We start from the raw sequence: 63,121 nt of genomic DNA, 5'->3' as shown, positions 1-63,121 counted from the left end.
ATCAGCAAAGTGGAGGTGTTGTTTCCTACTTTCATCACCTGGGGGCGGCCCGTCAGGAAGTCCAGGCCGTGGTGGTATAGCCTTGATGGTGAATATACACGGGTGTGACTATAACCAAAGATAATTCTCTTGGGAGGTAATATGGTCAGCATTTGATTGTGAGGTATTCTAGTTCTGGTGAACAAAAGGACTTGAGTTTCTGTATATGTTATCACAATCACACCATAAAACATACACCCACGCCTTTCTTCTTCCCGGAGAGTTCTTTATTCCTGTCTGCGACATGTACTGAGAACCCCAATGGCTGTATTGACGGGGACAGTATATCCCGAGAGAGCCATGGTTCAAGTTCACATCAAGGATTTTCCTGTATTTGGCTCTGTCTTTTTGCAAACTCCAGGCGTGCTGTCATGTTCCTTTTTTCTCAGGCATAGCTTCCGTCTTGCCACTCCCATAAAGCCCAGATTGGTGAAGTGCTGTAGAAGCTGTTGTCCTTCTGGCAGGTTCTCCTATCTCATCCAAGGCAGTCTGTAGTTCTGCCAGAGTGGTCATTGGGTTCATAGTTACCTCCCTGAACAAAATCCTTCTTGTCCAATTGCTCAGTTTTGTCAGATGGCCAGCTCTAGGCAAAGTATTCCACCTCTAGGCAGAGCATACCACCCTGCATCCTGCTGCTGGCTTGCATCTGAAGCTAAGTAGGGTCAGTCCCTGGATGGGAGACCAGTTGCTGCTGGAAGTGGTGTTGGAGGACCAGTAGGAGGCACTACTACCTCTGGTCTGAGGAGATCCCAGGGCAGTGAAGGGAACATTTCCCTGCATAGAGTGCCTTCTTTCAGATGGGATGTTAAACAAGTGTCCTGACTCTGGTCATGAAAGGTCCCATGGCACTTATTGTAAGAGTAGGGGTGTTAACCCAGGTGTCATGGCTAAATTCCCAACATGGCCACCTAATCATCACCCTCATGTGTAATTTGCATATCACTCCTCACCTCTCCACCTGATAGCAGTTGTGTGGTGAGTGTTCTGGCACAAAAATTATTGCCGTGCTACACGTTTGTGGTGGTTGACAAGAGTTTCTCCTACTATGTAAAGTGCTTCGAGTACCTCAGTTGGTAGAAAAACACTGAAATTAATTATTAGTCCCCTTTTTTCAATTTCCTAATGATGGAGACCACTGTGTTCTTGGAAACTTTCAACACTCTAGAAATGGTTTTATACCCTTCTCCAGATATATGACCACAAGTCAAGTTCCTCTGACTTCTTGGTATAGTTTCTGCTCTGACATGCACTGTCAACTGTGGGACCTTATATAAATATATTAACAGGTGTGTTTCTTTCTAAATCATGTCCAAACAATTGAATTGGCTACAAGTTGACTCCAATCAAGTTATAGCGACATCAATGAAGATCAAAGGAAATTGGATGCACCTGAGCTCAAAGGGGTGTGAATACTTACAATATGTCAATGAGATATTTCTGCATTTCATGTAATAGATGTGCAAAATAATTCTCAACATGCCAAAGGGTATGAATAGGACAACCCAAGGTATAACACCATGTCATCTTGTAACTGTACATCAAACATAGTAGTGATCATAAATGTTGAAAGTGTATATTACATTCGTTTTATGATATGGAAATGTGAAGTGCACATTTGGACACGGGTGTTTGGCTTGCTTGTATGACAAAAGCGGTATTTATTTACTGTAATCCCCAGCGTGTCATCTTTCAAAATTGAGTTCTCGTAATTTACAGCATTTTCCTCACTCAGACAGTTGAAGTTGGAAATTTACATACACCTTAGCCAAATACATTTAAACTCAGTTTTTCACAATTCCTGACATTTAATCCTAATAAAAATTCCCTGTTTTAGGTCAGTTAGGATCACCACTTTATTTTAAGAATGTGAAATGTCAGAATAATAGTAGAGAGATTAATTTCTTTCATTGCATTACCAGTGGGTCAGAAGTTTACATCCACTCAACTAGTATTTGGTAGCATTGCCTTTAAATTGCTTAACTTGGGTCAAATGTTTTGGGTAGCCTTCCACAAGCTTCCCACAATAAGATGGGTGAATTTTGGCCCATTCCTCCTGACAGAGCTGGTGTAACTGAGTCAGGTTTGTAGGCCTCCTTGTACGCACACACTTTTCCAGTTCTGCCCACAAATGTTCTATAGGATTACGGTCAGGGCTTTGTGATGGCCACTCCAATACCTTGACTTTGTTGTCCTTAAGCCATTTTGCCACAACTTTGGAAATATACTTGGGGTCCTTGTCCATTTGGAAGACCCATTTGTGACCAAGCTTTAACTTCCTGACTGATGTCTTGAGATGTTGCTTCAATATATCCACATCATTTTCCTTGCTTATGATGCCATCTATTTTGTGAAGTGCACCAATCCCTCCTGCCGCAAAGCACCCCCACAACATGATGCTGCCATCTCCGTTCTTCACGGTTGGGATGGTGTTCCTCGGCTTGCAAGCCTCCCCTTTTTCCTCCAAACATAACGATGGTCATTATGGCCAAACAGTTCTATTTTTGTTTCATCAGACCAGAGGACATTTCTCCAAAAAGTACAATCTTTGTCCCATTGTACAGCCTGGAATCTGAGGAATATGGTTGCGGTCCAAACACTTAAAAGACACACCCTATCCCCTCAGCCCTCAAATGAAGTGGACACTTCTGATGACGTATCATGATGTCTTACGAGTATACACTTGCAGGGCAGGGTTCAAGGGAGGAAGGAATTATTTTTTAAATGGACCACCCTTGGCCGGAAATTCGTCACTCGTTCATCTCGCAATGATTTTGTTTTCAGCCACCGGTAGCTTGTAGGTGCTTTATATGTGCTACAGTCATTTATGAGTGCATGTCTACTTATATTAAATATATTATTATTAATATATGCCTACTATATGATAGTTAGCTAATTAATTTGTTAGCTAGCCTGCCTAGCTGGAACTTCTGAAGAAGAAAATGCTTTATTTTGACCATTTCCGAAACAAAAACATATTTACTTTTTACGAGACATGTTTGTGCCATCATGTGCATTAGTAACACAATTTATAACTTATTTGCTTTCATTTTTACTTACACTTGTGTGTTGACTTCTCCCTTGATGTTGTTTTTATGTTTTCGCTGAATTTTCTTAGCAGATTTACAATCATCGCGAATTGAATTATGGGGAGTTTCAGGCCCCGCAGTGAACATAATTGTACACTGGCAAAGCTGACTAAAAACTAAGCCTGAGGGGCTTACATTGCAAACTTCCCATGCTTGGCTAATAATTTGGACCACCCTCCAGATGGCGATGGGGATTCCCCCAAGGGCATAAGGCGAGGGTAAGTGGACGAGGGTATGTCTTTTAAGTGTTTGGACCGCAGTGTGCATGCATATATTAGGGGTGATATATATTTTTCTATATATTTTTTTCATATAGATATTTTTATATATTTTCTTTTCATATACATTTTTATATTTTTATTTTTTCAATGTAAAAAAACATAAACCAATGGCGTATAAATTAACGTGGGAAAAATATCCACATAGTAATAAAGTTATCAAAAAAGAAAGTTGTCTCGTAGCTGTATGCAGCTCTGTTCATTAGTTATTTCACTACAGCGAGAACAGAACTGAGAGACTGTCGTAGCAGCAATTAGCGTATGAAGGAATTAGCAGTTAGCTAAATGCAAAGGAGCAACATAGCAAGCATTGGCGAGCCAGAACTAGAAGACGCCCCAGTATCATTCAGGTCTGCCACCTGGGAAAATGTTGGTTTCCCTGTAAACTATAACTATTGCCAACGAGTGGTGGATGAAACTTCCACAACATGTAGGTTCTGTTCATTGCTGATAGCCTATTAGAGTGGTGGATATAACTTCTACAACATGTAGGCTCTGTTCATTGCTGCTTGCCTATTAGAGTGGTGGATAAAATTTCTACAACATGTAGGCTCTGTTCATTGCTGCTTGCCTATTAGAGTGGTGGATAAAATTTCTACAACATGTAGGCTCTGTTCATTGCCAATAGCCTATTAGAGTGGTGGATATAACTTCTACAACATGTAGGCTCTGTTCATTGCCAATAGCCTATTAGAGTGGTGGATATAACTTCTACAACATGTAGGCTCTGTTCATTGCCAATAGCCTATTCGAGTGGCAATAAGAGTAACATGATTACTCATTTGCACCGACATCACCCCAAAGTGCCCATCGGTGGAACTGGGTGAAAAAATGAAATGCAACAATATGCAGCTGACTCCGGTAAGGCTAAAGAAATCAATGCAGCTATAGCAAAATTCATAGCAGAAGTTATGAGGCCCTTCTCTTTGGTAGAGAATGAGATTTTCAGAAACATGTTTCAAGTGGTCGAACCGCGCTTCATCATTGTTCCCGTAAACAAGACTTCTTACACAAGAGCACCGCTTTGGACTTTTGCTGCAAATTTACATTTACATTGAAGTCATTTGCAGACGCTCTTATCCAGAGCGACTTACAAATTGGTGCATTCACCTTATGACATCCAGTGGAACAGCCACTTTACAATAGTGCATCTAAATCTTTTAAGGGGGGTGAGAAGGATTACTTTATCCTATCCTAGGTATTCCTTAAAGAGGTGGGGTTTCACGGAAGGTGGTGATTGACTGTCCTGGCTTAGTGTGTTCCACAGCCAGAGCACGAACAGTTTTGCTTTGGACTTTTGCTGCAAATGATTGCTGCTGCTCATCTGCAGGGTGTTGTCCAGGATCATACATGGAAAAGGTTCTTAGGCTCTGGGAGGAGGACAAATGATTGCTGCTGCTCATCTGAGAGTCTACAATGAACTCACAGCAGATATTGTAACCAATATAAAACAGGTATTGTATTTATTTTGTTAATGTGACATTTATTATTTTATTAATTAGTGATTTAACAATTATAAAGTAATAATTGTAATTGTCATAAGTGTCTGATCTATATTTCTAACAACAAATCATATCTTTAAAGCCACTTCAGAGATAGTAATTGAATTCTGCAGGATCAAGCCACAGATGCCACAGGAACCAACCACTCTCCAGAGACAGCAGACAACAGGGGTTCTCCTCCACAAAAGAAGTCTGCCATGTCTGAGCATTTTGGGGAGTTGTTCACGACCCAGGAGCAGGGCACCAAGTCAAAGGTCAAGGTCATAGAGGAGGAGATGACCTCATATAGGGAAGTGGACTGTATTCCCCTGGATGCCGATCCACTTACATGGTGGAAGACCAAAGAGTTAATATACCCTCATGTTGCCATGTTAGCAAGGCGCTACCTGGCTGTGACCTCTGTCCCTAGCGAGAGGGTTTTCTCCACAGCGGCTGACATTGTCGCAGCAAGCCGATCTGTGCTCACTGCAGATAATGTGGATAAACTAATCTTCTTAAAGAAAAACTTTTTTTTCAAGAAACCAGTGTCAAGCGGTCCCATTTTGTTAATATGCTGCTGGACTATGCACCCTTGTTGAAGTTCTGTTTTAAAATACTATTTTATGTCATGTTAAGACAGGCACCGCTGTTTTAAAATACTATTTTATGTCATGTTAAGACAGGCACTGCTGCTTTTTGTTGTCCCTTTGTTTCCATCTGCTCCTGGGAATTCCAGCTACCATGTTTACTATTATAATATATGGAAAATCTTAATACAAATTACATATTTCTCAGGCATTTATTTTGTTGATGTATCGAAACCGAACCATGACACCACTGTACCGAACCGTGAGTTTTGAGAACTGTTTCATGCCTAATAAATAAATATACACACACGCCCACACAGCACTAGTAGGTCAAACTAACAAGTCACTCAAAAAAAATAATCATGACTCACGAGTCAGTAAAGAGTCGTTCAAAAATAACGAATTGTGTGCAAACTGCACATCACTACCTGGAACGCGACCACACTTCGAATACATGAGAAATAAAACTGCAGCAAAGTACTTAGTTTTTAAACCAAAACATGGAGTAGAAGCTAGCTATGTGGCACTGTCAGTCTTGTGCCTGATTTAGCTAGTTCCCTCCATCCAACAATGATTTGATAAGATTAGCTAGTTAGGTATAACATTAGTTTGTTTTGCTGGTAGCCTAATTGGCCCACCTCATTTGGGGTAGCTATCGTTAGCTGTGCCATCGATCTATCAATCAAATGTATTTCTAAAGCCCTCAAACAGCAAGCAATGCAGATGTTGAAGCGTCCCTCTGATCAGATCGATTTATCTAACGTTAGATTGCCAGTCTCGGTACCCAGCACACGTTAAAGCAAATACTACGTGGTCAAAGTTATTGTAATGTTACTGAGGGTAAAATAAGTGTAAAAAAGTAACATTTATCTGCGGCAGTTGTGTTTAACCTTTTTATTTAACTAGGCAAGTCAGTTAAAGAACAAATTCTTATTTACAATGACGGCCAAACCCGGACGACGCTGGGCCAATTGTGCACCGCCCTATGGGACTCCCAATTACTGCCGGTTGTGATACAGCCTGGATAGGCATGCACCCGGTCTAGGCTAATTCAGATTAGCAGATTGATAGACCTAAATTAGCGCTATTTGACAAAAACTGAACTCACCTGACACCACCAGGCAAATAAACCAGCACAACAAACGGGAATATTGTCCGCATTTTGACTTTGAGACAACAAACTTATCTAGCTATAAGAAATTACAACTACGCACAGAAAGCTTTCCCTTAAATGTTGACTCATGTTATGATAAATCACCTTCCTTCCTTCTAGTGATGGGTCGTTCGCGAACGAGTCGGCTATGAGTGCCGGCTCACACATCAGAAGAGCTGAATATTAAATCATAAGCCTAAATGCTCAAGCGCACACATTCGTTCTGACTGTCTGCTCAGACTAACAGCCTCACCTGTTGTTCCTGTCAATCAGACATGCAGTGTCAACCAATGAACCAAAGATGTGAGGGAGCGCCGAGCCAACTCACTCACAGTCACATACTTAGCAGCCGAGGAAGGACAGCTGTGAAAACAGCTGGAAAATGAGTCGGAAGCACAGTAGAATTTGGATGCATTTTAATAATGTAGACCATGTTAGAGCATAGTGTAGAATTTGCCAAAACAAAATCTCATATAAAGTCAGTTCTATACACAACCTACACCGGCTTATGCGAACTGTGCACCCAACTGTGAAACTAGCTGTAGAGAAGCTTCGAGAAACTAGCGGGCCTGCTAGTGATAGTGGTGGAGCCAGCACCTCCACACGTGGAGATGTGTCCACTCAGTCAAGTAGGCCTACTCCGCGACCCACAGCAACGCTGTCTTCTATGGACCAGTTTATGCCAATGTCTGTGTGTCATAAAATTAACATTTTCAAATGGACCTTGCCCACACAATCAACCTAATTGTAAGAGATGCTCTGAAGGTGATGAAGCCCACTGTGGACAAAGTGAAAACAACTGTGGAATACTTCCACAGGAGCACAGTAGGTCTACACAATGTCAGATGGGGATGCCTGAGCCGAGGCCTAAACAACACTGCACTACAAGGTGGAATTCAACATGTTATATGTTCAAGCTGTTTCTTGAGTCAAAGGATGCCGTCATCTCTAACCTGGCCATTGTCAATGCAACTGTTGATGCTCTGACTCAAGTGGAATGGGAGGTGGTGGAGGAGGTATGCAGAGTTCTGGAACCATTTGAGCAGGTCACTGTGGAGATCAGTGGAGAGATGTACAGTAAGCAGTTATTACTACATCATTATTCAACCCAGTATTATATACAGTGGGGCAAAAAAGTATTTAGTCAGCAACCAATTGTGCAAGTTCTCCCACTTAAAAAGATGAGAGGCCTGTAATTTTCATCATAGGTACACTTCAACTATGACAGACAAAATGAGAAAAAAAATCCAGAAAATCACATTGTAGGATTGTTAATGAATTTAATGAACAGCTTGCATGTCTGAATGCAAATCTCTCATAAAAAGCTAAATATGGTCAGCATTGCTGTGTGCTGCTGGTTATAACATGGCAATAAAGAAGAGAGAGAAAAGAGTTTAATGTTTTAAGTGGGATGCTGCAATTTTGCACATTGTTATTTATTTTTATTTATGATGCAATATTCTATTATTATGTTGCTCAGATTGTATTATTTTTGAAATGTTACATTTACAGATGAAGTCGGAAGTTTACATAAACTTAGGTTGGAGTCATTTAAACTTGTTTTTCAACCACTCCACACATTTCTTGTTATTAACAAACTATAGTTTTGACAAGTTGGTTAGGACATCTACTTTATGCATGACACGAGTACATTTCCCAACAATTGTTTACAGACAGATTATTTCACTTATAATTCACTGTATCAGAATTCCAGTGGATCAGAAGTTTACATACACTAAATTGACTGCCTTTAAACAGCTTGGAAAATCCCAGAAAATGATGTCATGTCTTTAGAAGCTTCTGATAGGCTAATTGACATAATTTGAGTCAATTGGAGGTGTACCTGTAGATGTATTTCAAGGCTTACCTTCAAACACAGTGCTTCTTTGCTAGACATCATGGGAAATTCAAAAGAAATCAGCCAAGACCTCAGAAAAATAATTGTAGACCTCCACAATGCTGGTTCATCCTTGGGAGCAATTTCCAAACGCCTAAAGGTACCACGTTCATCTGTACAAACAATAGTACGCAAGTATTAACACCATGGGACCACGCAGCCGTCATTCCGCGCAGGAAAGAGACGCGTTCTGTCTCCTAGAGGTGAATGTACTTTGGTGCGAAAAGTGCAAATCAATCCCAGAACATCAGCAAAGGACCTTGTGAAGATGCTGGAGGAAACGGGTACAAAAGTATTAATATCCACCCCCGTGAAGCACGGGTTAGGGTTAGGGTTAGATGGCATCATCATGTTGTGGGGGTGCTTTGCTGCAGGAGGGACTGGTGCACTTCACAAAATAGATGGCATCATGAGGAATGAAAATTCTGTGAGTATATTGAAGCAACATCACAAGACATCAGTCAGGAAGTTAAACCTTGGCCACAAATGGGTCTTCAAATGGACAATGACCCCAAGTATACTTCCAAAGTTTTGGCAAAATGGCTTAAGGACAACAAAGTCAAGGTATTGGAGGGGCTCTCATAAAGCCCTGATAGAAAACAAAGTCCCATAGAAAATTTGTGGGCAGAACTGAAAAAGCAAGGAGCAAGGAGGCCAACAAACCTGACTCAGTTACACCTGTTCTGTCAGGAGGAATTGGCCAAAATTCACCCAACTTATTGTGGGGAGCTTGTGGAAGGCTACCCGAAACGTTTGCACTTTGTTTATATACATTCAAAAAGTTATACTTTAAATGCACGTGTAATAGCATCTTTCTTTTTACATTTATTTCAATTTGTGGGATGCTGCAGCTTTGATATGGTGCAAAATCGTTTTGAATGGTTAGATTTATATGCACTTTGTTACAAATGTATACTTTAAATGCAAATGTTTAATAGCATTCTTTTTCATAACAAACCAAAGCATTTTTAAATACATTGTGGTAAAGGTAGAGTATGATTTCATTTAATAATTTCATTAGAATTGTTTTAACACCAATCATAGTCAAACTATCGCATACTGTTTGACTTGAAAAAATACAAAACATATATTTTTTTAAAGAGCCGTTTGGGAGCCAAAAGAGCCGGCTCTTTTTTGGTGAGCTAAGCTGAACGAGCCAGCTCACTGAAAAGAGCTGGAATGCCCATCACTACTTCCTTCACTGTTCATAGATGCCAAAACCAGGGGTTTATTCATTAGTAGGATTCCGTTGAAAAACTTTTAGTAACGGAAACGTTTACTCTAGGAACCAAACGTAAACGAAACGGGGAAGGACCTACCATTTATTTGTCCACGAGAAACTCTCAGTTGCAAAACGTTTTGCAACAGGCCAGGCTAAGCAGGGTTGGTCCTGGATGGGAGACCAAATGCTGCTGGAAGTGGTGTTGGAGGGCCAGTAGGAGGCACCCATTCCTCTGGTCTAAAAACAAAATCCCAATTCCCCAGGGCAGTAATTGGGCAAATTGCCCTGTGTAGGGTGCTGTCTTTCAGATGGGATGTTAAATGGATGTCCTGACTCTCTGTGGTCACTTAAGATCCCATGACACTTATTGTAGGGGTGTTAACCCTGGTGTTCTGGCTGAATTCCTAACCTGGCCCTCATACGGTCACCTAATAATCCCCAGTTTACAATTGGCTCATTCATCCCCTGTAACTATTCCCCAGGTCGTTTCTGTAAATGAGAATATTATCTCAGTCATATAATCACTCAATCTTTTCTTGGCCAATTACAATATATGAAGGAATCCAGCAGAGGTCAGTACAGGCCTTCTGATGGTGTGATGAACCTTGATATTGATCATCCAGCTTGGCCTCAGAGCCATACGAAACATACTATACATATTTCTGAGCACCTACAATGATGTAGTATGATGTACTAAAGGTCTAGTTATACTGAACAAAAATATAAACGCATGTAAAGTGTTGGTCCGATGTTTCATGAGCTGAAATAAACAATCCGAAGAAATGTTCCATATGCACAAAAAGCTTATGTCTCTCAAATGTTGCAAACAAATTAGTTTACATACCTGTTAGGCAGCATTTCTCCTTTGCCAAGGTAATCCCATCCACCTGACAGGTGTGGTGCATCAAGAAGCTGATTAAACAGCTGATTAATCAGCATAATCAGCTCCCGGGTGGCACAGCGGTCTAAGGCACTGCATCTTAGTGCTAGAGGCATCACAACAGACAGCCTGGTTCGATTCCAGGCTGTATCACAACCGGCTGTGATTGTGAGTGCCACAATTGGCCCAGAGTCATCTGGGCTTTGCCGGTGTAGGCTGTCATTGTAAATAAGAATTTGTTCTTAACTGACTTGCCTAGTTAAATAAAGGTTAAATGTAAATTAAAAGTTCCACCTTGTGCTGGGGACAATAAAAGGCTACACTAAAATGTGCAGTTTTGTCACGAAACACTATGCCACAGATTCCTCAAGTTTTGAGGGAGCGTGTAATTGGCATGCTGACTGCAGGAATGTCCACCAGAGCTGTTGCCAGGTCATTGAATGTTAATTTCTCTACCAACATTGTTTCAGTGAATTTGGCAGTATGTCCAACCGGCCTCACAACCGCAGACCACGTGTAACCATGCCAGCCCAGGACCTCCAGATCCGGCTTCTTCACCTGTGGGAAAGTCTGGGACCAGCCATCCGGACAGCTGACGAAACTGAGGAGTAATTCTGTCTGTAATAAAGCCTTTTGTGGGGGAAAAACTAATTCTGAATGGCCTGGCTCCCCCGTGGGTGAGGCTGGCTCTCAAGTGGGTGGGCCTATGCCCTCCCAGGCTGGGCCCATGCCCTTTCATGTGAAATCCATAAATTGGGGCCTAATGAATTTATCTCAATTGACTGATTTCCTCATATGAACTGTAACTGTAAAATAGTGGAAATTGTTGCATGTTGTTTTTATATTTTTGTTCAGTATACATTTGACAGAAACAAGTATTCCATTCATAATGTAGCCTAATGTAACGTTATATATCATAGGCTACTAAATGCCGGGAATAGACTTGCATACCAAATCCGATTAATTATATGTATGTTTTATAAATGGTTTATATTTCCAGACCCCTACATTTTGGGGGGGGGCATTTAATATTTAAAAATAGGAACATTAATACAATTGGAGTAACAGAATGCTTCATTTGAGTCATTCTCCACAGCTGTGAAAAACACACTGTATCACTGTTGCACTTTTAATTCAACATCAACTGGATTAATATTACCTTTGTGATACATTTCCCATCAGAATAGGCCTGTTAGTTGCAAGAACCTGTCACAGTCTGTATACAAGAAAGGCCAGTTTGGAGCTAATGTCTAAAGAAAGCTGTTTGCAGACCAAACTTTTGTTGGTTCAAATCCCATAAGGAACATTTTGTTATCCTTCAAGGTGGTTTGGTTTAAGAAATCCATTGTTTTTAATAAGTAAAGGACTTTTTTCTTATATTGAATGAGGTATCCATGCCTGGCTACAGTGTTGTGAACGATCTTACTGTGAACACATTCCTATGCAAATGCTGAGGGATTCACTGGAGTCTGACTACTTCCATGGAGCTGTTTGCAATGTGTTTTGTCAATTTGTGTGATAGAAAGCTCTAGATCCTCGCAGGTACAACCAAATAAATGTATTTCAGTAAGTGCAAAATCAAATAAATTGCAATTTGTTGGAGTACATAACCTGATATTTTGGGAGACATGATAATCATCCAAATGTTAATGAGAGGTATTTGACATCTCAGCTGGAAATGGGAGACCTGTGGATTCTTGTAATGAATGTGTCTTAATTACGGTGTTTGACATTTAGAAATTCAGATGATCACTCTCATTCTTCAGTTCTATTTGCATTGCCTTCTTTAAGGTCAAATGGGTATGAATAATACATTAAGCAGGGGGTTCTTCAGCTTACAGCCAGCTCAGTGCCAGCTGAGTCTTGTCAAACTCATTGAACGTTGGGGATACAGTCAATTAATATCACGTTGGGAAAGCAGGGTAAAAGCACATACACTGGAACCTTCCAGACACTTCCAACATCCTGTATCTATCGATAGGAGCACCAAGATAATGACAAAGGAAAAAGGAGCCGTGATTGGATAAGGTTCAAGTTTTAATGAGTGCATAGAGACAGTGCAAAAATAAAATACAATGGTCAACTCAGTTAGTCCATGTAGCCATTTTGTTAGCTATTTAGCAGTCTTATTGCTTGGGGATAGAAGTTGTTCAGGAGACTGTTGGTGCCATACTTGATGCACCGGTACCTCTTGCCGTGTGGAAGCAGAGAGAACAGTATATTGCTTGGGTGGCTGGAGTCCAACGATTTCCGGGCCTTCTTTTCACACCGCTTTATATAGAGTCCTGGGTGGCAGGGAGCCCGGCCCCAGTGATCTACTGGGCTGTCCGCATCACCCTCTGTAGTGCCATACGATTGAGGGCGGTGCTGTTGCCTTACCAAGCAGTGACATAGCCAGTCAAGTTGCTCTCAATGGTGCAGCTGTAGAACTTTTCGAGGATTTGAAGGCCAGTGCCAAACCTTTTCAACCTCCTAAGGGCGAAGAGATGCTGTCGCGTCTTCTTCACGACTGTGAGCATGTGTGTGGACTATTTTAAGTCCTTAGTGATTTGGAAACTGAGGAATTTAAAGCTGTGGACCCTCTCGCTCCACTGCAGCCCTGTCGATGTGGATGGGGGATAAATACAGAACGTTTACAATACAGGCTGTTCTAAAGTCAGTTTTACTGTATATGTAAACCCTTTGTATAATGTATTACTTTAGTTGACGATATGGTAGCCTCTGTTTGTTCTGGCTGTAGACAATAACACAATTTAAATGTGAGACTACACTAATTGTGTGTTTTGCAGCTCTGTCTCAGACTCCCAGGCTGTCCATGTAGAATGACACTGATGACTTACTCTGTTATTATGGCTCATACTTGCTAGCTAGACCTGACTCCTTGTAGCCTATAGGCCACTCCTAGGATTTGATGTCCTTTTGACAGCATGCTACCAGCATACAGCATACAGGATGTTACATTGTCTCCTGCATGCCAAACCAAATAGATTTTTCTCTATAATCCCATAGTATGATATATCTCTAAGAATGAACCACTGATATTCTAACCTGAGAGGAATCATATTAACTCCTCTGTCTAATTGGGGACGTATTTGTGTCTCTACGGTGGAGATGTGTCTATGCAATGTCTCCACATCATGCATTTGAAATATCAAAGGGTTAACCTGGAATTCATTTGTGATCAAAGGAGGGCCCAAAAAATAACCTTGGCAAGAGACTGCAAGAATTTAATGAGCAAAATTAACATGTATTAAAGCTGACATTGTGCTTACATGGCAGATGTCTAGTAGAGCAACCAAATACTACACTTATTATTGCATAAACAATTCAGACTCCACAATGTTGTGCAAATAAAACTTAAAATACAAATATCAAGAAAATAAAATGTTGTATCCTATATGTGCAGTATGAGGAAACAAATAGGAGGGGATTTGTTCAAATATGAATTGTACACATTGCAGCTACATATGAAACATCAAAACAACTAACACTATTGCCTCATCACAAAATGTGAAGCTGTATTCCTGTGATAATTTTGAAACAATTATGCAATGGTGGATATCGACTGAAATTCATTGACCAGTGTGCTACATTTTAAGTTATTCACCTGGAGTCTCTCAGTTTCATAATGTGTTACTGTCTAAGGAGAATGCAACATTACAATAGATCTGTAGCCTTGAGGAGGCAGTTTCACTGGCTGTGCTTTACAACTCATTACCTGTAATTTCAGTGACGGATAGGGGAAGCAGCTTGAGGGCAGGCAGACATGGCACCAGAGACCACGGCCTCTGCCTGGGATGAGGTAAGAAAGAGAGGCAAACAAGCAGAGACTTATTATAGCTAATGATTGGTTAAAACATTGCTGGGAGACTGACAGCTCAGTATCTCACCGCAGGGTAAAAAAGGCACAGTCTGTCGCTTGTGGTTCAGACCATAAAGAACCCAGTCTGAGAGAGAGACACCCTTGTCTGAGGGCATTGTACAGTGTGTTGAGGAAATGGTTCAAGTTATGGCTTATGGAAAATACTAATGAATGACAGCTATTGGTATTGGCTGCATACATAAAACATTTGAATAAAACTCATTTTGACTCTGCTCCATCCTAATTAGGCTAATGTGTATGTTCACAGCCTCTCTATAAGAGCTGATAAGGATACTGAGCATGGTAAGCAGATGAGAGAGTATGCATGTGGTTAACCATTGTTACTGTCAGACTCAGAAGGGTCTACACTGGGCCCTGGGGAACACACAGAGCTGTGGGTTTGGAAGGCAGGTCAGTCTCCTACCATCTGGATGTTGCAGGAATACAATGCATCAACTAATTGCTTACGTCCATTTGTTTTTTTGAATTACCGAACTGGCAATTATATAGATGGGCATTTCAATGACAATCTACAGTCACAGCAGCTCTGCTTTCGCCCTTCTTTATAAGAAGTGTGGGTAAGGTCTAAAACATAGTCACACGGTGAAGGAACTTCATGTGCCAGTCCTCCAGCTAGAGGCTAATTGGTCCATCCCTGGCACTGCTCCCCATGTCCAAAGCCACCAAAAACTGTAACCTACCGTGTGTATCTTTTACTAATTGAATTGCCTAATGAGGTCCCAGGGGCTACGTCCCAATACCTCAGAGTTAATTAAAGCCTCAGCACTGTGCCAAATGGTGAATAAAGATGCAGTAAAACAGGGAGAGCGCGAAACGGGTTTGGTGTGCTGGGGACCAGTCTGACCTGCTTTTTTGTCGTTGTTATGGGACTCTACATTCCAGGAAGGAACAGATGCCTATTTATTTTTGTTGGCTTCAAATTTTGTTACCTTGGCACGTCTTTTTATTTTCCGGTGTGGTTAGCCTAAATTCACCCAATTAAAGATTAACTAGTGATTCTTCTCCCACTATCGTCATGATCTTCATTATAAACAACTAAATTGACAAAAATATAGAGATGTAAAGATGAATGACCATTTCCAATATTTATCTTGAAGAATGTCAGAACTTAACAGCTGATGGATTTCTAAAACTCCCAGCAAATAGTCTTCTTCCAAGTTAGTATCTGTACCTGTATTTACAGGTTTCAACCTGTAGGAAATATGTTCATTCCTTATATTGCATATATGTCGTCAAAATTATGTTATTGATTCATATATATTCAAATGAATGTGCGTGATCAGGCAGTGATGGAAGAAAAGAGAACCAGGCATTTCTAAAAAACAATCTCAAAGGTTTATTTAACATGTCAAAAGAAAGTCACACTCTTGGGAATTTAAAAGGGGCATTTGCAAGGACTGAAATTATTGTCCAGAACTATAAATCAAACTCAATACTAACATTAATAATGTTTTGGCTAAAAGGAGAGGGTGTTTTTTGTTCCTTTTCTTAATTTTCTTTTATACAAGTAGTTTATTGGATAAATGAGGTCAAAAAAAGAAACCTGTTCTGCAGTAAACTTTACAAAAAATACATTTTGTTTCATTGGAGAGGAGTAGAAAAGGATGGGATCAAATATTGACCAATAATATTTATTCCTTTTCATCATTTAAAAAAAAGTTCTAATATCTATTTTTTGAAAAGTAAAAGCAATATACAGCACAATAAAAGAGAAAAAAAGAATTGCTTTTGTAGATTTAGTCAGACGATTTGGTTACCAAAGAGAGGGGCTGTGACTGGAAGAGGGCATGATGGGAATGTAGGGCTGCTTGATGGAAAGGAGAGGGCGGTGAGAGCATTGAGTGGTGCAGGGAGCTGAAGGGGATTGGCCGAGGGAGAATGGGTGTGGAGTGGCTGCCTGAAGTACCAATAGGGATGGAGATGCTTGGGTGGGAAGAGGAGGAGGAAGAGGATGAAGATGACGAAGATGAAGCAGATCCAGAGGGTTTGCCAGTTAGAAAATGGTGGTGCAGGCGTCCTTCTGGTTTGGTGGTGAGGGACAAGGGCTGGGCCTGCTCCGAGTGTGTGGCGGCGGGAGCGGCCGGGGAGGCCAGAGCTGCAGAGGGTGTGGCTGGAGAATCCAGCATGCTGCCGTGAGACGAGGCAGGGCTGTCACACATTTTCTCTGAGGGCAGGTATTGTACACACTGCTTCTTGTTACTGATTGAGAAGTCTGGAGAAACAAAAGGAGGGGGCTTTGTCAATATAGCTGTTAAATAAGCCTATAATCTGTTACAAGTCCTTCAACAGTGCCAGTTCCCTTGCATACATGATAGTTGGCCAAAAATACAAAACATTCACAGACAATGTACAGAACATGGAAAACCAAAAGGTCTGGGACAATTTTTTAAAACTTCGAATTAATGTAAAAAAAAAAAGAAAAGAAGAGAAAACAAAGAACACTACCACAATGGGTGAAATGCACAACTAAATGGCATAGGTTTTTAGGAACTAAAAAGTTTGGGTGAAAAAAAAAGTGTATGTCTACGTCGATAACACATTAAATGCCTGCATGTAAATGAGGTTTGACTGCTGTGCTGCAACAGACCAGACCAAACCACTGCGGGTGGAGTGGAGAGCAGTGTCCTGCAGTTCAGCCTTACTGGTTCATAACAGCAGACATACCTGCCTCAACGTCACAATTAGCACTGCACTTCATATGCTGCTTGTGAAAGTATAGAGGGAAGAGAGGAGTTAGTTAGGAGTTAGTGGCAAGCCAAGTGTAGCTAGCAGCACTGTTTCACACAGGCCTATAGATGGAGTTCTTTCTGCCCTAAATAGAGAGGATAGGTCCAAGAGAAGAACAGAGAGAGAAAAGGACCCCTTACCCTCCGGTGTTGAGTCTGGCTTATTATCTCTCTTCCTCTTTTTCCGCTTTCCCTGCACAGATAAACAAAACAATGTAGTCAGAAAAACAGGTTACTATCAAAATGAAAGCAACATGCTTCAACACTACATCAAACAACTTCAGTGTATGAGAACAAAAGTCTTGTAGATCATTAGAATCACAGTATATATGGAATTATTTTTTAACCAACTGGAAATGAGGCGCTTACTTCCGTAACCCACATTTCCCTCCCTTGTTGAAAGATCCATGGGAAAATGTCCTACTCACATAGTTATCTCGTGCTGACCAGCCTGGGTAGAGTTGGGAGTGGAGTTGCCTCTCTTTCCTTGCCAGCTCATAGTATTTGGCTTGCTCTTCTCTCGATAGTGAGTGCCACTGAACACAAACATGACAAAAGTCAGAACTGGCCAAAGCATGTACAGAATTTACACACAAACACACCTGCAAACTGTGGTGTGTCTTTGTGTGGTCAGGCAGTGTGTTGTGCTGTGCTCACCCTTCGGCCCAGTATCTGGTTGATGGCAGCACTCTCCTTCAGGGTGCACTCAGCCACCACCTTGGCCCTCATCTCCTTCATGTACAGCATGAAGGCATTCAGAGGCTTCTTGATGTGGGGCTTTTTGTCCTCCTCCTTCTTCACCGGGCCGGGAGACTTTCTGCTGAGACACAAAATACACATTGCAAATGTCACTTAAAATAGTCCTCCTTGTGTATGAGGTCCGATTCCATTCCAGAAGACCTGGCTGACCTCTTACAAAGAAACAGGATGCTCTAGAATCCTGGCCCTCCAAATGGAATTATGAATAGAGACGGGATACTCAGTCAACAACCAATTTTAATAACAGTAAATAAAGTGTTTACATGTTTGGATAAAGGTAAATGTGAAGCATCTCAGTTATTGGTCCTTACGAATGCATAGAGGGGCTCATGTGGTCATGAGTGTTTGGTTCCTGCTTGATGGCTGGTGATACGATAGCAGGATGAGGAATGCCAGTCTGGTGCATGCCGTGGGGGTGGTGGGGCATCATGTGGGGGGAGAAACGGCTAGACACCAAGCTGGAAACAACAAAGACAACACAACCCTAACGGTTAACAAACTTTCAACAAACTTCTTACACACTCTTTCGGTCTGACCTGTCAAGTCGACTGTTTGTCTGGAGTCTAGACTAAAGTAATGTCCACAATGAGCTACATATTTCTTTTTTTTGTTCAAATAAAGACTTTTTCAAAAGTCCCTTTATCCAACCATGCCTGGAGAAAAGTGAAGTGTATGGTAACCATGGTGACAGAGGGGACCTGACACCGGAAACCACTGCTTCCCGTGTTCAAAACCATGCAGGGTCTTTCTTCCACAGCTATCAGAACAGAACAACTTCAGATAGCTGTTGGAAAATGAGAGTGGTGCTAACACAATGGTACATTGTACATGGACAAAGGGGGAAATTAAGTTCCATGCTCCTCTGCCACACATTCTTGTTAAATACACGAAAGGAAAATCCTTTAATGCTTCATAAAAATCTCAATTTAACAGACAGATATGGTTTTTGAAAGTCCAAAATACACTATAAGCTTGTACTTCATGCGAGTGTGTCCAGACGCTTTTCTTGCTATAAAAAAGGTTACTTAACAGTAGCACGTCAAATTCAGGACACCCCATTCGTAATTGGGTGTACACTTTAATCTCTCCAATATCTTTCTACTTAAACTATCATGTCATACATAAAAGAGGGGTCTCTTCCACCATTACGATCCCAGCAGCCACTAAAAAACTAGCTGAGGAGAAGGAAAATTTAAAAAAAGAGTAGAACATCAAATACAGTGGCTTGCAAAAGTATTCACCCCCCTTGTCATTTTTCATATTTTGTTGCCTTACAACCTGGAATTAAAATTGATTTTTTGGGGGGGTTGTATCATTTGATTTACACAACATGCCTACCACTTTGAAGATGCTAAATATTCATTATTGTAAAACAAACAAGTAATAAGACAAAAAAAATGAAAAACACTTGAGCGTGCATAACTATTCACCCCCCCAAAGTCAATACTTTGTAGACACCTTTTGCAGCAATTACAGCTGCAAGTCTCTTGGGGTGTGTCTCTATAAGCTTGGCACATCTAGCCACTGGGATTTTTGCCCATTCTTCAAGGCAAAAAACTGCTCCAGCTCCTTCGAGTTGAATGGGTTCCGCTGGTGTCGGGCAATCTTTAAGTCATACCACAGATACTCAATTGGATTGAGGTCTGGGCTTTGACTAGGCCATTCCAAGACATTTAAATGTTTCCCCTTAAACCACTCAAGTGTTGCTTTAGAAATATGCGTGAGGTCATTGTCCTGCTGGAAGGTGAACCTCCATCTCAGTCTCAAATCTCTGGAAGACTGAAACAAGTTTCCCCTCAAGAATTTCCCTGTATTTAGCGCCATCCATCATTCCTTCAATTCTGACCAGTTTCCCAGTCCCTGTTGATGAAAAACATCCCCACAGCATGATGCTGCCACCACCATGCTTCACTGTAGGGCTGGTGCTCGTGTTCTCGGGGTGATGAGAGGTGTTTGGTTTGCACCAGACATAGCATTTTCCTTGGTGGCCAAAAAGCTCAATTTAAGTCTCATCTGACCAGAGTACCTGTTTCCTTTTTTTTCTGGCCACTCTTCCGTAAAGCCCAGCTCTGTGGAGTATACGACCTAAAGTGGTCCTATGGACAGATACTCCAATCTCCGCTGTGGAGCGTTGCAGCTCCTTCAGGGTTCTCTTTGGTCTCTTTGTTGCCTCTCTGATTAATGCCCTCCTTGCCTGGTCTGTGAGTTTTGGTGGGCGGCCCTCTCTTGGCAGGTTTGTTGTGGTGACATATTCTTTCCATTTTTTTATTATGGATTTAATGGTGCTCCGTGGGATGTTCAAAGTTTCAGATATTTTTCATAACCCAACCCTGATCTGTACCTCTCCACAACTTTGTCCCTGACCTGTTTGGAGAGCTCCTTGGTCTTCATGGTGCTGCTTGCTTGGCGGTGCCCCTTGCTTAGTGGTGTTGCAGACTCAGATGTATATATCATGTGACACTTAAATAAAGTCCACCTGTGTGCAATCTAACAAATTATGTGACTTCTGAAGGTAATTGGTTGCACCAGATGTTATTTAGGGGCTTCATAGCAAAGGGGGTTAATACATACGCACGCAACACTTTTTTATTTTTATACATTTTTGAAACATGTTATTTTTTTCATTTCACTTCACCAATATGGACTATTTTGTGTATGTCCATTACATGAAATCCAAATAAAAATCCATTTCAATTACAGGTTGTAATGCAACAAAATTGGAAAGATGCCAAGGGGGATGAATACTTTTACAAGGCACTGTACATAAAGTATTATCATATATTCATGACAAAACTGTCAAATATTACATGAACAAGCCTTGTTCAGGTGGGACAGACGGCAAAACAAACTTTGTAACACTGTGGCAGGAGCTGAGAATACTATTGATCATACAGAGACCCTGATGAATATTTCATCCCATACTAACACCGGAAGGCTCGCTACAAATCTTTCAAATTTTGACAGTCGGGCAGAAAGTTCAATCAGATGAGAGTTGTCGGTTCAGATGAGCTTTGATTTGTCGTAATCGATTCTCAGCCCTTTCATCTTTGTGTGTGTATGTGTGTGTGTGTGTATGTGTGCGTGTGTGTAGCAGATCAACTGAGAACATTGGCCTGGCCAGGGTAGTATAGTTCACAGAAAAGACTGTGCTGTCTACAGCGTAGGGTTCTGAATGCCAATAATCTGTTCACGCTCTCTTTGGAAGGAAGGCTGAGCTCGTTTTTAGAAGACTTAGCACCCCTATTCCTTTGTAGTCCCTACCCACTGGCTGTCCACGGTTGGATACCCCTGTCCTAAGACTGTTATAAACTCAGCAATGAGAACATCATAAACATGACTACAGAATGCATTACAACCACAAGATATTGCTCTCTTTTTGGGGATGGCTAGGGGTTGGTGAGACTGGGTGACAAAGAGCAAAGCGATCCACTCACCTGGACATAGATGCATTCATTGCGAGGGTGGGATAGGGGTGCCGGAACCCCCCTGGGGGGATAGAGTACATGTGCTGGCCCTGCCTGAGAATCAGAGGAGTAGAGGAAGGCACCAGTCAGAAGAGGATCAGACAGCTGACAGATAACGCACCAGCACTAATCCAGCACTCAACTGCAATCCCCTGCTTGTGGAAAAGCACCGTTCAAATTGGTTACAAGACCCATAGCAAAACCCATAGAATGTGAAGAATCTATCCTAAATATCTCAAATATGTCAGTGTTTTATTATCAAAATTGCATCAGAATGTGCCTATACCGCAAAGTTTGACAAACACTGTACATATTATACCGTATTCAAAGTTTCTCCTATACTATACCAGGTTAGGACTGTACTTTGAGATAAATGCACTTCAACAAAACTATTCTCCATGTCTATGAGTTAGGAGGATGTGGGTTACTCCACAGATACATGACATATTGCCATGGGGCAGAGAGGAAAATGTGCAGTTTTATAGCAAACCTCATGTTATTCTACACATTTTGCTATGAGGCTGAGAGTATTTTGCATTTCCTACTATTCTACACATTTTGCTATGAGGCTGAGATTAGTATACATATTTTTTCTGTCATTTTAAACATTTAATTTGCCATGGCTTATGACATGTTCATATGCTATCTGGGGAGAAGGGTGTTTTGTGGTTGTGGCCCCCAGAGCCCATAGCAACCCCCGCCCCTCCCCCTTGTGGGGGCTGCAAGGGTGTATGTTATGCCAGTGCATAAATATGTATATAATACTGTTCTATTTAATGCTGTGTGTTACTCACTGTGGCACCAGCCATCCCAGAGGGTGAGGGATCTGTCCCACAGCACCTGGAGACAGGGGGTAGTACGGAGAGAGCTCTGATGGATGGGGAGTCCGAGGAATGCCTGAAGGGAACACAGGGGGGACAATTGAAGCAATAGATAATTTAAAGTCACAGTCAAGGTCATTTTCTCTAAGAAATTAATAGATATATAGACTGCAGTTTAAGTTTAATGCAAGCCATGTAATGCTTGCATTGAGGGTGTGTGTGTGTGTGTGTGTGTGTGTGTACCGGTCTTTGGGTCAAGAATCTCCGGGGAGAGGTGTGAGGGAGGGGTTCCGGGGGAGAAATGTTCATTGCTGTAGGTGATGAGGGGGGTCAGCGGGTGGACGTGGTGAGCATGCTGCACCACTGGGACCTTGTTGGACTGTAGGAGAGACGAGAGGAGAGGAACACACAGAGGGGCTTTAGACACCAGAGAGAGAGGACTAGATAGACCAGGGGTTTAATAGTATCCCTGGGTCTCCAAAGACTCAAACAGAAACAGGCTCATTCATAAGTCTGACATTTGTTGTGCCTGATGCTGGCCATGTATGACCAACATGCATAGCCCTCTGCATCCTAATGCAAACGGTTCCAAATCCACCATGGACTCTGTTGGCATAAAGGTCATGACACATGTTGTTGGTAGTCACTGTATCATGTGGGTAAAGGTGAGTCCCTATGCCTGAGAATGCTGCCCGTCTGCCTGCCTCCCTCCCTGGTAAACAATGCAGGCTGTGGCTGTGTGTGTGACAGGCCCTATGATGCAATCTGGATCCCCACCAAGACACAGTGAAAGCCTGCAGATGCATACCAACACCATTATGGCCATTACGTGGAGGAGAGAACTGTTTGTTCAGCCCAACAGGCAAAACAACAGGGCCCAAGATGTGAAAGTTCCACCAACACAAGCCCCCAGTACTGTAGGTAGCTCAGTGCCCATACACATGGCTAATCCCAAGCCGCTAACTTGCCCGCACACTATTCAGTTCTTCATTGATCCATGTAGGATGACATTAACCCTGAACAGTGTTTTTAGTTCCTCATTGATATGGTTTGAGTACACTGGTACTAGATCTATCGATCTAGTCTAAGGGAATCAAATCCTATACACTCAAAGCACTCACAATACAGCATCAATCACAATGGGAGGTGGGGTATACATACACTTCAAGGAGTTAAATAACTGATTTTGTTGGAGCAGACTCATTGTTATTTCAGCTATTTTAATAGGGCTGTGTGGTGGCAGAGAAACGCCATATCCCCTGACTCTAGTGCAGCTAGCTAGCGGACCTGGCCAGGACAGCCAGGAGGACGATGATAATAATAATAACCAGCGTCTCTACTTTCATTAGGCAGCGTTCGGCCTCACAGTTATTTCCTCTGGCTGCCCTGCTCAATGAAACGCTTGTTGGCCCAACTCGTCACATGTGATGGCCAGGGGTGGGGGGGAGAAAGGAGTCTTGTTCCTCCAACCTAACCTTTCTTCAGTATCCCTCCCAACCCCCTTCTCAACCTCTCGTCTAACCAACGAGGTCCAGGATGGAACAAGGTTTGCATTGAAACGACTGTACGCTCTCTTACTTCTTGATGCTTAGAATTGTTCCAAATCTCAGGCATGCATTTTCTGCCCTTTTTTTAAAAAAGCAGTTCCAACCTCTCCCCCTTTTTAAGTCTTAGCAAACGTGTTTTTCCTGCTTCCAAAGCCTGCTTTGATTTCAATAATGTCAGTTGTGATGAGGAAATTGCAGATGCAAAGCCTTGTAAAAGGTAAAGTACATATTAGATGTAAATAAAAAAATAAGCCAATGATACATGGATAAAGCTTTCATATTATAGGATTGCGTACGTACAATGATAATAAATACATACATACATACATACATACATACATACATACATACATACATACATACATACATACATACATACATACATACATACATACATACATACATACATACATACATACATACATACATACATACATACATACATACATACATACATACATACATACATACATACATACATACATACATACATACATACATACATACATACATACATACATACATACATACATACATACATACATACATACATACATACATACATACATACATACATACATACATACATACATACATACATACATACATACATACATACATACATACATACATACATACATACATACATACATACATACATACATACATACATACATACATACATACATACATACATACATACATACATACATACATACATACATACAAATACATACATACATACATACATACATACATACATACATACATAAAGATATAAAATACATACATACACTTTTTACATACATACATACATACATACATACATACATACATACATACATACATACATACATACATACATACATACATACATACATACATACATACATACATACATCTTACATACATACATACATACATACATACATACATACATACATACATACATACATACACCTAGTTGAAGTTTACATACACTTCGGTTGGAATCATTAAAACTCATTTTTCAACAACTCCACAAATGTATTGTTAACAAACTATAGTGTTGGCAAGTCTACTTTTTGTGCATGACATGATACTCCTTCCATTTCAATAATATACGCTTAGTGCTCCTTGGGATGTTTAAAGCTTGGTAAATATTTTTGTATCCAAATCCGGCTTTAAACTTCTTCACAACAGTATCTCGGACCTGCCTGGTGTGTTCCTTGTTCTTCGCGCTTTTAACTACTTTGTGCATGACACTTCATGAGTCATTTTCCAACAATTGTTTACAGACAGACTATTTCACTTATAATTCCAAGCCGCCATGTAGGTGAATGATCTCCGCATATGTGGTTCCCACCTTGGTGTGATGTGTGGGGATGCTTTTCCGGTGACACAGTCCCTGATTTATTTCAAGACACAATTAACCAGCATGGCTACCACAGCATTCTGCAATGATACGCCATCCCTTCTGGTTAAGGCTTAGTGGGAGTATCATTTGTTTTTCAACAGGACAATGATCAACACACCTCCAGGCTGTGTAGGGGCTATTTTACCAAGAAGGAGAGTGATGAGTGCTGCATCAGATGACCTGGCCTCCACAATCCTCTAGGCCTCAACCAAATTGAGATGGTTTGGGATGAGTCGGACCGCAGAGTGAAGAAAAAGCACCCAACAAGTGCTCAGCATGTGAAACTGTTGGAAAAGCATTCCAGATGAAGCTGGTTGAGAGAATGTGCAAAGCTGTCATCAAGGCAAAGGGTGGCTACTTTGAAGAACCAAAAATTTATTTTGATTTGTTTAACACTTTTTTCGTTACTACTTAATTCCATGTGTGTTCTGTCATAGTGTTGATGTCCCCACAAATAAAGAAAACACGTTTTCCGGGATTGAAAAATGCCAACAGTGTAAACTTAAAGGGATATTTGGGGATTTAGGAAATGAGGCCCTTTATCTACTTTCTCAGAGTCAGATGAACTCATGGATACCATTTTTATGTCTCTGCTTGCAGTTTGAAGGAGGTTGCTAACTAGCATTAGCGCAATGACGAGGTCAAATGGGTATCCCTTCCTTTCTGTGACTGTTGCCACCGCTGCTAAAGAAAACTAGAGGAAAAGACTGGATGGTTGCATAAAGCATTTATGCATAATGTAGAAAACCCAAAGCCCAAATGTCATGTATACTTTAGACATTTTTTGTTGTTCCACTTCATGTACAATGTGAGTGAATTTTCCCTATATTGTGGATGCTGTTTGAGACCTCTAGACCTGAGAGCCAACATTTTTGGGAAGCACTTCAGTGAGAATTGGAAACGATCGCCATTAATAATTCATACTTTGGAATACACCAATCATGTGTTCGCTCAGAAGAGAGTTTAAAGTTTAACAGCGCCAGTTTCAACATGAAGACCAGTCTGCATACGAGTAAAGCAAGCAAAACAATGGAACAGAAATATGTAGACGTGGGCTGTCCACATGCAAAAGCATTTAGGCCAGCGGCCTACCTGCTTAAACCATCTTCAGAGGAGAGGTCCCATTGTGGTCTACCTTTAAGTACATAGATGGTTACCTCATCAACTTCTACTGGGTTATTAGGTGCTGACAGAAAAGCAATAAGCAAGTCCCTCCCTCTCGATCAGAATATTGCGAGTAGTTACAATTAAATAAAAGCATTGGTATTACACTTCTTCATTCTGTCACATTGAACTTTCAGTTGGATAGCAGTTCAACAGTAGTTACCAGTTAGCCAACATGAAAAAAATAAGTTGCCCAAAAACAAGTAGTCTTGATGTGTAAAAGTGAAGAACGCCAACTTAAATCGTGGTTCTAAATAAAAGGAGGAACTCCCCAGCCCATCAATACCTCAATTCAGCCTCTAATTACCCCTTTACCCATCACAGCCTCACATGCTTGGGTTCATGAGCAATCTGGAGACAGACGGGACCTGCATTGACACACAGACATCGTGCTCTCTACATAGACCTGCCTGCTCGTTAAACTACCGAGTCCACTGTAACAAAGCACAATGCCTTCACAGCTGACGTGTGGCAACAGTGTTGAATGATATTGGATTCGAGTTGACACGGTAACAGGAAAATGAAAAATAGCAAAAAGTTGCTGAGCCAGTGCAGAGACAAGGTGGCTGTCTGTTAAGCGGTTTGAGGCAAAAGAGGCCAAGGTGGCAGTACCTCACTGGGCCGTTAAACTTGGAACACTGCTAAGAAAAGCTTAGTCCTTGGTCAATGTGGGTGGAGGGGTAGATTTCATTCAAATAAACATGTTTTTGGATCCTGCACATCTGAATTGAATTACTAGGCAAACAGCCGATGGGGAAGAGCGCTCAGAAGAAACTGAATAACCCCAGAGCTTTGTGTGTGCCTTTCTGCTACGTGACCCCTTCTGGGTGGGAGGCTCAGAGGCTTTTCAAAACTCCAGGAAAGAAAGAGTGAAAAGAATGCATGGCATGCTGAGAAATCCAATAATTGCTTTCAATGCCAACAGGAAAAAGGACATAAGAGTGGACTGACTGTCATATGCTTTTAGAACAAGTCCACCAAAAACTATGGCAGACAAGTTGCGTCGCTTTATGTCTGAACAGTCATCCCCACTGAAAGGGTCAATGGCAATTACATTTAAATTTAACAAAATGGCCGTGTCACGTTGCAGTTGCTAGACACCAATAAATAATTGAGTGTTTCACCTAGGTCACGAGGAACTGAGAGGGCAAGCGAAAAGGCAAGCATTGACACAAACATAGTCACCACTAGTTACCACAGCCACAAAGTCATAGATTCCGGGCTACTTGTTCAACTTATCTTCTTTAAATGTGATTTCAAACCTAACCACACTGCTAACCTTATGCCTAACCATACCCTTAAAATAAAAACAAAAAGCTACATTTTGTTTTCATGAATTTGTGGCTGTGGTAACTTCTGGAAACCTACAAACATGGTGAAATTACTAAAAAAGGATGTAGAGATTATTCACCACTGATTAATCAAATAGCCGATTTTGAAAGTTTTGGTTTTCAGATGACTGTGTACTTAGATGTCGGGACTTGATTCCTATATTTGACTTTCACCGAGGTACTGAGTCCAGTGTGTGTCTATAAAAGCAAGGTTTCTGCAGAGCCATGGAAGGACTGCAGCCTTCCCATCAGTATTCAGTTAAGGCTTTCCAAAACCTTTGATTTTATGATGGACTCTGGTTGTTTAATGCGTAATGCAACATGGCAAATCTCAGAGCACACCCAGTAAAACACATTTTGACTGCAAGCTAGCAGAAAGTAGCTTTGCCAAAACCAACCTGTACCATTCTCATTCGATGTCTTTACAAAAACTGCTATTCAGTCTAATGTGCCGAAAATATCAACGGAAACTCCAAGGACAGGCCATTTTTTGGATGCACACCCATGTCAATGCTGAGCTCTTACTACTTCGATTCACTTAACAAGCAATCTGGTGACCTCCATCCTGCTCTAAGTGAGTTATGACAAGCTGCTGACAGTGACCAAGAGCAACGCTCCTGTTGTCAACATGATTGTTCTGTAATGGGGTACTGAAACACAAGATAGAAGAATTCCTCTGTCTTTGTCCAATTCAGAGCATGAGGACATTTTGAGCTGTGAGTACTGATGATCTGATGACTGGACTGGGCAGACACACACTGAAGTTAGGACTATCCGATCTCATTAGGAAGTCACATTCTTTGTAAACATTCCCCATTGATGTTTTAACTTTTGCTAGTGAAAAGTATGTGGACACCCCTTCAAATTAGTGGATTAAGCTATTTTAGTTACACCCGTGTATAAAATGGACCACACAGCCATGCAAACTCCATAGACAAACATTGGCAGTAGAATGGCCTTACTGAAGAGCTCAGTGACTTTCTCAACGTTGCAGTCATAGGATGCCACCTATCCAACAAGTCAGTTAGTCAAATTTCTGCCCTGCTAGAGCTGCCCGTCAACTGTGAGTACTGTTATGGTGAAGTGGAAACATCAAGGAGCAACAACTGTTCAGCCGTGAAGTGGTAGGCCACTCAAGCTCACAGAACGTGACCACCGAGTGCTGAAGCACGTATCGTGTAAAAATCGAGTCCTTGGTTGCAACACTCACTACCAAGTTCTAAACTGCCTCTGTAAGCACAACAATTGTTCATTGGGAACTTCATGGGTTTCCATCACCAAGCAGCCGCACAGAAAGGTCACAATGTGCAATGCCAAGTTTCAGCTGGAGTGGTGTAAAGCTTGCCGCCATTGGACTCTGGAGCAATGGAAACGCGTTCTCTCAAGTGATGAATCACGCTTCACCATCTGGCAGTCCGACAGACAAATCTGGGTTTGGCGAATACTAGGAGAACGCTGCATAGTGCCAACTGTAAAGTTTGGTGGAGGAGGAATAATGGTCTGGGGCTGTTTTCATGCTTCAGACTCAACCCCTTAGTTCCAGTGAAGGGAAATCATAACGCCACAGCATACAATGGCACAATTCTGTGCTTCCAACTTTGTGGCAAAAGTTTGGAGAAGGACCTTTCCTGTTTCAACATGACAATGCCCCCGTGCACAAAGCAAGGTCCGTACAGAAATGTTTTGTCAAGATTGGTGTGGAAGAACTTGACTGGCCTGCACAGAGCCCTGACCTCAACCCTATTGAACACCTTTGGGATAAATTGGAACGCCGACTGCAAGCCAGACCTAAATCGCCCAACATCAGTGCCCAAACTCACTAATGCTCGTGGCTGAATGGAAGTAAGTCCCTGCAGCAATGTTCCAATATCTAGTAGAAAGCCTTCCCAGAAGAGTGGAGGCTGTTATAGCCGCAAAGGGGGGACCAACTCCACTTCCCTTGGCCTTTGAGATGCTGCAGCAGCAGCTCTCGCGCTGTCTGACAGATGTCCCACTCAAGGGCTCTGTATGCTGTACGTGTGTGCCCACAATTTTGGAATGAGATGTTGGACGAGCAGGTGTCCACATACTTTTGTAGTGTATAAATACAGTGAAGGACACATCAGGGTTTCCATTAGGAAAAAGTGCCGCTTGACATTTGACCGGTAACATTTGAATTTACTGAACATTTGAGAAATGTACCGGACCCATATGCATAGGGTGCATAACCTGATTAGGGTGTCCATTCACAGTGCTCAAAATGACAGAAATCACATTTAGATTATGGTCATTCATATTAACAGAACATGCAAGTCGAAGATGCAACAATGTGCGGTCCTTCTTACCAAATTCTGATGTGCACTTTGAAGATGCTTAGACTAACTGTCCACATTTACTTTTCCTCAGCCTACAAGAGGAGTAACGCACAACAAAATCACTAGCCTTTGTCAATCTACTATCCCCCATAGTAGGAAAGTTGACCTGTTCTATTTGGTCAGCTTGTTGAGAAGGAAATGGCCTATTCCAAACAGACTCTGGGACAGTTGTGGGGAGATTGATCCCAAATTCATACAACCAGTAGGCCTTGGCTACATCAAACATGTTTAAAAAATAAAATAATTAAGCAATGCGTCTGATGAAACAGATCAGAACGTTTAGCTTAAAATGTTCTTCACATTATAAGTGCAGCAATCCACACAAGGAAGTAGGCTACACGTGAATGTTCGTTTCGCAATGCAATTAGCAGGAAAACACCATTGTCAAAAGGGCACTTTCATGTGAGAGGTTTCATGTGACAGATGAAAATATCCACTAAGAGATCTAGTAGCCTACTTTGAAGCAAGGAAATACATGCCTCATAATGTATTCAGCCATTCAGGTTTCAAACAATGAAGTATGTTGTTTTCAAAATGCATAGCCTACTGCCTCCAGCTCATTGCAGAGTGGTGTGTGACACGGTGATGAGGCCTGCCTTCCCTTGGCCTTTGAGATGCTGCAGCAGCAGCTCTCGCGCTGTCTGACAGATGTCCCACTCAAGGGCTCTGTATGCTGTACGTGTGTGATAAATAAGGTACATAATGAATATACTGCAGAATACACACTCGTCAATGTAATTCCACTAAATTATGTCAATTAACATATAGACCGATAAGCATGACCAGTCAAATTAATTTCCATCAATGAATAGGCTAAAAAGCATTACTTCGCAATGGGATTTTCTTCTTTTCCCCGACAATTGGCCAGAGCCAATTTGATTTAAAAATCGACTTATCTACCCTGGAACACACACTAAAAAGGTTAAAAAAATTATGTTTTTAAGAAAGTAGTGTTTTTTAGACAAGGGCATTCCATGAGTTGGTATGATGGGAAGTTGTGATGTCATCGGCCTCCCACTTCATTGCAATAGAGAACAAAAGAGGAAAGACCCACCCTCCTTGTGATGTCATGACTTACCTGGACCACCTATTGAGATGTGCCTTTTGTTAACTAAATCAGGTGTTAAATGAGGTGAAAAGGAGACTGGAGTTCCACTTTAATGTTGAGTCACTTATAACTAATGACATGTCAAACAGTCTAACATGGACCAATCAGTAGGAATGGTAGAATGACCTGAAGGGTATTGGCAGCATGACCTCCATGATTATGATCGGACTGCATTACTCTAGTTTGAGGAGTGCGTTTTTGCTGCTGTGCAAATGCACATGATCTGTGGTACCAGATGGCAGACAGCTCTCTCCCTGTCCAGTCTGCTCCAGCAAGGCCGGACACTACTGGTGGAGAGACGAGGCAAGGGCTGACTCCCACAATACATCAACTGGCCCTGCATCGCCATTGATGTATAATGAATGAAGAGGTAGCCCTCTGAGTATGATATGGGGGCGGGGGTGGGTAAGCAATGTTCCCTTCTATTGTTCCCTTCTCCCTAGTCTGCCCACCCGTACCACCAAAAGCAATACCAACTGAATGCTAAACAAACCTGTCTCGTAAATAATTGAGGATCTCGGCCGGAGCAGGCTCTGATTAGCATACGGGCCTTATGGACCCAATCTGCACAGCAGCTACAGGACAGACTTCCCCGTTCCACAGGCTTCTCATATCCAAACAAGGGTTGAATTTCTTTTTCAAAGCTTCCTCTCGCTCCTGGTCCACTAAGACAACGAGAGGAGTCCAAGTGAGACCAGCTCCATCATTCATTACAATTGACATTGTTGTCTGCTGCAGGCCAGGCACCGCGAGGGACACTTGATGATCTGAGTCACCAGGAATCTGATCATCAGCGATGGCATCATCTCATTACTGCTGTAGAACTGCTGCTAAATGACTAATTCATCAGCAAATACACTAAGGGGGAGAATGCCTTTCTACAAACACATTCTAGGGCAGATAAATCATCAGTAAAAGGCCCATATGTGTATGAACAATTTAAGATTCTGAAGGTACATGCATGTGCGCATACTTGAGGGTCACCTCCAGGAGTCCCACAATCAATATCAGAGAAAAACGCTGTCTCCACGCCAGCCATCATGAATATACAATTATGACATGTAATGAGTGCTTGCAGAAGAGAGCAGGAATACATCAATATTGTGGTTGATGGAAGCCCTGCTGCTGTCCCCTGGCTCCCTCTCCTCAGGTCCCTCTAGCTGGTGTTGGCCCTGGCCCCTGGGCAGTAATCCCTGGACCCCTGTGTACCTCTGCATGTTCCCATCCGCTCCCATTGCTCTCATTAGAGCAGTGCTGGGGCCCTGCAGGCCTGGAGAGCCTGCCTCCTGCTCCCCCTCTCTGCTGCCTTGGTAATGAGCACATAATCAGCCTGGCTCCCTGGCAGCAGCTCACCAGAAGGGCATGTGGGTTTATGGCCGTGGTGTGTGTGTGTGTGTGTGTGGGGGGGGTTAAGGGCACAGTGGGGTGTTTCAATCTGAATCCCCAGTGGCCCAGCCTTCCTTTGCTACACTCCCTCTGTATCAGAGGATGCTTCTGCTCACACATTTGATGACCCTTTGTCTCAGATCACCTGATCTAGAATGGCTACTTCCTCTTCTAGTTCACATGACCCAATACTCTATTGGCAGAAAAGATTTAAGGGGAAGAACATATAAACAGTGAAAGACAGTGACTTGAGATGGGAACCAGCAAACTGTCCACTACCAAATCTAAAGTTAGGCAATTCAAATAAGTCAAATATTCTCCTTCAAAATTAGCTACAGTAAATCCCTCACACCTGAATGGCAAAGTACACAATAAGGCTCTCTCTATTTGACCTTCCTGGTTCAATAGACGTCGCACAGATATATAAGGCTCGACACAACAGAGAAATCCGGAGTTCAGCCAAGGCAGGGCAGCATGGAACCAAGCCAGAGTCCTGTGTTCACGTCAAGTCTTCAATAGTCTCTTTCAATTCCTCCTGATTTACTTCCCATTACTCTGCTCCTTATTCACATTTTCTGCTATTCCATAATGCAAGACCATGCATTTCATAATGTTATATATTAAGTAAATAAAATAAAATCCATTGGCAGGAACAAAACAGGGCACAGCGGACAAACGAGCCATGCTCACAGAGTCACCGACAGGTCAGCACTTATTGTAATAAAATATATTTAAATTGGCTTCCAAGACCATTTTAACAGAGAGTGAAGTCAGCCACAGCGAAGCTCTGGATTCCCCAGGGCAAGGCCTACACTACTCCCACTGACAACAGCTTCCCATTGACACCACTCAATGAGGACTTTGTCAAGTGCATCATTGCGTTTATGAGATCCGACAAACACACCAAACTAAACAGACCCGTCTAGCCGGGATTACTGAGGTCACAGGCTGAGTCACTGTGGTTATTTTCCCACAGCGTGGTGACTGAGGCTGGTTCTCTCGGAGCACATCTACAGATCACTTCCCTAACCCCAGATCAACAAGATATGCTGTTCTTTCTCTCCCCACTTCATGGTATGTTGATCCCTAGTGGCGTTTATCTAGTGTTTATCACCTAAACACGGTTCCATGTGAGGTGTAACAGGCCCAGCAGGTCCTGCACGTCCAGAGGTGCACAAAGAGGCTGTGCCAAAACATAATCACGGATGACTTCTCTACGGAAAGGCAAATGAACTGGCCGGACGCGACCTTAAACTATATGATAATTCATGATAAATGATGTATTGGACTGGCATGGTATGGAATGACTAGATGACTGTTGTGTAATGATGTAGTGTAGTGAAGGGTGCTGTGAGCTGTTACTAGACCCAGTGGATGGATAGATGGTATGGTGTACTCACTAGGTGTCCTGGGGTGGGGGAGCGGGAGTCTTTGAGTCCAGCAGCTCCAGGGACATCCAGTAGAGGCCATTTCATCTGCAGGTACTGTGGGGTGAAGAAGGAGTAACATGAAATCAGGATTATTTAGATAGATTCAAATGAAAGCGATCACAGAGAAAAGGAATGTACTTCTATACCTAATCTGCTTCATATACAGGGTAAAGCTACAATCACACAGTTTTACACCATATGCTATTATCGAACCTGCTATAATGTGTCGAGACTAACTCGCTAATGCTTGTTGAGAATGAATAGCATGAAATATGGTTTAGCTATTCCAGAACAGACCACAGTGTAATAAATGGTGTGGGAGCCAGCAGAGAGCCATAACTCTGACAGACACCTGTATGAGACTCATATGCTGTTGGAGTCAGACACCGGCTTTTGGCAGCAGGGGGAGAGGGATGTGAACACAGCGGACTGGAGGGAGACTGTGAAATCGCAGTTTGTCAGGGAAAAAACAAGATTCCAGCTGTGGGCGCCCATCGACTAGCGGGTGGGAAGGGACAGCTGGAAGGAAGCTCCATCAGGAGAGGGGAAAGGCAGGGGTGGGGTCTCCGCACTAAGCCTATGGCATCCTGGTGAATTGTTTTGGCCTTTTGACCCAAACCAAACTAATCCACTTTTATTGTTAACATTTTTCAACTTGCTATCATAGTTGTTATCATTGGCTTAAACATTACTGTTTTCTTTTCCATTTTTTTGGCACAGAGTTTAACACAATTGTTCATTTATGGCCGCCCAGCCCATGTGTAACTCCCCATGGAACAGCGTCATGTATGGAGGAGTTGTTTTATCTCCTCCTGAAAGCAACACGTTTAAAATAGATTTTCTAGATCAGTCTTGGTGCAGTGTGTGGAGCTGGTGCTCAGACCGATGCAGAGCTCGGCCATCTGGTTTGTGACTCAGTTTAAATACCGAATACAGCAGACTGTCATACATGTGCATTTTCTCCATGGTATCCAACGATTTCAAATTAATTAAAAGGGTTTTCCTTTCAGTTTCTGCTGCATTTGTTGTATCATAGATATTCTACATTGCCTTTTGGGCATAGAATACAATACCAACTTGATTCCAAAGCCTCAGCATGTGTCAGTAGTAATGCAACAGCATCGCTGTTTAGTAATTGCGAGTTGTTTTGCACATTACTCCGCAGTTTAATTCATGTTCACTATGACACTCCCCAAAATGGCTGGGTCAGCAGCAGGCTAAATAGAGAAGGAAGAACAACGTGCATCTCAGAGTCCCCATAATCAACCTCTGCCACTGGGGCTTGGGTCTTATCAGGCAAACTTTGACTGTTTCGCTGTACTGATTTGAAGGGTTTAAGACCATTTTAACAGTTTAGCTGTTTCAGCTATTTTACTCATCTCTCTCTCAAAATCCATATCCCAGATTAAAATAAAATATCTATTTTGCATGGAAAAAAGCCATATTGTACAATAAGACATGGCACGTTTCCTCATCTTACATAAACCAAGGCTGTGCACTTAATACATTATACTGTTGCACAAAGTCTATAAGGGGGAGAACTCGCTGCATGCATGTGAAAGATGACAAAAACCTTTTCAAGGCTTAAAAGGAGTTGACAATCATCTGTGCAGGATTAGATTTTTAAAGCTTCATTCATCACTCTGAGTTCATAGGGAGGAAGGAAGCTTGGATGACTGCAGGTTAAAAATGGAAAAGACATAACAGGAGGGGGAAAGGGAGAGAGGGAGAAAAACATTTTCAGGAATGAGTTTGTCGGAGAAGGCAGAGGGTATTGTTTCCTGACAGCTGGGGCCCAATAGAATACTGAGGGGGTGGGGGGGGGACCCTTATCCCCATCCAAAATGGGAGGGGGGTTCTTGGAGTTGACATCAGTCCTCTTCATTTTCACCACACTGCTCAAGGCTGAATCGCAGGTCCTAATGGGCCCAAGTCCATACAACTGTCAGGAGGCACTTGCTTTTAGATGCTGCTAGCTCCCTATTGAAACTTTATTTTGTTCTGTGCATACTGCTTAATGAATGCTGCTTTCTGGAGGGATAACCAAAACAATACATTTTTCACTGTCTAATCTATGACAATCACAAGTCCCTCCACAAATGAAACAAGCCCTATTGTGAGCATTTGGTCTACCCTGGCCTGACCATGCCAGCCCCCAGCTCTCCCACCCCCTCCTTCCCTTATTGGACAGCTTCTAAGGGGACTGGGGAACATACCCTGAGGCACTTTTAAATGTAAAATGAGCCAGCCTCCTTCATAGAATTGTCACTGTACTCGATGAAGCGGCTGATTAGAGAAAGACCCCTTCAAAACGACCATCTTCCCCAACCCTCCCTGTAAAATGTCTACCTCACACACCCAATATCAGCAGTTCCTACATCACTGTAGTCAACTACACACCAGCCGCACACTACGAGAGAGGGAGAGGTGGTAGGGGATCAACTCAGGGGGGCTTCAGAGTTATTCAACTGCTTTCTAGAAATCTTTCCACACACACACACAGGTCAGTGTTCCTCATGCAGGAAAAGCTGAGAGTCTAGATTTTATATAGATATTTCCTTCACTCCAAGTTCGGGGCAGAAGCCTCAAATTAAAGTGGGAATGCAATGTTCTCTCTTCAAAATAACAGAACATTTAGGCTAAGAATCAAGGGACCCTTATTCAATCAAAATCAATGAAAAATTCTGTTTGACTAAAAACACAAAAACCTGGTCAACAGAATTGAATAAATCCCCCAAAATAAATGCACGTACATAAAACCCAGAAAGGAACGCATGGTAAATGGGAAGATACTGTTAAAATGGTTATTCTCATGGCTGAAGTCTTGTTGAATAATCTGTAAAAGATTGAAACTAAAATCAACAATTACACTTTACAGTAAACTTCAGGCAGTCAAGTAATGCTTTGTAGATGCCCTTAATTTCATTAGAAACAAACACAATTTGAGCAGGCCTAGGTTGGCCTCCATAGAGACACTGGTTTCACTGTAGAGTCTGCTCTGGTGAAGAGTTTCAGAAGCTGTGAGAGCTGTGCAAATAAAAGTCAACTTCTGCAACTATCTGATCCATTTCCATGCCTCTAAATTGTCTTCCAGCCTCCCTCTGCCTCCAGAACTCAGAATAGACATCAGTAGAATACTGTGCTACTTATCAGGGACCCAGATGCAACAAAGGTGGCAGAGTCACCACAGAAAATTTCCCAAAAGCCAAGATGAAGCCCTTTGGTTTTTCGAACAGAGAGAATACAACATATGCTCTGGGGCATGCGGACTGCCAGAGTTGGGTTCTAATTGTTACATTTCTCTCACAGAGCAGGGGGAAACATGGCCAAGTGTCTTTGTCATCTCTGAAGTGTGTGCCGTCATACTGCTGGCCAGGCAACAACATCAGAGCATGGAGGAGAGGAGAGGCAGATGTCTGGACATTTGTTGTCAAAGTAAGTCAGACACTCTGCCAGAGACAGAAAAAAACAGCCCAAACTTTTCCACTAACTATCTGCCGTGTCGTTACAACTCCTTGAAAAGGTTTAATCAAATCTGCGATTGACACATCCTCAGGTTATTTTGTTCTATAGTCAATCAACTACAAAAATGTGTCTTTGAAAATGTCTACAATGTCTATTTTAGGGACCACACACACTGCACCAAATGCTGATCTGCCGTTCATTCGGCACGGTGTGTTTTAGGGTTCACTTGCTGGTGGATGTCCTTTCTGCACGGTTCTACATGTAGAATCGGTTTGCGCTAGGTTTCTACATTATGGCCGGCACTCTGTTCAGACGTTCTAAATACTATCGGCCAGCAAACGCTACCGTGTGTCTGTGCCGAGCAACCTTGGCTAAAATCCTATTTCTTGCTCCCCACATCACCGTGAATCTCAGTGTTTGGAAATCACTGTTTAATGTTCTAACTTTTGATGATGTATATAAAAAGGTAGAAGTTGTAGCTGAAATGCGTATTTTTCGCATACAGTATGTTGACACTGGTATTGTGCTGGAGATAATAAAAATGAGGTTGAAAAGTGGTGGAGTTGCCCTTCCAATACCAGCAGATGAATTGACAGGGACACTCCAGGGCAGAAAACCTGCCTGGCGGGCAGGGTGTCTGCTCTGGGCTGGGGGCCATCAACCCCACTCTCAACACTCTTCTCCAAACAGCAGGGAAAGAGAAATGCTTCCAGGGATTGCTCCAGCATATATGTCAATCACCTACTTTGTGGAGAGCCCCTCCCCATTGTTTTCTTTTGCCCCTCAACAGAAAATGGGCCACACAGCTTGCTGTTAAGAGTGAGCTGTTAATGATCCTCTACCTATATGAACAGCAGCACCACACAATGGCCTTGCCAATCCTTACGCCATAGTCCCTCCCTGTTTATTTCCGCTCAAATCACCTGCTTATGCGAGCCATTGCCACCTCTACTTGATCTATGCATGACATAAAATGAAAAAAAAAAAAATGGTCTAAATTTGAATTAAGATCCATTGTTTCCGGATATTACAGGCAATTACATAGACAATTATTAAGCAAACTCCAGCCCTCATTGTGCTAATTAGTGGTTAACTGACAGGGAAATGATGGGAAGTTATGCTGGTCAGCTTGGCTGCTACTGGCCACAGAAATAGCTGTTAGTGGAAAAACAGCCCATTATCCAGTCTGCAGTAAAGTGGATTACCTTATAAGAGGAAGTTGTCCATGAAAACAATCCTCAGGAAAACGAAGGAACTTACACAGAGAAAATATTATGATGCCTACATAATTGATGGAAATAACAATTAGTTACCATGAATATATCCACACCCTGTATTTACAATTTCTTATGTAAACATAGATATACACTGCTCACCTTTATGGAGTTGTCAGCTATTAACAAAAATGTTTTTACATTAAAGAAAAATATTACCTTGAATAAAAGTTGATGAGCTAATCCAATGCAACAACAACTAGAAACACTTTATCAATTCACTTTCAAAGCCCCAAAAACAGTCCTTTAAGGATAAACTGTGTGCCAAATGCACAAGCCTTCAAATGGATACATTGCAAACTATGCCATTTTGAATCTGAGAACATAAAAATGATAGATGTGTTTGGTAGGATGTGTGAAGAGCGGGGTGATATTTCCCAACGCCCCAGCCCAGAGCAGACACCCAGGTTATGCATGGGGTTAACCCCGAGAAGCCTGCCGTCTCAAGCAGGGTCACTAGCATCCTTCTAATGGCTAGCACATTCAAAGTGTCCATTAGTACGTGGAGGAGTGAAGTTAAGTGACTGTGACAGGGGCACTCCCTCAGCTCTCTGGGCCTCTATTGTGACCAGGTTGGTCGCCCTGCTCTCTTATTCACAGCCAAGGAAAAACTGGGTCAAAGGTCAGCCATCCAGAGTGCACTGGTTTCTATGGCAACATGGCCTATTAAGGCCAGGCTCATAGGCCTCTTAACATGCTCTTGTATACAAAAGAACTATTAGCGCAAAGAGGGAAAGAGAAGAGTGAAGAGGGGAGGCAGCATGAGGGAGGTCTTAAAAACACAGTGCAGGGGCTTTGCCAAGATTCTAAATCAGTTACACACTGTGCCAAACAGTCCCAGACAAATCCAACATAACAACCATCCATGCTTTCTTACAACCATCAGTCTTGGTCAAATAAAGAGGTGACATCACTGGTCCATGCTCGTCTACAAACTACAAAGTTGACGTTTAAGACACAGAAAAACAAAGAAAAATTTGCTGAATCATCAACACTTTTTTAAAATTCAACCTTTATTTAACTAGGCAAGTCAGTGAAGAACAAATTCTTATTTACAATTTTGGCTTACCTATGCGATGCTGGGCCAATTGTGCGCCAACCTATGGGACGCCCAATCACGGCCAGTTGTGATACAGCCTAGAATCAAACCAGGGTCTGTAGTGACGCCGCTAGCACTGCAATGCCTTTGACCGCTGCGCCACTCAGGAGCCTAATTGGTTTGATGCTCAACAGTAAAAAGGCAGCTTGCGTTCTTCTACACATGCATTAGATTCATTTGTAAGGAATTCTAAATTACACAAAAACTAAATAGATTAAATTGTATTGAACTCAGTGAGCTTTAGTGTCATATGACTAGTTAATGTATATTCTGAAAAATGCCATACTGGTCTGCAAGCCCCGATTTATTTAGGCTGTTATTTAGGCTGCTAAAAATCAGGTTCTGTTTGTAAAGTCCCCACTCATGAATTTTGACTTCTGTCTCATTCCACTAGGCTAGCTGCAAAAACAAATGTATACAGAATCTATTTTTACACAAACCAACAGTGCAAACCCAAGATATACCTCTTATTTTGGCCTTTCTGAATAGTGCCTTGAGGGTTTTACTAGAGAGAAAAAGACTGTGGCTTTAATGAGAGTGCATGTATCTCAAGCAGTTATTTGTATCAGGGTTAATTTTTATTTGGGGGGGATTGACACGATCAAGAATTATTGCCAGAGTTTAAAGAGTGTTGCTACAGCAGAACAGTGAATGTCCCTTTAAACGATGTACAGTATCGTTTTACTTTAAGGCAATTTCAGATCAGATGTGGTTAGGAAAATAAGCACTTGTTGGGGTGAAAGTTTAGAATAAGTTAGCAATTGTATTATTACAGAAAACAACGGCAAGCTGGTCAAATAAAACAATGTATAATTAAAGCCACAAGACAATAATAATGTGTCTGGCAGGAGGCTCACTTTCTCATTCAAAGAGAGTAGGCAGTCACGCTGTTACACTCAATTATTTGAAGTCAATTATGTGGTATCTGGTTTCAATTGTGATAGACTACCCTGGTAAACGCAGTATTAATGCGGTCCAATGTCAAGCCATGCTACACTTTTAACGGAGGAGACATTGTCAGTCTTTCACGTAATTTCCCCTGGCACCGTTTGTCCAGTAACACAACATTTTATTGTTTGGGGAGCAGCCTACTTTCATTGAAATGGACAGCCGTAAACCTCTGTAATTAACTCCAGAACTAGTTGTGACTAACAGTGGTTGGCTGGATGTTTAATGTAAAGCTCAAGAGAGAAATCAAATTAACTCTCTCTCTCGCTGTGTGTGTGTGTGTGTGTGTGTGTGTGTGTGTGTGTGTGTGTGTGTGTGTGTGTGTGTGTGTGTGTGTGTGTGTGTGTGTGTGTGTGTGTGTGAGCTAAAAGTGCAATATCTACACAAATGACATCAATGAAACCTGCATTTTTCATTTATACCCAAACACAAATGTACTGACAGAGACAGCATGGGTTACCAACATAATAGAGTGTGTGGTGCCAGCCAAGCAGGTTATGATCGGTAATAAGTCCGCCATACACCCCCACACAACAGGGTAAATACCTCTACACAATAACCACTTCTAAACTGAGGTAGAAACAAAAAAAAATGTTTTCCCAGAAAATGTAGATAAATATTTACACCTCTGGGTAAATTTGATCTTAAACAAGGATAAGTCTGCCAAATGTTAAATAACTCCTCAGACCAGCTGACACAGGCAGGAGGCCATGAAGCATCTTTGAGAAAAATCAGTATAAAAGAGGAGTGGTTAGGTGGGGTGCTGGGGAGAAGGAGAGAGAAAAAGGGCCTAAATTAAACACATTTGTTTCTGCTCTCACATACCACAAGTCTTATGAAAACAGAGGGTTGATTGTGTTCACTCTGCAGCCCCCCTCTTCCAACTCCACCCCCCCTTCCCTGCCCGAGCACCAGCCCCTCCCCCAACACACAGCTGCCTGCAGATGCCTCCTGTGTTTGCACTGAGAGTAGGCACAAATCTCAGGACCTGAAGTCTCAGCCCTGCCTCATCTCAGTTTTACTGCCTGACACCCCTCTCACCCCACTGCTAACCTAGTCTCTCTCTGACACATTCACTGTGGGTATGCATGCCTGAACTTGCAGCCCATACATCAGAGTTAAGTTGTTCAAGTTTAATATGGCAGCATTTTGGACTTTTAAAAAAACATTCACATAAAAATTAGTAATCAAACTAAGTCAGCCCTAATTGCTGATTTTTTAGAAATAAAAATGGGTAAAAATGTGCCAAACAAAGGAAACCATTTTTAAAAAGTACAAATATTCAAATGTTCACTAGTACAAACATATATAAAATGACACTTTCCAAAGAAAGTGACATTTCGGAAGAATTTAGGCCAATGGAAATCACCCTGCCTGCCAGTCCCCTGCCTGCCAGTCCCCTGATTCCAGAAACATCAATCTTTAGGAGGGATACGGAGCAAAACGAGCCTGGGTCATAAGGTCCTCTACCTCTTCAAGGTTCACCAAGTCGTCAGAGCAAAACAACAGAGTAGTAAGCATATGCAAGGAGCCTTCCCCTTCCTGAGCACACAAGAACCGCTCAATCCCTGTCAACACTCAGGAAAAACCTCTGGAACAAATACTTTCCGGAGTGTTTGGCGAAAAAGTGAGGAAAATGAAATTCAGAGAGCTTAAAAGAAAGAAAAAAAATCTTTACGGATAATAAATGCCATGTCAAATTAAATCAAATGATCTGTATCTGAAAGGGATTATAGGAAGTACCAAAAGGCACAATGCTAGCCAATAGTCCTGATGAATGCCAATGATATCATGGAGATTTTCATGATATCAGGGAGAATGGGGGCCACTAAATGTCAATGGAATGATATTGAATCAGAGTTGGGGTCAATTCCATTTACATTCCAGTCAATTCAGAAAGTGAACCAAACTCCAAGTAAAAACAATGAAGATAACTGGAATTTTAGTGTACTTCCGGAATTGACTGAAGTTAAATGAAATTGACCCCAACCCTGATAGAAATCCATACACCAATTCGTGGTTAACCTTGCCAATTTCAAAAAAATATTCCAGTCTTTGCATATTACTATCATTCAATCTGAATACATTCTTATGAGAGGGGAAAGGTGATTATGACCAGGGGCTGCAGCAAATATCAGATTCCCAGGCAGGGGCAGAGCTAAGGGGAGGCCCCTACCAATTACACTGAGTGTTCAGGAAAGCAGAGCCAAGACCATGCTGCCACAGACCTACCTGAACACCAACCACTCTCCAAAAATCACCACTAGAAATACTGCGTATACTGTTCAGCTCGCATAGTAGTTTTGTTGAGATTGGAGAAAAAAAATATTTATATCTTGATATAGTCTTTCCTAAAAAACAAAACAATTCTCTCCCACTTCACAATGCAACAACTTCTTCCAAATCCAAAGTGCTCACTCCTGCAAACAATTAGAGATGACCTGAGCACTGTAAGCTGTGTGTGTCAGATAGAGAGGGGGAGAAGGAGCTGATGGAGGAACGAAGGGGGAGAGAAGGGAGAGGGGAGCTTGTGCACAATTACAGCAGGGATTTATGGCCTGAGAAACAATTTATAAATCACAGCGCCTGAGCTAATGTGATCCAGATTGCTCGCCATGCAGCTGCAATTTTGGTCTGTGTGAAACTGCATAATAAACCTGACTGGAGGTCATTTGTTGGGTGGTGGTGGGGCGGAGAGAGACTGGAGTTGTGGGTGGGGGCTAACGAGGGTGAGGTCTTTGGCTCGCAAACTCTGGAGGTGTTTTGGACAAACATGCTGGGAGTCTTATATGTTGGGTGGGAAGTTTTGCTGAGGTGCAAAACAGGATTGTTGATCTTGACAGATGCTCGAGACGAAGTGTTCTTGCGTAAACCTCACAATGACTTTTCACATGCAAATAATAAGTCAGACGTTTATAAAAAGCTCAGTAAATCAAAATGCCATTTTGTATTGCGGTGAAAGGTAATTGAAGGAGAGCAGCAAAGCAGGCCTCTAGCAAAAAAAACTCATCTTGTCTTTGAACAAATCATATTTATACAATGGCACTAGCCTAGCTTGCAATAAGACGCTATATCCATGTCTCAGGCACAAGTTCTAACCCAATGTCATTGCACCCATGTGAAAGAATTTAGCCACCATAATCAAATCAATGAATTAGACCGAAAATGTATTTTAGATTGTGATGAGAAAAAAATTATAGTGTGGCTTTTTCCCCCTCTTTTTGTATCTTAGGGCTGGTGTGAAAAAGGGAACGGATGTGCTTAGTGAACCTGGGGCTTTGGTGACCACTCAGCAAACTGGCCCTGAACCTTGACCTCTCACCCTTCACCCTGGGGGGCAAACAAAGCTCTGAGTGACATCTGAAACAGGAGACCCTATGGGGAGAGAGTGTCTGGACAGGGCTGAACTGACCCATTAACTCTGCTGATAAGATTTAGTGCCTTTTTTGTTGTTTTGTGTCTTAAACCATGGGGTAGCACACAGCTCAATCAAAAATAACGAAGCAAGCAACGAATTTGAGGTTAAAGTCTTCATCTCATTTATTTGCCAACGCCTCCATATTATACGAAAACAAACAAAAACTGTTCCCTAATGAACGACTTCACCCGCCTGACGCCAAGCTTAGCTGTGATTACCAACAACAAGCAGGAGGGGGGTTCCATGGAGCTAGTGTTAATACATGTTTAACGAGGGGCTTTGCTAAGCCCTGACTAATATGAATTATAGCAAAGGAGGAGGTGGGAGGACAGAATAACATGGCAAAACACATTACTGAAAAATACAATAAAGATGAAACAAACAATTCCCAGTCTGTTTATAAGGAGCTCACTGAAGATTATTCACCACTCTTCCAAAAAGTTGCAACACAATAGCTCATGTAAATAGCCTTCTAGCATTAGCATGATGTAAACAAAAACACTGGAGAAAGTTGATGGAGAATGTAGCGTAATAGAAGTGATGTGAGCCTTGGTCTCCAGAATGCTTAAAGCCACTGTAGTATTTAAAATCAGGCAAGGAGGGAGGAAGACTGGGTGAAGGCAGCATTCTGTAGCTCAGCTGTGAGGCTCTAAGCCGTTGCCCTAGGGTCTTTGTCCTGCCTTTCAGGGCAGGTCTGAGGTAGTCAAAGACGCTATTCATGAACAGCGCTCCCCCTGCCAACACCCATACAGCCCCAGTCAACTCAGCCCACAGCTATAGAGCCTTTCCATTTCACACGAGAATCAGACTTGCCCCCAAAGCCTGCTTCAGGGATTTCCAATAGCAGGCCTTTCCAGCCCATGTACAAATCAAACAAAAGGATTCCTTGGACTATTCCATGTCATATAGGCTTGATTAGAGCTATTTTTTAAATGTAGCTAGCTGGTCTGACTATGCAGCAAATAAGTCATTCACATTTGTAAGGATTCTGTATCAAAGCATGTAAATTGATGAGGGATTATGCCAGTGGAAGGTGTAGAGGGGTGTGCATCCCAAAGAGTCGCCATATTGCAACTGAACATAGAGACCCCACACTATATGTTTTTTAGAATACATTTCAAGTCTTATTCTTTAGTATACCATTGATCAATCATGCTAGTGGACAACCATTTCAAAATTCTGAAAACATATTTGAAGACAAATATGGAAAAGTGTCAAATGAAGGAATCACAAGGACAATCCTTGGCAGAAGGAAAAATCCCAATATCACTTGAAACCGATGCTTTAGGATCTCAGCTGGAATTCATCGGTGTGTAGAACATTGCATCATGGTTTTAAATATGCCATGAAAGGCCATAAAACCACAAATCAAACTATGAAAAGCTGTAAAAAATATTTAAAAATTAAGAATATATACATACATAAAATATACACACATCTCATCTGACTAACTGGATCCACAAGTCTAGGTGGAGACAACGAAGCTACACATTTCAGATTACTAGAGTCCTCGCTTTGGCTTTAATCAAATTTGACGCTCTGTAGAACATTGTGACTCCTTAACAAGTACAATTGGTTTACAGGGGTTATGTGGAGGTAGCTAAGGGCACCCAGGGGCAATAGAGAATTGCATGTTAGGACATCATCCACATCAACAAGCTGAATGATAACTAAATAACCATTTTCATTATGGCGTTACACCGAAAGCTCTGTCAGCATCCATCAGCTGTGCTCCTAGGACTGACTGTCACAACGTGCAGAGCTAGCGGTCCAAAACTGCTGTTCCACCTATATGCCTTATCCCAGAGCAACCTTGGTTTTTGATTTAACCCACCTGGAAGACCAGGTGTGTTGAATTTAGGCAATCACTGAACTGATCAATTAGCACAGTTGGTCAGGGGTGGGGCCTAGTTGGACCAAAATCCTGCAGTACCTGTGACACTCCAGGAACATAAACACTAGCGTTATTACACTGTAAATATGTATGAAATTGTAATAGGAGTTGAAATGGGAGGAGCACACTTTAGTGAACTTGTTACACATTGTATTGACACCATGAACACTCATATTTCTGACAAATGTTTTGAAGTGTCATGTAATCACCTAGGTATGTACAATTTATAACCGACGAACACTTATGTATGCCCAAGAAAACACATTTTCATCCATCTGTGTTAATGTGGCATCTAGGACCTTTCTGTAGAATGAATGCAGGTGCAATGTGCTGTCTCGACATCCCTTATCAGGAGACTTGAGCCGGGACGAGCAGTGCAAAGCCACAGCACCGTTATGGGGATTTGCTTTTTTGGAAGGAGACGAACTGATTTACAACTTCAACAAGAAGAGCAGCTGCTCCGCTCACTAAACTCATCCTGGAAAGATACCCATTCATGTATTTTTATAAACTGGGTGGTTAAAGTCCTGACTGCTGATTGGCTGAAAGTCGTGGGATATCAGACCAAATGCCACAGGTATGACAAAACATTTATTTTTACTGCTCTCATTACATTGGTAATCAGTTTATAATAGCAATAAGGCACACGTTGGGTTGTGCCTAAGAGCAGCCCATAGTTGTGGTATATTGGCCATATAGCACACCCCTTCAGGCATTATACAGTGGGGCAAAAACGCATTTAGTCAGCCACCAATTGTGCAAGTTCTCCCACTTAAAAAGATGAGAGGCCTGTGACAGACAAAATGAGAAGAAAAAAAAATCCAGAAAATCACATTGTATGATTTTTATGAATTTATTTGCAAATTGTGGTGGAGAATAAGTATTTGGTCAATAAAAGTTTCTCAATATACTTTGTCATTGCCAACAAAGGGTATATAACAGAGGTCAAACGTTTACTGTAAGTCTTCACACGGTTTTCACACACTGTTGCTGGTATTTTGGCCCATTCCTCCATGCAGATCTCCTCTAGAGCAGTGATGTTTTGGGGCTGTTGCTGGGCAACACGGACTTTCAACTCCCTCCAAAGATTTTCTATGGGGTTGAGATCTGGAGACTGACTAGGCCACTCCAGGACCTTGAAATGCTTCTTACGAAGCCACTCCTTCGTTGCCCGGGCGGTGTGTTTGGGATCATTGTCATGCTGAAAGACCCAGCCACGTTTCATCTTCAATGCCCTTGCTGATGGAAGGTTTTCACTCAAAATCTCACTATACATGGCCCCATTCATTCTTTCCATTACACGGATCAGTCGTCCTGGTCCCTTTGCAGAAAAACAGCCCCAAAGCTTGATGTTTCCACCCCCATGCTTCACAGTAGGTATGGTGTTCTTTGGATGCAACTCAGCATTCTTTGTCCTCCAAACACGACGAGTTGAGTTTTTACCAAAAAGTTATATTTTGGTTTCATCTGACCATATCAAATCAAATTTTATTTATATAGCCCTTCGTACATCAGCTGATATCTCAAAGTGCTGTACAGAAACCCAGCCTAAAACCCCAAACAGCAAGCAATCTGAATATGACATTCTCCCAATCTTCTGGATCATCCAAATGCTCTCTAGCAAACTTCAGACGGGACTGGACATGTACTGGCTTAAGCAGGGGGACACGTCTGGCACTGCAGGATTTGAGTCCCTGGCGGCATAGTGTGTTACTGATAGTAGGCTTTGGTACTTTGGTCCCAGCTCTCTGCAGGTCATTTACTAGGTCCCCCCAAGTGGTTCTGAGATTTTTGCTCACTGTTCTTGTGATCATTTTTATGTATGTCTTGTATGTCTTCCATTTCCTAATAATTGCTCCCACAGTTGATTTCTTCAAACCAAGCTGCTTACCTATTGCAGATTCAGTCTTCCCAGCCTGGTTCAGGTCTACAATTTTGTTTCTGGTGTCCTATGACAGCTCTTTGGTCTTGGCCATAGTGGCGTTTGGAGTGTGACTGAGGTTGTGGACAGGTGTCTTTTATACTGATAACAAGTTCAAACAGGTGCCATTAATACAGGTAACGAGTGGAGGACAGAGGAGCCTCTTGAAGAAGTTACAGGTCTGTGAGAGCCAGAAATCTTGCTTGTTTGTAGGTGACCAAATACTTATTTTCCACCATAATTTGCAAATAAATTAAAAATCATACAATGTGATTTTCTGGATTTTTTTCCCTCATTTTGTCTGTCATAGTTGAAGTGTACCTATGATGAAAATTACAGACCTCTCATCTTTTTAAGTGGGAGAACTTGCACAATTGGTGGCTGACTAAATACTTTTTTGCCCCACTGTATCTTTAATATAGTAGAGGTTGGAGAGTCTACTCCGGCCGTACTAGTATACACTTAAGAATTATCCTTATTTATTTTTTTACCTACGGTAACCTACCTGTAGTTACTATACTTACTGTACCCTGCGTTCTTGGAAGATTGCAGAGTAGACCCAGAGAAAGCATTTCCATGGCCTTCATATGAACTTAGGTGAAACCAGATTAATATCTGAGTACTAAGGAATCCAGAACTGTACGATCTGATAGTATCATGCAGCTGTCTGATTGGCCTGCAAGGGAAGGGCAATGCATTCTGGTCCACAGCAGAGTAGCGCTCTGTGGGGGAGAGAATCCCTCAGATAAGAGAGCCTCAAGGTCTGGAAGCTGGCCGACCTCAGGATAACAACCAAAAGAATAGAAAGGCCCATATCTACCAGAGTTTATGCTCCCACCACCACCACATCTCATCAACAATCTCTCCTCTTCCCTTCTCAGCTCCCTCTGTCTCCTGCAGAGCTTAAATTAAAACCAGCTGTTTGGAATACCATGCTGATGAAAACCTATTTCTATTTTTTTCTTCCTGCTGTACAATCAGGTTTTATAGCGTGGAGTGAGGACTTTAGTGTACACTTTAAGAGAGCTAACGTTACTTAATGTGCTATAAAACGGGGCTCCACGACATGAGGACCACATACAGAAGGAATCCCAAAGCCCTGAGTAGTGGTGCCGTCACTGTGTCCCATCCTCATCCATCAGCCGGGGCCCAATCACCTGGGAGGCAGATTGATTACCCAGACCCCTTGATAAAACCAGGGAGCCAAACTCCCTCCTAAACGGAGGCTTACTCCTAATACCGGAGACCATAGACATTAGTGAGCATGAGACATGCTGGCATTAACATGATATATTATCCAGCCTCCACAACCTCCTGCTCATGTCATGACAACCATTTTATTTTCAATACAATTAACAGCTGTATGGCCTTGCTAGGAGCTCCATTGTTTAGGGGAGGATTCCACATATCATGACGGTGGTGTCATGGCTTAGCCCTTACCTCCATGCCGAAGCTGACAAGTTTGTCTCCGAGACTCAAATTGCATTGCTTCTACCTTAGCTCATCTGGCTCTCTGAGCCCCATGACGGCCCATCCCAAATACGCTAGAAAAATAAGAGCATCTGCTAACAGAGGGCTGTCCATGTACACCACACAGCCTGTGGTATGTTGAGAGCTCTTTTCCCTTTAGGCATGGGGGAGGTCAGGAAACTGCCTTCACAGTGACAGTGTTGAAGTTATATTATGTGGAATGAGTGGCATACAGGCATACATGATCCACACTCTGGTGTCCTGAAACCTGCTGCTGGGGTTTAAATTGATAGTTTGACATTTTTTCAATCTACTTCCCCAGAAGCAGATAAACTTGTGGATACCATTTGTCTCTACATTCAGTGTGAAGAAAGTTCCCAACTTGCGTTAGCACAATAAAATGTAAGTTTATGGGAAGCTGTTCCTGTAGACTGCCAGTCATTGATTGCACTAACGCTAGTTAACATTTGCTCGCAAAACTACCTCAAACTTGGTTCATACTGGACAGAGGAGTTCAGCTGACTCTGGGGCAGTAGATAAAGGGCTTCAGAGCCAAAATCCCGAACTATCCCTTTAATGATCCGCAACATGCCATTGACTCATCTCACCTTATAAATGTGATAAACACATACTCGCTACACTTATTCAGTCGATCCACAGACCACACCGTCATTTACCATGTGTGCGCTTGGGTGGTCTGTTTTTTGGAACAATGCACATCTTTTGGTTAACCCGATACCTCAACGGTCCATGCATTTCTAGACTCCCAAATAGCAAAATTCACAAAGGGGCTATAGCAGAGATTCTTGTTGTCTTCTCACGTTGGAAAGATTACCAACACTGTACACTTATTTGAAAGAAAACCTACTGCATATTTAAATAAATAACTACATGTAATGAAAGTGTAGTTGTTTTTTTTAACATTACCTTGCTACTCCGCTAGCAGCTTGCTAGCTAGCTGGCTAAAAACAGCAAGCAAGCTAGCCTTTTATCTTAGCACATCTCCCCCATGTGAAATAATATGCCCTGGAAAATATTATTATACTTGCCAGTGTAACCTACATCATCCCAGTTTGATATTTTTTCATATTTTATTTAATTAGGCAAGTCAGTTCGATTAGCCTTCGATTACTGGCCCAACGCTCTAACCACTAGGCTACCTGCCGGCCCTGATATGCTGCTTGAATGCATCAGATAAAAATACAGCACATAGTTACAGCAGTTTTACCCTTTCAAAATAGCCTACAATCATGTAATTATTGCTTCTAAACAAAATGCATCTGGGGGGTTCTATTAAGGCTATAATGTTGCTTGGTTTATTGTTTTAAAACAGTCGCTGAGATTATACATTTGGTTATCAATGCAAAATAGACTGCCAGTTTGGTGCATATAGATCATATCAATGAACCAAGGGAGTTGTTTCAGCCTCATTATCTTCACAACACTGCCCCTACCCGAAGGAAGGAATAATGCGATGCTTTTCAAAATTTGAGTGCCGTATGCAGGCCTACGTACTACAAGAGGCCGCCCATTTTGTGATGAAAAACGACATGCATGTAATGCGCTACGATCTAAGGTGCCTGTCAACCAGCTCCTTACTTACCTGTAAAAGTAGGCACAGTGAGTTTGTGTTATATATATAAATTATTTTTATTTTTTTACAAACATGTTATTTCTACATACTGTATCAAGTAAAACAGACACTATCAATGCGGATTTGAAAGGTATTCATGCTTTGGCTGGCAGATCTATCAAGTTCAACAAAAAGTAGTCCCGATTTTTTCATGAAGAAAAGTACTGTACCATATCTGAAACTCTGAAGTAGTTCTGGCCAGACCTAATGGATGTGAAAAACACATATCTGGGATAAATAAATTGATAAAAACACATTTGCACACATTCATCTTGGCACTTCAAAGGGATTCATTGATGTCACAGAACGTAGGGAGTCTTTGGCTGGGGGGGGTATCCTTTCCTCAAAGGGTGCTGAGATGCTCCTGATGGGCCCTGCTCTTGAGAAGCCAGCGAGTGCTATAAACAGAATTTCTAATGGCAGGCGGGAGGGTTGGTGGGTAGGTGGTGAGCTAGCAGGAGAGGGGTGGCGGGTGGAATTGAAGCCAGCTCATGCTTTTCCACAGAGACCAAAGAGGGAGGAATAGAAACCAGGACTGGCACCATTTCACACACACTTCAATACAAGTGCTGTTATGAACTGTACATGAACAACTCTGAGTCTGAAAGATGAAATACAGAGAAATAGCCCTCCTCCCAGAGACACCGGAAAAGAGGTAGGCTGAGATTCTAGAGCAATGACCTAAGTAGCATCTTCACCACTTCATGAAGTAATCAGTAGAAATGTTAATGCCCAAACAAATACAAATGCCTCATCTCTCAAGTGTAAAACCAAGTTCCTATAGTGTTAAAAGTGGTTTGTACTCTTTTCATTCAATTACTATAGAAGGGGTGGGTACGCCTACTAGAGAAAGGTTTTCATACAGACTTTAGGACATGCAGTGCCTTCAGAAAGTATCCGAATCCCTTGACTTTTTACACATTTTGTTTTGTTACAGACTGATTTTAAAATGCATTACATTGAGATTTGGTGTCCCTGGCCTACATGTCAAAGTGGAATTATGTTTAGACATTTTTACAAATGAATTACAAATGAAAGGCTGAAATGTCTCGAGTCAATAAGTACGCAACCCTTTTGTTATGACAAGCCTAAATAGGTTCAGGAGTAAAACTTTGCTTAACAAGTCACATAATAAGTTGCATGGACTCACTGTGTGCAATAGTGTTTAACATGATTTCTTAATGACTACCTCATCTCTGTACCCCACACATACAAGTATCTGTAAGTGAAATTCAAGCACAGATTCAACCAAAGACAAGGGAGGTTATCCATTGTCTCGCAAAGGGCACATATTGGTATATAGTTACAAATAAAAAACAGACATTCAATATCCCTTTGAGCATGGTGAAGTTATTAATGACACTTTGGATGATGAATCAATACACCAAGTCACTACAAAGATACAGGTGTCCTTCCTTACTCTGTTGCCAGAGAGGAAGGAGAGGGCTGCAGGTAGCCTAGTGGTTAGAGTGTTGGGCCAGTAACCAAAAGGTTGCTGGATCGAATCCCCGAGCTTTCATGGTAAAAATATGTCATTCTGTCCCTGAACAAGGTGGTTAATCCACTGTAGGCTGTCATTGTAAATAAGAATGTGTTCTTAACTGATTATATAAAAAAAAAAAAAGTGAAATAAAATATTAAATAAAAAATAGGAAACCGCTCAGGGATTTCACCGTGACGGTGACTTTAAAACAGTTACAGAGTTTAATGGTTGTGATAGGAGAAAACTGAGGATGGGTCAACAACATTGTAGTTACTCCATAATACTAACCTAATTGAGCTTTCCACACAATTCAGGTGTGAAAAGCCCTTAGAGTCTTACCCAGAAAGACTCACAGCTGTAATCACTGCCAAAGGTGTTTCAACAAAGTATTGACTCAGGGGTGTGAATACTTATGTAAATGAGGTATTTCATTTTCAATACATTTGAAAAAAATGTCTAAAAACTTGTTCATTATCGGGTAGATGGGAGAAAAATAAATATATTTAATCCATTTTGAATTCAGACTGTAAATGTGGAATAAGTCAAGGGGTATAAATTCTTTCTGAAGGCACTGTATCAGAACTTTAATCTGGGTTACAGCTGGATATTAAAAAGTGTTAGTAGAACACGGTTATACAGAACCTAATTTTCCTTTAGTTTAGCCAAATAAACTTGTAGGACATTTAATGTACCCATTGCAAGCAGTAAGCCCACTTATGACAAATACTGTATACCATTTTAGAGGCGAGATGTTTGCAGGCCTTGACGTTCCTGAGGGCGCATGCAATCTTTTTTAATCAAAATGCTGCCACTAAATTGATGTAGATTTGTTTGCCTTTGAAGAAGAAAAAATCCTTTCCAAAACATAAACCTCGTCCAAAATGTTGCTCTGTTTACACAGTCCTTGGTTAAAAAAATATTTGCAAGCTTACATCGAGATTACTTTCAGCAGTCGCACACAGCATCGAGGCTTGTCAGAATGAGAGCTCTGGACACTGTTCCCTCTGTAGCAGAGCACAGACAGAACCTCCCCTGCTGCTCTCCTCACCACACCCCTCCACCTCCACCATTGGGACTGCAAGGTGAGTGGAAAAGGCAGTGTTCTACCTGATTAAAAGACAGCTCCACAAATGCCACACTTCCGACTTACCCCCACACCAGTTTGTTGCCAGTGTTTTATGTTAATGTCAGCTCTGGATAAGAGCGTCTGCTAAATGACTTAAATGTAAATGTAAATGTAGTGTAATTGTGTTTCCATAGCTAGGCCTGACAGTGAGACTTGTGTAAGCAGAATCAACATCCTCTGCATAATCAAATCAGTTGCTTTGTGAGAAGGTGTTAAAGTTCATAGTTAGACATTGTTATGTAAATGGTGGCTGAAAAGTACCAGTGGCCTGTCTGGCTTTGGCCCCAGGTGAAAAACTGGTCCACCGGAGCCATTGCCCAGTGAGACATGGGTGCCAGCCCCCGTAGATGGAAACAGAAAAGTCTGAGCCTTTTGGGTAAAACACTGACGTAAATCCTCAGTGGAAATGCGCCAGAATACTGTTTGCTTATACAAGGTGAGGCCCTTTTATTCAACAAGACAATGTCACTGTTTACTTTTCTTTGTCTACATATTTTTAAGCACCAAAAAGACTGGAAAAAGGAAGACGTCAGAGAGGCATGCAAGTGTAGTACTGACATGTTCAGACATTGTAGCAGCACATTCACACCCTGACTGACTAGCACACATGCATTTGATTCAGTTGTATCCAGGTGACTTTAGTATATCTGACAGACTGCACACACAAGAGATAATTCCCTGTTTACTGATACAACATTGTAAAAAGGGAGTCCCTTTAAAAAAGAAAAAAAAGAAATCTTGACTGAAATAGAATAGGGCCAATAAACATTAGTGTTTTGAACAATTCCTCTAGCACTCTTCACTGAGAGTCCCTAATCACATCCATCTACAATAGGCCTAAAAAAAAACAACACTGACAGTCTACCTCACAGGGGGAAGCCTTCTTGGCCCTCACCCATGACAAAAGTCTGGTGAAACATCTTTCCAAAAGCAAAGTTCCTCCTGAACTCTCAGCGGATTACAGCGGAATTTCAGCTCAGAACAGCCACTAAATCAGTTATGCTTCACCCTCTAGAGATTTGTGTTGTGCTGAGCCAAAGTGTCTTACATTGCTCATGAAAGGGTTGTCATATGCACATTCTAAAGTTGTGCCTCAAAACAATAGACATACCAATACTAGATTAAACCAGAAACACTAGACTCGGGTGTAAAAACAAGGCGTACTCTACAGAAAGCATGCTGGTCTCTTGAGAAAAGCCTAAGAATAATGCTTATTCAGCTGTTACGGTTTTCATCGTCTGGATATTGCATTACTTCTAAAAACTTGGAATATCAATTGATTGAAAATACCCATCTATTGTTTTAGAAATAAATATTTGAGTAATTTAAAGACTATCACATAGCTTGCACTTATTTTATCCAGTTACTGGGAGGCCAGAAGGGGGAGTTGTTGACAGTATTGTTCGAGAGAGAGAATGTACCATGGGGAGAAAAAGTAAGACTTCCCTAACAGTCTCACCTAAAAGTGAGATGCAAAATTGGCAAGGCAGCGTTGTTGAAGCATCTCTACTGCTCCTGTGTTTGTGTTTACGTTCCTTTTTCTGATCCACAGGTATTCTGAACTGTGTTTTATTCTTATTCCTGATTTACATCTTTAAAAACAGACACTGCAGGCCAAATCCATTGTTGTTGTTGTTTATTTTTTATGTAGTAACTGTTCAGAGCTGGAGAGCAACATATTTTCAACACCAGACTACTGTATGAAACAACTTTCCCCCCCTTTGGAATTAAAACTTGAAATCTGCAGCTTGAGGGCTATTAGGTATTCTGTTTGAGAGGCTTAACTGTTATGCCCTTCATGTATATACATAGGAGAGGACCAATCTGGAGCAATGATGTCAAAGTCAACAAGACAAAGTTCTGGTATGAGCCTGTATAGAGATCTCAATCACAGTCTCCAGCTAACGAACCAATTAGGAAACATTGCAGGTATGTAAACAGAGCAAATGTTACTGTGGAACTCATTAGTTTAACAAACTTGTGTACCCAATGTTTGAGCAGAGACCAATGACCAAGTATTCACCATTAAATGCAGCTGTATCCAACTCGGCATACCAATTTTAAAAACTATCATTGTAGGCTAAAAAGATTATAAATTCAATATCAGATTATTCAAAGTCAGAGCATTTTCTACTAAGTCCCAGGCAGTGAGTTTTATTCAGCTCCATATGGCAATACCAGTAAATCAGTCACAGTTTAAGACTACTGGTTCAGTAAATACCCAGAGTATTCCAGCCAGCCATTGTCTCACTGTGGCTTCTCTACCATGGTGGTGCTCTTTGACAGACTGGGTTCAACATGGCCCATTAACCTGATTCTTTCCTCCCCCTATAGTTTGGAGGAGCTCCAAAAGTATTGGGACAGTGACACATTTGTTGTTGTTTTGGCCCTATACTCCAACACTTTGGATTTTGAAATGATACAGTGCCGACTGTCAGCTTTAATTTGAAGGTATTTTCATCCAAACTGTGTGAACCGTTGAGAAATTACAGCACTTGTTGTACATAGTCCCCCCCCCCATTTTAGAGGATCAAAAGTATTGGGACCTCATTTACCTTTATTTAACTAGGAAAGTCAGTTAAGAAAAAAATCTTATTTTCAATGACGGCCTAGGAACAGTGGGTTAACTGCCTGTTCAGGGGCAGAACGACAGACTTGTACCTTGTCAGCTCGGGGGTTTAAACTTGCAACCTTCCGGTTACTAGTCCAACGCTCTAACCACTAGGCTACCCTGCCACCCCAAAATACAGTATGTGTATGAAAGTATTCAAACGTTTAGTATCTGGTCCCATACTGCTACCAAGCAATGATTACATCAGGTTTGTGACTAAAAAACTTGTTGGATACATTTGCTGTTTGTTTTGGTTTCAGATTATTTTGTGCCCAATGGAAATTAATGGTAAATATTATATTGTGTCTTTTTGGAGTCACTTTCATTGTAAATAAGAATTGAATACGTTTTTAAACACTTCTACATTAATGTGGATGCTACAGATGCACACATATCAAAATGCTAACCTCACCCATTATTTTAACGGTGAGAGGCTAGCATGTCTTTGGCATATAATATGTGTCTGTATCTTTCTCACTCATCATTATTTATGATTAATTCAGGACTATCCATAATCATAGTAGCATCCACATTTATGTAGAAGTGTTCAGAAACATACTCTATTCTTATTTACAATAGAATTGACTCCAAAATAGCACAATACATTATTTAGCATTCATTTCTACGGGGCACAAAATAATCTGAAACTACTAAAACAAGCAGCAAATGCATCCAACAAGTTTGTAGATTCACAAGCTTGATGTAATCATTGCAAGCTAGAAATATGGGACCAAATACTAAACTTTTGACTACTTTAATAGACAGTGAATTTTTCCCCAATACTTTTGGTCCTCTAAAATGTGTAGACTATGTGCAAAAAGTACACCTCATTACCTCATAGTCATAGCATCATTTAACATCCAAAGTACTGGTGTACAGAGCCAAAACAACAAGTGTGACTGTCCAAATCCTTTTGGAGCTCACTGTAGCTCCAGCATTGGTACACTTCGAGGGAATGTGGATCCCTCCCTAAAGCAACTGAAATTGAGAAAGAAAACCGACAGCCCTCCTGACTCACTTTTTGTTTAGGAGGGTTTTTTCTTCTTTTTCTGAACAAAATCAAAACCATGGTGGGAGGTAGAGCTCTGGGTCCCAGCATGCTTTGTGAGGGGTCATGGAGGAACAACATGAGGTCAAGACAGGGTTTACCAAAATGTTATCATTTCCCTCACTCAACATAATAAATAGGATATTTCTGCTAAAATACTAAGTCAATTTTCTGTATCTGGAATTGGTTTTCATTGTAAATAACATTCGTATATGGGGTCTGGCACATTTACAAAAAACACCCAGAAAAATCTATTTCACTGACCTTGGATGTGTTTAACATTTTGGTAAACTTGCACACAAAAGATAAAGTGAGGAGAAAGGAAGGAAAAATATCCAGAAGGAAGCAACAAGAGGGGAAATATTGTATATTTGTCCATACAATTAATATTATTGTGATGTGAATGGATTGCTTGCAAAAACATGGATCATACAAAATGTTCTAAACAAAATGGTCTTAATTTAAACAACTTCTCATCTCATTGCCAAATTCCAGATATGAATGCACAAAAATAATTTAAATGATAATCTTAGATCGAAGGAACCGAAATTAAGGCAAACATCTGAATGTATCCAGAAAAATGTCAAAAAGGGACATATGAGTGAAAAGTACAAGCAGAAAACACAGGCCTTCTACTTAAACTACTATTTTCTTTTGACTATTCATACAAAAACAAAATCATGACTTGAGGAACAAACAAATATCTCCACAGTGGTATGAACCTTGTGTGTAGAGAGTAGCCATTTAGTTAATGAGCCCCAATGGAGACCTCCAATGAAGCCATCAAGCGCCTGCTCAGAATAACAATGGTCAACTAACGCCTCACTAATTGAATGGAAGGTCCATGGAGGAAGGGAGAGTTGGTTTGAAACAGTGAAAAGGAGACAGAAAAAGCAGATAAAGGAAGGGGGTTATTGCTTTTCAGTGAAATGCTTCACTGGTCCCATCCAAATCACTCGCTTTTGGGGCTGAGAGAAGGATTGTGGGATGGAAATGCTCTTAACAACAACAGTATTTAATTAGGTGGTGTTTCAGGGATGTTTATGCTAGCCACATAGTTTTTTAGTTGATTTGATGCACAGAAAGGATATTTTCTTTTTTCTAACTGTTAATTATATACAACGGATAACAATATTTACATGAAATGCATACAGAAATCTGAAGTGTGTCCATAATTCTTCCCTATAAGCAGGCCTCGTAATAGTGCACACTGTTTTTCCATAATATGCCACACAACCTGTTATATATTGTGGTATATGGAAAATAGATTTGTGGGAAATAATGTCATTACAGTAGGCATAATTTTCTTTGGGGGGGGTACACTTTCTAAATCATGGGCATATGATTTTGGGTAAATAACTGGTCTAAAGCTAATGCTGACATGACAGTTAATTGAAGAAAAACAAGGGCATTCAGTGGGACACAACTGTGACCTACTGCATCTTGTTTTGATCAGGTATTTAAACTGCAACATCTGATGCCATGTGCATCAAGTGTCTAAGAGTACAGGTATCATGCACCCATAAATTATTAATTAAGGTTTGCTTTATGCAAATTGTTTAATTTGGGCTCTAGGGAACATTGAATGGGCTTGAAACTTATGGATCTCAATGTAGTATGCACTTAGTTCTGTAGTCTGATGTGTTTTTGCTGATAACTACTTTATTGAGGAAAAGTGTCATTACTATGCCTGCGATATGTGGTTGTCCCACCTATCTTCAGACGAACGCACAAACTGTAAGTCACTCCGGATAAGAACGTATGCTCAATGACTGAAATGTAACAAGTTGTTGCTAACCAGGCCAGTGCCACAGCTTCAGTTGAAGAATCACATTTACAAAATGATGATAGTGCTCATTTTTATCATATCATACACTTCTGCCTCGAAATAAATAGATCAACGTCTTGATTAATCATGGACTTCATGAGAATTGGAAATTGAGTCTAAATTGGCAGTTAGTATCCTACAGAAGGCTGACGGGGGAAAATCCCCAAAGAACAAAGAACTAGTTACTCCTTGAGAGGCCACACTAAGGGAATATGGCGGTCTGGTTATGCAGAATTAACTTTTACGCATGCCTTCAGAGGACAGCAGATGCAGATTAGTGGCAACACTGAAGAGTAACTTTTGCTGGACTTTGTTATGGCCACTCACCGTTCTTGCGCTAGGGGACAGGGCCCCATTGGATAGGTAGGGGTTGGTAAGATCTGGGATCATGAAAATCGGGTACCCAGGATAATGGGGACTTTTGAAAAAGCCACCATCTTGCTGTCTTCTGAATGCTGTAGGGACAGAGCATGGAAGTCAATATAGAAAAGGGACATCACTGTACATGTAATGCATTAAAAATATATTAAGCAACAGCATTGCAAGAGGTAGTTTTTACCTTCACTAAAGTAATCCCTGGTTTTCTCGTAACTGTCTAAGTCTGGTCTTGGTTGAGGGCGCCTCTCTGCTTGCTGATAAGGACAGAGGCACACACAGAACAAGGAGGGAAAACATGTTATTGTAGGCTCGTCTATTTCAGCAATACGTTCAAACCAGAAAAATATTGTTTGAAATCTGATGTATATGGCCTATTTAGGACAAGCTATTCAGTAGATCACCCTTCACTGCAACGTCCTTACCTCGGAGTCTGATGAGCTACTGTTGTTTTCCGATTCGTTTACTAAAGAAGACTTCAGATCATCCAAATCCCTCTCGGCTGATACATTTTCGGATATTTTTTCCTCTTGCTCCCCTTCATCTTTGAATGATATCATTTCATCATTCGCCCCTAAATCATCGCCGCCGCCTCCGTTCAGTTGTGGCATTTTGTGGATAAAAAAGTTTCTCCCTGATAAAGTTGGCAAGAAGGCGCGATCGCTCCAACAATCCGAAATAAATAGTCAATTTGCAAAGAAGAAAAGTCCAGTTTGCGCAGTAGTATAAACAACACTGACAGTGTGAAAACAAATGCCACGTTTTCACATCTCCATTTTGATATACTGAATCTCCCACTTTTCCATGATGATGAGCTCCAATAATCCACCAAATACAACTGTTTTAATTTCGGCGTCAATATCCGGATAAAACAATTTCGCAAAGTATCTTCTTCACTCTTCCCAGTCGGTTACCTGTAGCCCACTCTCCCTCTGTATGGGTGCTGAAGAATGCAACTTCGATATTCTTCCTGAAACGCACACAGGCAAACAAACTGTGTACGAACCAATTTAAATTGAAGACTGACGTCCAATTTCACCTCCTAAAATCCATCCATACGTGAGTTACAATTCGACAGACAAAATATGTCTTATTATAAGCATGGAACTCGAACCACATCTATTGCTTTCTTTCTCAGGTCACTCTCTCGTTAGTAAATATAGTTTCGACCAAAACTATATTTAGTTCGAGGAAGTTTACCTTGTTATAACTAACCTTCGTATGTTCAAAACATGAACTGAAATTATATCCGGTGCAAAATCGATATTTTCGGGTAGGTCGACCGAGGTCTTTCCCTCCACATTAGCTGACGGGGAATGCGCTCAAAAACGACTTGGTTGTTCAAGTGGAAGTAAAAGCGCAGCCTGTTCAGAATGCAGAGGAGGAGTTAGCAGAGAAAAACGACTCTTAATTTATCATGTAAACGGGGAATGCTTAAAGGAACAGTTTGACCATTATTATACATTACAAAGTTACCATTCATATTGAAATAGTATCCTGTTGTTTCAACATCAGTAAGATATCGATGGTTATGTGACTAACAATTCTTCCAAGATCTATGACAATGTAATAGGTATTTCACTTTAATTTAGACCTTTAAAATGACAGTTTAGTAGGCCTAGCTACATGCCTACAATCCATTTAGTTGTATGTTATTTATTATGCTAATTATTCTATGAAATAAATAACGTAACATTCATAAACGTTTGTTCTAGGGTGCACTTACTGACAGAATTTGGCAGAGAGAGTGAAGTTGGACTTTCTATCAAGAAAACCAAATATTATGGAATTTCTCTAGGAGGGTATAATAACTCCTATTATAATAGCCTATACAGTAATCTTTAAAAATACTTAATCCTCCAACAACAGTGTATTTATTTTCTTTGTGCTGCTGTGTCCAGAAGCAGCAGCACTGTCTTTTATCCTTGTGTGTTCCCATGAAGCCCTATCTCCCGTCCAAGCTGTGAACCCAGCATCAGCCATGCTGCCTACAGCCATGCGATAATGACAGGCTCAGTAAAAGAGTCTTAATTACACGCTGCCATGCTAAATGTGTGTTGGTGTGTGTTCTTGGAACAATGCACTTGGAAAGGCAAGGCCCAGCATCATGGGGATAAGCATGGTCTGTTTGCAGGGCTTTAGGTTTGGCTTGGTAATAAAATCCTCTCACTATATGAGGTAGGATCCCCAGCCCTCCCACCCAGACAGGACTGTCCTGGCCATATCACTAACATTGCCTGCTTGATGCCCTCTGCATTGAGTTAGGGCTTTTGGATGTACCATTGAGAGGAATCTACATGTGTTTTGTGATGTTGACTAATGAAGACGCAGCTAACGACTGTAACGAGCTGTAACAAACACTCAAACCGGACAGTTTTATCTCAATCTCTTCATTTAAAGACTCAATCATGGACACTTACTGACAGTTGTGGCTGCTTTGCGTGATGTATTGTTGTCTCTACCTTCTTGCCCTGTGTGCTGTTGTCTGTGCCCAATAATGTTTGTACCATGTTGTGTTGCTACCATGTTGTGTTGCTAACATGTTGTTGTCATGTTGTGTTGCTACCATGCTGTGTTGTCATGTGTTGCTGCCTTGCTATGTTGTTGTCTTAGGTCTCTTTTTATGTAGTGTTGTCTCTCTTGTCGTGATGTGTGTTTTGTCCTATATTTATATTTTACATTTTTAATCCCAGCCCCCGTCCTCGCAGGAGGCCTTTTGGTAGGCCGTCATTGTAAATAAGAATTTGTTCTTAACTGACTTGCCTAGTTAAATAAAAAATAAATATTGAGGGATTTTCCCTGCTGCAGCTAATATAAGTAGTAGCAATATATATATATATTTAATTTAACTAGGCAAGTCAGTTAAGAACAAATTCTTATTTACAATTACGGCTTACTCCGGCGGTGCTGGGCCAATTGTGCATCGTCCTATGGGACTCCCAATCACAGCCGGATGTGATGCAGCCTGAATTTGAACCAGGGACTGTAGTGCTGCCTCTTGCCCTGAGATGCAGTGCCTTAGACCGCTGCGCCACTCGGGAACCCAATACATTTTTACTGAAATTATTCTACTAATCTTATATATTTCCAACGAGTTGTGCTATATTCCCAAAGATCCAAGATAAATATGTTTTTTAATTGTAATTCAAGATAAAAACGTACCCCCCTTCGATCATCATCTATTATGAATCAGGAATAGCTGTCACTGTTACTTGTATATCAGATCAGTTCAGAGAATGTGGCAAAGAAGAAAAATAGTCAAATGATTGCTATTAGGGGGATACCTGTCACTGTGCATGACTGTTATAGCATCTACCTGCCACAGGCAATCTTTACCTAACCCATATTTTTCTGTGACAAAAAATACAGCCCTGGAAATTGTGCATCTTTCTAGGCTGAGCATGACATATTGGTGTGGCCTAAGTGCATGAAAATGCATAGCTGATCAATGCTGTTATATCAATAACAACAAATGTACAACTGTGAAACTGAAGCTTACCAAGGAAAACGTTATATATTCAAGCCATTTTTTCCCT

The 63,121-nt window shown here is 41.5% G+C and overlaps 1 protein-coding gene and 1 long non-coding RNA gene across 5 annotated transcripts; both read right to left on the bottom strand.

The window, feature by feature from the left end:
* Positions 1–7,166: 7,166 nt before the first annotated feature.
* On the bottom strand, positions 7,167–10,525 carry LOC127911929 (uncharacterized). 2 transcript variants are annotated; one of them, XR_008079819.1, is made up of 3 exons: positions 9,841–10,525; positions 7,578–7,674; positions 7,167–7,313 (listed from the first exon to the last, which is right to left on the bottom strand). It is a non-coding gene; the product is annotated as an uncharacterized LOC127911929 (long non-coding RNA). The 2 variants fall into 2 exon arrangements; XR_008079820.1 differs by lacking the exon at positions 9,841–10,525 and adding an exon at positions 8,492–8,717.
* Positions 10,526–15,816: 5,291 nt separating this feature from the next.
* Positions 15,817–60,966, bottom strand: LOC118374384 (transcription factor 7-like 1-B). 3 transcript variants are annotated; one of them, XM_035760781.2, is made up of 13 exons: positions 60,801–60,966; positions 60,011–60,555; positions 59,770–59,842; positions 59,538–59,665; positions 33,963–34,046; positions 22,520–22,655; positions 22,250–22,352; positions 21,426–21,509; positions 18,303–18,449; positions 17,890–18,052; positions 17,661–17,768; positions 17,374–17,425; positions 15,817–16,718 (listed from the first exon to the last, which is right to left on the bottom strand). In XM_035760781.2, the coding sequence occupies exons 2-13, from the start codon at positions 60,194–60,196 to the stop codon at positions 16,243–16,245; spliced, it is 1,740 nt and encodes a 579-aa protein (XP_035616674.1). In that variant the 5' UTR covers positions 60,197–60,555; positions 60,801–60,966; the 3' UTR covers positions 15,817–16,242. The 3 variants fall into 3 exon arrangements, with proteins under 3 accessions (XP_035616674.1, XP_035616673.1, XP_035616675.1); XM_035760780.2 differs by having other exon boundaries at positions 60,011–60,966; XM_035760782.2 differs by having other exon boundaries at positions 17,890–18,049; positions 60,011–60,966.
* Positions 60,967–63,121: the final 2,155 nt, after the last annotated feature.

This window comes from Oncorhynchus keta, chromosome 25 (assembly GCF_023373465.1).
Source record: "Oncorhynchus keta strain PuntledgeMale-10-30-2019 chromosome 25, Oket_V2, whole genome shotgun sequence".
Taxonomy (NCBI): Eukaryota; Metazoa; Chordata; class Actinopteri; order Salmoniformes; family Salmonidae; genus Oncorhynchus; species Oncorhynchus keta.
Note: the sequence above shows the minus strand (reverse complement) of the source record. Positions and strands in the feature narration are given on the sequence as shown.

Coding starts and splice junctions, on each gene's coding strand:
- LOC118374384 (XM_035760780.2), bottom strand. CDS start 60,196: ATGCCACAACTGAACGGAGGCGGCGGCGATGATTTAGGGGCGAATGAT. Junction 22,656..33,962: donor CCCCCACCCCAGGACACCTA/GTGAGTACACCA, acceptor TCTCTCCTACAG/TCCAACAAGGTCCCAGTGGT. Junction 21,510..22,249: donor CTGGGATGGCTGGTGCCACA/GTGAGTAACACA, acceptor TCTGATTCTCAG/GCAGGGCCAGCACATGTACT.